Genomic DNA, 51,713 nt, shown 5'->3' on the forward strand with positions numbered 1-51,713 from the left:
CTGTATGATACTAGAGATTTATTCAATGGTTCAGGTTTTTTTAACAGTTTTTATAAATCAAAGTTTTAAGAAAAAAATCAATGTATTTCTTAATGGAGATGGTGTTACCAAAATGGACCAAAATTTTCTTTGTTAATTTCTAGTAAAGATATCTATTTGTTTTCAACCCATCATGATCGAAAATGGTAGAAGACAGGAAACCTGGAAGACACTGACTCAACCAACTCCAGTCTATCTTCTACAGAGATTAGCGTGCTGATAGAAATTTACTCAACAGGAGAAACATGTCAACAAAGTAAAGTGTATTAAAACAATTGTAAATCTTGTTTATAGGATCTAGAGGGCAGTTACACTTTGGCAGTCATGCTGTTTTTTAAACAAAATAAATATATTATAAAAGCAATGTTTAAATAACATATAGTCAACATTTATCACATATTATCAAAAATGACTACAAATTTCCCATTTGATAAGATGGGATGATTGATTTTGGATTTTGGAATTCATTGACTTGTATCATGCGCAAATATATTCATTTACAAATGACTTTGGTAAACATACCACACAACAGTAAACTGCTATAAAATATTGTATACATGAAGTCAATGTCAATACACAAAAAGATGATACACACACTGAAAACATCGAAACAAACAAGAAAAGTTGTATGAATCGACACACAAGAGATAGGAAGTTAAACAAGGTATAATGGACAAATATTTCCTCTACCACATGTGGCACCTACCGTGGTGCCCCTCGCCCTGTTAAATCAAGATTCAAGTAAAATGGTGGGTGACACAGGGACTTAGCACAAATTCCCGAACCATGATCCATAAACAGGATACATGTAGTACATATACAGTACCTGGAACAGTTGGTCGGAAACTCGTGCCAACTCCCTGTGCTAGGTGATGGTGATTTATTCCCACCCCAGAATGTGTAAATGTTTTTCGTATACGGCCACTTTCAAGTGTCCAAAGAGATCAGTGATGTGTTTATGTCAGTTTCTTTCAGGTTTGACTAGTGTAACCATTTCAACTGGACACGCAAAATTGTTCATCTGGCAAAATACAAAGTACATGTCATAAAAATCTTTTGATCTTCAATTCTTGATTTTTGGAATGGAAAATATTAACATAACTCATTATCTCATTCACTTAAGTAGATAAAATGGATTATCATTTCTTTTTTCTCACATTGTAGAAAAAAACACATGCTATACAATTAAAGACTATCATCAGCAATTAACATCAGACAACTAAATTATCTAAATATAAAAATTATAAAAATATGTACAGTGTTGATATTTTTTTCTTTAACAAATTTTTACATGCCACAATTTGATTATGCCTACAATTACACAAATACATTCTGGCTTTACATTGACAAACTATTTTTTTCACAAAATAAATGCAATTATTTAGAACAATCCTAGATTAATGAATCAAGGATAATACTTCATTCATCAAAAACAGACAAGCCATACAAAATACTCAAAATTAATCTGAAAAATAATTAAGTAAATTATCATTACAATGATTTTGCTGATAAGCACAGATATACATTTTTTGTCTCTGTTGAAAAAATGTCCTTGATGTAAATCTGTAATTCTTATTTTGATTAAATTCACATTGTTTTTACACTGAAACATTCAAAGTACTTTTCGTGACAAAATTCCATACCTTTTCTTTTAGACAAGTACAGATCTGTATAAAGCACTAATAAATTAAACATGTACATTAAAACATAAAGTATAAACTGAACTTCAACAATCATCAAATAATCCAAAATGGTGGATTTGTGAAGTTACAAGCAGTTAGATATGACTTTGCACAAAAGCTAAATACAAGAACAAAATATTGACAACCACACATCATTGACGCCCAGCATCAGTTGTGTAAATAATTCAAGTACCACCAATAGGAAAACTTTGACTCCAGATAAAATTATTTCCAAAAGCACCACGATAAATGTAATAACAATGAGTAGTAATAAATTGACTTGCTGACAATATAAAGCAGTAGTATCTCCCACACACACAATTTTATCAGGCCAACCTGATATTGGCTACATCATGGCTGAATTCATGAAAAATATTGGAATCACTGGGTATTTCATTACTTTGGATCAGATATATACATTTTAATCTTAAACAAAGCATAGAATATAAGCTTGCAACTATGATATCTACATGTAAACAATAAAATTGATTACAAGGCCTTTTTCACATATTGAGCCTTTACAACACTAAGTATAGATACATGTAGGTTATGACCAGACATGTTAATGCTGCAGAATGGCCACATTGAAGCAGTCCTCTTGTATTTAGACTATGAAGCTAAAGATGAAATACAGTAAAACCCTGCTAACTTGAACTGCTAGGGACCATGTTAATAGATCGAGGAATACGAGGTATTCAAGTTATCGGAGGTTAGTCCGATACCATTATAGGTACGGTACTAATTGTATGTATGTTACATTACACTCAATGAATGACTACTCGGTAATGTCACCGATAGTTGTGATTTATCATGGTTTTTTAATTACTGTAGTAAAAAAGGGAAAATATAAAGATTTGACTACATTTGATTATTTAAACAAATATTTAACCTGAATGATTCAGTCATCCAGTTCCAAGAAAACAATTTGCTCAAAATATTGCAAAAGCTTACTAGAACATGGTTGATCTGAACTGACGGAATCACAAAAAAAATAAGTGCAAATGTTTTCCGATATTAAAAATTAAGTGACCACTGTTGCGCATAATCCTCTATTACCTTCCCTTAATATCGACATTCCGTAATTTTGTTTTTACACAAAAATAAAAGGTTCTGATTGTACAGCAAATTCATACAAACTTAAAAGAAATTTATCCATAAAATCATAATTAGAATGAAAAGATGGTAGTGAATGTGTGTACTGGTAATCAAGCCACTATGTGTAACACAGGTAAAAATTGACGGGTGACCACCTGTTTGACGAGGTAGGATTTATGCAGACAAATATTAGTTTGTGGAATATGGGGTATCCAACGTTAATGTAAAAATATACAAGGACATTGTTGGGACCAAGCAAACAGTTAGACGATTATGGGGTATTTGAGTAATGCAAGTTTGAGTAAGTGGGGTTTTACTGTATATTTAAAGCAGTTACTTATATAATTTCATGATATAACAAAATAACACCCAACAATATACCCTCACTGTTTAAATCTGTTGGAATTACTCCATTATAATTATACCATTGCACATTTAACATTCCAATTAATGATGATATTCAAGGTTTATCTTCTGAACTGAAATATTCTAATGTTTCAGGTTTGTTTTCTGAACTCAAATATTCTTAGGCTTGAAATTTAATCTTCAATTTAGAAAAGTTTGATTTGTTTCTGTCATATATTAACTTGAATATTGCAGTTAGAAAAAGAAAATGTTCTATTTAATGACATTTCTGTGAATATCATATAAACAGTATACTGTATATACGCTAACTAACATTTGGTTTTTTACTGTAGTTAAAATGGTATAAATTTCTTAGTCAACATAACAAGAGAAAAGTTATAAAATTACGATATTTTACTCAGGGAAATTTTATGATTTAAACTACCTTCATTGAACTGTAAAGGAAATAAAATACATTATATTTATGAATTTTTGTCTTTCTAGTTACACAAACAATTATTAGAACTAAATATATCACAGCAATTTGCTTGTAAATCTAAACTTAGTTGTCACGTCAGCTGACCAAGTGCCCTGTATGAACATCCATGGTTCGGATTTCAGATTTAGGATCGGGTGACCTTGAACTCCAAGAAGTTGTATCACAAAGGTCAATTTGAGGACAGTGTTCTGCATCAATAGAGCAAGTGGATTGTATTGACCAGAATTCCTCTGTTAAATTGTCAATCCAAGATTCCAAAGCGGTTCCTGTCTTTTTACTATTAGATATAGCTTCATTTAAAAACAAGTTGGATGCGTTAATTTTCAGGACATTCCTGAATTCTGAGAAGTCCTTTGATGCGTAAAATTCCTTTGGCCCACCATGAGATAATTCTGCTTCCACTGGATTAATAGGTTGGCCATTCAACATTGTGAGAGGAATAACAAGAAATTTTGTTTCTGCGAGAATGGTCCAGTGGTGCATCAGTTTCACAGTCCACACCCCAGGTCGCAGAGGGACTGATAATTGTGGTTTGTGATTACCTACATATTCAACACTTGATTTTGGTACAGTCACTTCGTAAGATGCTGCTACGATGTTGGCGGGATCGATCCATGCTATGGAGACTGTGACTTCTTTACCTTGACCCCAAACATGTCGCAAGGCAAGGTCACTGTAAGGCCCTAAAAGCTGGGCATAATTTCTAAATATCAATTCTTTCAAGTCAAACTCAGTTCCAACCTGTGAAAATCAAGCATATTTATATAATCAATATATGTTTCAGTTTCTGAATGATTTCAAAATAAATGGAACTACGTTTCTGCACTTGCACACCGATGTTAGGTCACTCTTGGTGGGACAGTTTTAAGCACTATTTCTCCTGTGATAAGCACCAGGGGTTGGCTTTGTGAAGGACAATGTAATAAAATTTGATAACATTTTTTCCTATAAAGCAATATAAATGGATGGGCTTATTACCAGATAACTCTGAGCAGGAAACTTTCCTTAATTTGCTATGTTAGAAAACAAGAATGAAAGTGAGCTATGAAAACAAACAAAGTCAAACTCAAAATCATGAAATCAATGAATCAATCTTTCACGTGCAGTATACACAATCATAACAATGATATGACCTCATCAAACGTCCTTCATTTATACTTACCTCAAGACTTATAAGTCTTCCGATTGCTCCTACTGGTTTTATCACAGAGTAACTTTTCACCCATTGCACATGTGTCTCCATGGTTACAATATTTTTGGTGTTTTCATCCAAAGCCTCGTAGAGAGTAAGAACTCCACTGAAATGGTCACGGATATACAGAAGATGCACCTCCAGCAGTTTTTGTGGACGAATACGACATTGAGCTTGAAGTTCAAGGTCACTAGCTGCTCGTCGGAGAAAGGACATGTAGAAAGAATGGTGTTCATCTTTCTTTTTTGTATTTACATCTAAGTGGTGGTACTCATTTTGCCAGTAATGGTCACTCATTTCTGTAACAGACAAGTACCAACTCAGCAATCAAGAAATATAAATACCAAAACTTCTCATCAATTAACGATGGTATATCACCAACAAATAAAGCATGCTGAATTAGAAATAAAAATAGCCTGTATATTTTTATACATTGTATAAACCAAGAGTTACATGCTTAACACTATAATCGCCCTCCAAGAGTTACATACTTTACACTATTATCACCCTCCAAGAGTTACATACTTAACACTATTATCGCCCTCCAAGAGTTACATACTTAACACTATTATCAATTTATCGCCCTCCAAGAGTTAAATACTTTACACTATTATCGCCCTCCAAGAGTTAAATACTTTACACTATTATCGCCCTCAAAGAGTTACATACTTAACACTATCGCCCTCCAAGAGTTACATACTTTACATTATTATCAATTTATCCCCCTCCAAGAGTTAAATACTTTACACTATTATCACCCTCCAAGAGTTAAATACTTTACACTATTATCGCCCTCAAAGAGTTACATACTTAACACTATTATCGCCCTCCAAGAGTTACATACTTTACATTATTATCAATTTATCCCCCTCCAAGAGTTAAATACTTTACACTATTATCACCCTCCAAGAGTTAAATACTTTACACTATTATCGCCCTCCAAGAGTTACATACTTTACATTATTATTGCCCTCCAAGAGTTAAATACTTAACACTATTATCACCCTCCAAGAGTTACATACTTACATGTAACACTATTATCGCCCTCCAAGAGTTACATACTTTACACTATTATCACCCTCCAAGAGCTACATACTTTACACTATTATCACCCTCCAAGAGTTACATACTTTACACTATTATCACCCTCCAAGAGTTAAATACTTTACACTATTATCACCCTCCAAGAGTTACATACTTTGCACTATTATCAATTTATCGCCCTCCAAGAGTTAAATACTTTACACTATTATCACCCTCCAAGAGTTACATACTTTACACTATTATCGCCCTCCAAGAGTTACATACATCTACTTTACACTATTATCGCCCTCCAAGAGTTACATACTTTACACTATTATCACCCTCCAAGAGTTACATACTTTACACTATTATCACCCTCCAAGAGTTACATACTTTACACTATTATCGCCCTCCAAGAGTTACATACATCTACTTTACACTATTATCACCCTCCAAGAGTTACATACTTTACATTATTATCGCCCTCCAAGAGCTACATACATCTACTTTAAATTATTATCACCCTCCAAGAGTTACATACTTTACATTATTATCGCCCTCCAAGAGTTACATACTTAACACTATTATCACCCTCCAAGAGTTACATACTTAACACTATTATCACCCTCCAAGAGTTACATACTTTACACTATTATCACCCTCCAAGAGTTAAATACTTTACACTATTATCACCCTCCAAGAGTTACATACTTTGCACTATTATCAATTTATCGCCCTCCAAGAGTTAAATACTTTACACTATTATCACCCTCCAAGAGTTACATACTTTACACTATTATCGCCCTCCAAGAGTTACATACATCTACTTTACACTATTATCGCCCTCCAAGAGTTACATACTTTACACTATTATCACCCTCCAAGAGTTACATACTTTACACTATTATCGCCCTCCAAGAGTTACATACTTTACACTATTATCGCCCTCCAAGAGTTACATACTTAACACTATTATCACCCTCCAAGAGTTACATACTTTACACTATTATCACCCTCCAAGAGTTACATACTTTACACTATTATCGCCCTCCAAGAGTTACATACATCTACTTTACACTATTATCACCCTCCAAGAGTTACATACTTTACATTATTATCGCCCTCCAAGAGCTACATACATCTACTTTAAATTATTATCGCCCTCCAAGAGTTACATACTTTATATTATCGCCCTCCAAGAGTTACATACTTTACAATATTATCGCCCTCCAAGAGTTACATACTTTACACTATTATCGCCCTCCAAGAGTTACATATTTTACATTATTATCGCCCTCCAAGAGTTACATACTTTACATTATTATCGCCCTCCAAGAGCTACATACTTTACATTATTATCGCCCTCCAAGAGTTACATACTTTACATTATTATCGCCCTCCAAGAGTTACATACTTTACATTATTATCGCCCTCCAAGAGTTACATACTTTACATTATTATCGCCCTCCAAGAGTTACATACTTTACATTATTATCGCCCTCCAAGAGCTACATACTTTATATTATTATTGCCCTCCAAGAGTTACATACTTTACACAATTATCACCCTCCAAGAGTTACATACATCTACTTTACACTATTATCACCCTCCAAGAGTTACATACTTTGCACAATTATCACCCTCCAAGAGTTACATACATCTACTTTACATTATTATCGCCCTCCAAGAGTTACATACTTTATATTATTATCGCCCTCCAAGAGTTACATACATCTACTTTACACTATTATCGCCCTCCAAGAGTTACATACTTTACATTATTATCACCCTCCAAGAGTTACATACTTTACACTATTATCGCCCTCCAAGAGTTACATACTTTACACTATTATCGCCCTCCAAGAGTTACATACTTTACACTATTATCACCCTGCAAGAGCTACATACTTTACACTATTATCGCCCTCCAAGAGTTACATACTTTACACTATTATCACCCTCCAAGAGCTACATACTTTACACTATTATCGCCCTCCAAGAGCTACATACTTTACACTATTATCGCCCTCCAAGAGTTACATACTTTACACTATTATCGCCCTCCAAGAGTTTATGTTTATGTTTTTTATCTTTTAAATCTAAATTGGATAAATTCAAGCATTGATTTCATTTTTTTTTAGTTTAATCGGCGTATGAAACAAATTTTGTTTGCAAACTGTATGAATCCGCGTAGCGATTTCTTACAGAAGTTTGCAAACAAAATTTGTTTCATACTCTGATGAAACTAAAAAATAAAATTGACATCAACGCTTATAATTAATTTTTGAAAATGATTTTCTAATTTAAAACATGTTTTATGTACAATTTTACTGGTTTTAAATGGAATTCTTTTTCTCAAATCAATACGCAACGTCAATTGTTGTATTGTGACGTCACATTTTTCGCGCCATTCTCGGAATTTCTTTCATAGAAGAATTAAAAGAATTTTTCGACCAATCACATTTGAGTATTTACCATGAAAACAAAGAAAAATTAATTATAACTAATTGAATCCTGAAGAAATTCTATCATGCTCCACCTATATATTTGTTTGTCTGTCTTGAAAGTGATCATTATTAGGATCCTGTTATTTGTCGTTTTCATCAGCTAATTTGATATTATTTCTGTACTGCGGCCATCATTTAATGGCTATTTGAGAGAAGCAGTGTATACACTAATAGCAATGTAGCATCTTTAATTGTTAATTTATTGTACAGTTAAGTAAAATAAGTACTACATTCATCAAGACACAATTAGTTTGTATTGGTCCTGAAGTTTATTTTATACCTTCGTTTGTCTTTCCAAAAAGGTAGATGTCCAAACTGTTGATGATATCTTGGTTGACAATGGCTTCAAACTTTCTTGAAAAGAATATAGGCCTATGCTCATAGGCCTTAAATCAAATAAAAAATTAGTGAGAATTGTCCAGTCAAACACACTTATCTGACAAATAGCAAAGTCATAAAGACTGTCATCCATGGGATTACAAAGATGATAGAAATGTTTTCATCTGCACCGAATTGTCTTTGAAAATCAAACTCCAAACTATTTTGGTAGTTTAACTATCTATCAATGAATATTAAAAGTTAAAAGAGACAGTTATATGATAATATGAAATATCTGTAACACAAGTATTTTGGTAGTTTAACTATCTATCAATGAATATTAAAAGTTAAAAGAGACAGTTATATGATAATATGAAATATCTGTAACACAAGTACTTAGTTTAATTTCATTCCTTTTAAAAATTCAACCCCACACAAAACAACATACCAGGAGTCTGTCAAAGTCACTGGACTTGAGATCATTGGGAGAGCAGCCACACCAGTCGACAATGTGTTTATACTGACACTTACAGCCCTTGTCGTCTACGCCAGTTGGTCATGTGTAAGTTATTGTCAACACACTTGTCACAGAATGGGCTGTTGTGGATCAGCGTGTGAAAGAAAGACTGCAAACACACAACACATTAATCTACATTTAATAAAGATTTGATGGTTTTGTTTGGTATGAATATTCCAAATGCTATCTTCCTTGATATTTTCACCATGCTTGGTTAGCATCTTGACATCCATACTCATATAACGCTGTCTGTTTTAAAATCCCATAAAATCAAAACAAACAAGCACTCAGATATTCTCTGTGTTATAACCTTTAACATTGTACAAAAATGATCAAAGAGGACAAATCATTGACTGATATTTCCCACATACTTCACAGGTTTATCCCGTGGTTGCTAGGGAAAAGATAAATTGATCTTACACAGGGGAGTAAAGACAGGCGGCATGTGCTATATGACGCTGCTCACAATAACGTAACGTCATCATTTTACGTTGAGTAACCATGAGCATTGCAGATGGCGCGATGAAAAACTGTCATAAAAGCTTACATTAGCTTGCAAGTATGTGAGAAAAATAATCAAACATGGGTCTGTTCCCGCGAACAAGGATATCACAATCCTCGTGTAAGAGTTTGGCAGGCAAGCACTCGGCAAGCCTCGTGCTGACTGGCCAAACTCTTACACTCAAACTCTTACACTCGGGTTGAGATATCCCTGTCCACGGAACAGACCCTGTGATAGATTCTATTAGTCTCCTATATCAACATAATATAAACATCTACCCTCTATCCTGAGTCTTAATGTGTGATCACAATTCCTCAAGACCTATTGATTAGATGGTAGTGCTTCCTTTCTTGTTCTTATTGGTCAATACAATACACAGTAAACAAAAAACATAAAGAGATGATTTTAATCAGATTGCTAGAAGTATTGAAATATAACTAACCTCTACTGGTGGTATTGTATTGTAACAAACATCTACTAGTAATATTGTAACGTAACAAACCTCTACTGGTAGTATTGTAATGTAACAAACCTCTACTGGTGGTATTGTATTGAAACAAACCTCTTCTGGTAGTATTGTAATATAACAAACTCTACTGGTGGTATTGTAATATAACAAACCTCTACTGGTAGTATTGTAATATAACTAACCTCTACTGGTGGTATTGTAATATAACAAACCTCTACTGGTAGTATTGTAATATAACAAACCTCTACTGGTGGTATTGTACATGTAATGTAACAAACCTCTACTGGTGGTATTGTAATATAACTAACCTCTACTGGTGGTATTGTAACGTAACAAACCTCTACTGGTAGTATTGTAATGTTACTAACCTCTACTGGTAGTATTGTAATATAACAAACCTCTACTGGCGGTATTGTATTGTAACATACCTCTACTGGTGGTATTGTAATATAACAAACCTCTACTGGTGGTATTGTAATGTAACATACCTCTACTGGTGGTATTGTAATATAACAAACTCTACTGGTGGTATTGTAATATAACAAACTCTACTGGTGGTATTGTAATATAACAAACCTCTACTGGTGGTATTGTAATATAACTAACCTCAACTGGTGGTATTGTAATATAACAAACTCTACTGGTAGTATTGTAATATAACAAACCTCTACTGGTGGTATTGTAATGTAACAAACCTCTACTGGTGGTATTGTAATATAACATACCTCTACTGGTGGTATTGTATTGTAACAAACCTGTACTGGTGGTATTGTAATGTAACATACCTCTACTGGTGGTATTGTAATATAACAAACCTCTACTGGTGGTATTGTAATATAACAAACCTCTACTGGTGGTATTGTAATATAACATGTAACAAACATCTACTGGTGGTATTGTAATATAACAAACCTCTACTGGTGGTATTGTAATATAACATGTAACAAACCTCTACTGGTGGTATTGTAATATAACAAACCTCTACTGGTGTTATTGTATTGTAACAAACCTCTACTGGTGGTATTGTAATATAACATGTAACAAACATCTACTGGTGGTATTGTAATATAACAAACCTCTACTGGTGTTATTGTATTGTAACAAACCTCTACTGGTGGTATTGTAATATAACATGTAACAAACATCTACTGGTGGTATTGTAATATAACATGTAACAAACATCTACTGGTGGTATTGTAATATAACAAACCTCTACTGGTGGTATTGTAATATAACATGTAACAAACATCTACTGGTGGTATTGTAATATAACAAACCTCTACTGGTGGTATTGTAATATAACATGTAACAAACCTCTACTGGTGGTATTGTAATATAACAAACCTCTACTGGTAGTATTGTAATATAACAAACCTCTACTGGTAGTATTGTAATATAACTAACCCCTACTGGTGTTATTGTAATATAACATGTAACAAACCTCTACTGGTGGTATTATAATATAACAAACCTCTACTGGTGGTATTGTAATGTTACTAACCTCTACTGGTGGTATTGTAATGTAACAAACCTCTACTGGTGGTATTGTAATATAACAAACTTTATTGGTGGTATTGTAATATAACAAACCTCTACTGATGGTATTGTAATATAACAAACCTCTACTGGTGTTATTGTATTGTAACAAACCTCTACTGGTGGTATTGTATTGAAACAAACCTCTTCTGGTAGTATTGTAATATAACAAACTCTACTGGTGGTATTGTAATATAACAAACCTCTACTGGTAGTATTGTAATATAACTAACCTCTACTGGTGGTATTGTAATATAACAAACCTCTACTGGTAGTATTGTAATATAACAAACCTCTACTGGTAGTATTGTAATATAACAAACCTCTACTGGTGGTATTGTAATGTAACAAACCTCTACTGGTGGTATTGTAATGTAACAAACCTCTACTGGTGGTATTGTAATATAACAAACCTCTACTGGTGTTATTGTATTGTAACAAACCTCTACTGGTGGTATTGTATTGAAACAAACCTCTTCTGGTAGTATTGTAATATAACAAACTCTACTGGTGGTATTGTAATATAACAAACCTCTACTGGTAGTATTGTAATATAACTAACCTCTACTGGTGGTATTGTAATATAACAAACCTCTACTGGTAGTATTGTAATATAACAAACCTCTACTGGTGGTATTGTAATATAACAAACCTCTACTGGTGGTATTGTAATGTAACAAACCTCTTCTGGTGGTATTGTAATATAACTAACCTCTACTGGTGGTATTGTAACGTAACAAACCTCTACTGGTAGTATTGTAATGTTACTAACCTCTACTGGTAGTATTGTAATATAACAAACCTCTACTGGCGGTATTGTATTGTAACATACCTCAACTGGTGGTATTGTAATATAACAAACCTCTACTGGTGGTATTGTAATGTAACATACCTCTACTGGTGGTATTGTAATATAACAAACTCTACTGGTGGTATTGTAATATAACTAACCTCTACTGGTGTTATTGTAATATAACATGTAACAAACCTCTACTGGTGGTATTGTAATATAACAAACCTCTACTGGTAGTATTGTAATATAACAAACCTCTACTGGTGGTATTGTAATATAACTAACCTCTACTGGTGGTATTGTAATGTAACAAACCTCTACTGGTGGTATTGTAATATAACAAACTCTACTGGTGGTATTGTAATATAACTAACCTCTACTGGTGTTATTGTAATATAACATGTAACAAACCTCTACTGGTGGTATTGTAATATAACAAACCTCTACTGGTAGTATTGTAATATAACAAACCTCTACTGATGGTATTGTAATATAACTAACCTCTACTGGTGGTATTGTAATGTAACAAACCTCTACTGGTGGTATTGTAATATAACAAACCTCTACTGGTAGTATTGTAATATAACAAACCTCTACTGGCGGTATTGTATTGTAACATACCTCTACTGGTGGTATTGTAATATAACAAACCTCTACTGGTGGTATTGTAATGTAACAAACCTCTACTGGTGGTATTGTAATATAACTAACCTCTACTGGTGGTATTGTAACGTAACAAACCTCTACTGGTAGTATTGTAATGTTACTAACCTCTACTGGTGGTATTGTAATGTAACAAACCTCTACTGGTGGTATTGTATTGTAACAAACCTCTACTGGTGGTATTGTATTGAAACAAACCTCTTCTGGTAGTATTGTAATATAACAAACTCTACTGGTGGTATTGTAATATAACAAACCTCTACTGGTAGTATTGTAATATAACTAACCTCTACTGGTGGTATTGTAATATAACAAACCTCTACTGGTGGTATTGTAATGTTACTAACCTCTACTGGTGGTATTGTAATGTAACAAACCTCTACTGGTAGTATTGTAATGTTACTAACCTCTACTGGTAGTATTGTAATGTTACTAACCTCTACTGGTGGTATTGTAATGTAACAAACCTCTACTGGTGGTATTGTAATATAACAAACCTCTACTGATGGTATTGTAACGTAACAAACCTCTACTGGTGGTATTGTAATATAACATACCTCTACTGGTGGTATTGTAATATAACAAACCTCTACTGGTGGTATTGTAATGTTACTAACCTCTACTGGTGGTATTGTAATGTAACAAACCTCTACTGGTGGTATTGTAATATAACAAACCTCTACTGGTAATATTGTAATATAACATGTAACAAACCTCTACTGGTAGTATTGTAATGTAACAAACCTCTACTGGTGGTATTGTAATGTAACATACTTCTACTGGTAGTATTGTAATATAATTAACCTCTACTGGTGGTATTGTAATATAACATGTAACAAACCTCTACTGATGGTATTGTAATGTAACAAACCTCTACTGGTGGTATTGTAATATAACAAACCTCTACTGGTAATATTGTAATATAACAAACCTCTACTGGTAATATTGTTATATAACAAACCTCTACTGGTGGTATTGTAATGTAACAAACCTCTACTGGTGGTATTGTAATGTAACATACCTCTACTGGTGGTATTGTAATGTAACATACCTCTACTTGTAGTATTATATTGTAACAAACTTCTACCATTAGTATTGTAATATAACAAACCTCTACTGGAAGTAGTGTGTATTTGAACACCTGCTTTAGACCAGATACCAGCTTAGACTTTGATTGTGAGGCATAGACACTGAATTCCCGATGGAGAGCGACCCAGTCACTACCTCCATCCAGACGAAAACCAGCGGGAAATGTTCGGCGTGCTACCCTCCACAAGTGGTTGTCACACTCCAAAAAGGTGTTCTCCAATCCCTGTTTCTGTATAAACCTGCAATGTATTTGTTTAAGTAATTTATGTAGAATTACACCAACTGAAAATATATACATGTAGTATAAAGTATGCATTTATATTCATAAAATTGGTAAAAATCAGGACTTTGCATTAGAATATAAAAACACAAATCCTTACTGCATTGTTTCCCTTACCAAACATTCACAGGACCCAGACTCTTACTGCAATGTTTCCCTGACCAAACATTTACCCGACCAAGGCCGAGGATCTTAAAGCATTATTTCCCTGACCAAACATTCACCCGACCAAGGCCGAGATCTTAATGCATTGTTTCCCTGACCAAACAGTCACATGGCCAAGGCCGAGGATATTAAAGCAATGTTACCCTGATCAAACATTCACAGGACGGCTGAGGATCTTACCGCATTGTTTCCCTGCCATGAGATTTCAGGAATGTATAACCTTTGTGTTTGGTTAAGAATAGCTCCAATGCTTTCAACCGCCTGAAATTGATTTCGAAAACACGTTTTAAGGCTATCACTTGGCCATGGGAAATTAAAAAAAAAATTAAAGTTAATAAAATATAGAAAAAGTGTGTTGATCATAATAATTTCATGAGCGATATTTAGATATATTCATTTAATATTGAATTTGGAACAGTATCATCACTGTAATGAAATATTTATTTCACTCTTACTTTATGACATTTTCTTGTTTGACTCTGACAGGACTTCTATAACAAATGCTATTAAAAGAACTCACTTCAATGGATAGTCACTCTCACTCAGATTGAGGTAATAGTCCCACTTCCAATCCTTCATGGCTAGCAGTTCCTGTAGAAAATGGAGGTGGGCCTGAAGAAGACTTGCCCCTCCCCAAATTGTTGCAAACCGTGTACGTGCCAGGTGGATGTTTGAAAACTGTTTTTCAAGGGGAAGTAACTCTCGGAATAGGTACTCTTGCCTCTGGAATAAAATAACAAAAATACAGAATTCCTTCATTGTCAATGATTATACTGAGATTGTAAGGAACATATTTTTACATCAATTGGCATTACTTTGAAATGCAAAAAAAAAAAGAAAAAAAAAAAGAGAGAAAGACTATAAGATTAGCGTTCACATAGGGTCAGTCGGTTACTAGAAACGCATCAAGTATATTGTTATATGCCTTATCATATTTGTTTTATTGTACAACAAAGACAACTTAAGAGATCTATGACATCTTATTTTCATGCTTTATCCTTCCCTTTCCTTTTCATTTCTTGTGTAAGGTAAAAATGTGAAGAAATAAAGTTGTTAGAAAATAAATATTTTAAAAAAGTTTCAATACCTTATCAACATGTATGTAGTAGTAATGATCACGATGATATACAGCCTTAATCAGTCTACGGATCTGTCGAACAGCTCGTCCATTCACGGTGAAAACAAACACAATTTTCACCATCTCATCTTGCATCTCTAATTGTGCCTCTTCTGATACTAAGGATGCTTCGGAAAGTATTTTAGCTAAAAGAGTGAGGAAAAGTTTATAAGATTTTCTTCTTTATGAATTAAACTATACTTTTGTATACTTTTCTTTTTCTGAATTTTTTACTGTTATGATCTATACTCAGCACTGTATAACTGTTGCTACCGGAAGTTGTACTGCACATTTCTCAAAGGAGCCTGAATTGCAATCACTTTGTACAAAAGACATAATTGAGTACAAACCCACTGAAGTCGTTGAGAATGACATGATCCTTTAACCTTGACCAATTATTGGCAATGACCATTAAAATCGATCAGGCACGATACACTGCTGCATGAAACTTTGAGTTAAAATATATCAGGAAGACTAGAGTCGTGAAAATTGAGACTAAATCTGGTGGAGGACTTTGAAATATCATGTACACTGTAGTATACAATGCAAGCTTTTCAGTTCGAAAGCAGTCATCTCTTGACCCACTGACCTTGACCAGCGAGTCAAAATGTAATGGACTGCAGAACCTGTTGTTTTATACACCACTGTTTGGATACTATAACATGGTGTAAATATACACTAAATCTATGGAGATGTTTGTTCAGATATCTAGTTCATATCTTTTACTCCTTTATCACTGTTAAACTGGCGTCATCCTGAACTACATAGGTATACATACTGCTTTTAAACATAATTAAAACACCTTTGAGATTTCAATTGAGCTGGCATATGTAAAAAAATTTTAAGTCTCATCAAATGTTGTGAATCTCCTTCCAAAAGAGAGAGTTCCAAAGTAATGATGTGATAATTGATCTTTGCATTCTTAGAGCATTTCATAAGGTACTTAATACATATAACAACTATCTGGGGAATGGGAAATGTTTAATAACTTTGATCATTTTTCTGTACGAATTGGAATCATTATCCCTAGCCATCACTCACTACTAAGACCAGTGCTGTAGACACTGTTGGCCAGGTATCCACCACATTTTTGTTCTGGGTTGCCTGGACAATGACTACTACACTTTCCTCCCTCATCCTTTTGGTGTGTTCCATAATGATTCCCACACCAACACTCTTTACTGTACTGTAAACCAGCATAAACATACCCTGAAACAGCAAACCAAACACATGTATCATATATACCTGTGTAGTTGGTATTTAGCCTCTGTTAGATATAATGCTCGTCCATATCTATTAAACGTCAGTAGGAATGATAAGAAAATGCTATTTCATCACCCTGAATGAGCCCAGTCCCTAGTAGGTATCAAATTTGATGTGCAAAAGATATAAAAAAATATTGTGCGGAAAGCTATCAGCCAATCAGATCACAGCAGCCTCATTAAATATGCTTGAAATATGCCGATAATTAAACTTGAGCGAGATATTTAGGTAATAAGTCTACCATGCAAGTTTCATCAAAATCCAGTAATTCCTCCAAAAGTTATCTGGTGGAAAGCAATCAGCCAATCAGATCACAGCAGTCTCCTTTAATATGCATGGAATATGCGGGTAATTGAACTTGAGCGAGGGGTTTAGGTAATAAGTCTACCAATCAAGTTTCATCAAAACCCATTCATTCCTTTAAAAAGATATTGTGCGGAAAGCAATCAGCTAATCAGATCACAGCAGCCTCATCAAAAATGCGCAGAATTTGCCGTTAATCGAACTTGAGCGAGGAGTTTAGGTAATAAAAGTAGCAAGCAAGTTTCATCAAAATCCAATTATTTCTTCAAAAGATATTGTGCGGAAAGCGAATCCGGATGGATGGACTGCATCCATTTGTATATCCCCCACAAACTTTGTTGGGCAGGGGATAATAATAGTGTATTTGATCTAATAAGCTCACTCATTTATCTATAGTTCCCAGTCATTATATAAAGACAGTCCTATATCTCTAGTAACAATACTAGGTACTGAAACATGACTTACCTAAAAGTAAACAAAAGTTTGTGCATTTGGTCGGTGAATTGTCCTCTGGAAATTCTTTGATAAACCTTAAGTCACGTGCATGCATACTGTCACTGTAACAACCTAGGTACTGGCCTTTACTGTTTGTGCCTGAATGTTGGTAAGGAAATAATTTAACATAATTTAAAAACAAATGAAAAATGATACTTGACCTGAATAATCACAATATACACAAAATTCATAAGTGATCAACAATAAAAGTAAATGGAATCAATGTTTAATTTCTCTAAGTGGCAATTGCAAGATGTAACAAAAGAATTTGACTTAAATTGCTAAATCACCAAGAACGATTCAAAGAGTCAAGAACACATTTCTAAGTAGCCCTTCAACAAAACAACTTATAGAACTGGGTACCCAGACTAACTTTACAGACTATTTTACCAGATTTCAGATTTTACCTTTAAATGGACAATTGTTTGGAAGACTGCTTGGGTAAAGTTTGCCTTCCTCGGCTAGGCAGTAGACATCTGCAATCTCTTGCTTACATCCCGGTGTTTTTGAGCGGTTGATGGCTGACATAGCTTCCTTGCCAGAAATGACACACTTTGGGGAATAAGCTAGTGGTATGTCGATGGTGTTATTATTGTCTTTAAAATGATTATCTAATGTCTGTGTAAATGTCCGCTGAACTTTTACAGGGTCAGGTGGGTCTTTTCCATTCTATAACAAAACAACAGATATTAATAAACATAAATTGATGAAAAAGTAAAGCTTTGTGAAACATTTAGCTACAAAGTTGGGGTCATAATTTGCTTCAGATCATGCTATTAAATATATAAGATGATTTGAAATCATACAACATTGTTTTGATAGATATTTTTGCAAAATATTGAGCCAAGTTGTCATACATAAATATATAAACCGTAACACATGTACAGGCTCCCCGAGACCTTTTGAATTTCCAACATAAGGAATATTTTATGAACATGAGGTTTTCTCTTAGGTTGCTACAAATAGATTCTAATTTAACGTCTTGTTCCTGTAATGGGTCCTGTACATTAAACTTTGTTGTTTGTGTGATTTTCTTATAACATTCTACAAATATTGATCTCCAATGGTGAACCTTATCTAAAACTCAAAAATATACAAACAAAGTAATAGTTATTTTCATTATATGATAATTATTATTTTTCTTTTTTTTAAAAAACCCAACAAATTATGGAAAATATTTCACAACTATAGCAGCATTTATTACAATGCTATAAAGTCAATAAAAGGACCTGCAGCCTAATAGTAATACAAATGTATGTAAAATGTTCTATATACAACAGAATACAACTACGGTATATACAACAGAACCTGGTACATTGTTATTGGAGAAATGTAATTTTCAATGTTTAAACATCGGCAGCTAATTATTATCAGTACAATAATGATGAGCTGGCCGAAAACAATCAATATCTCCTTTATTACGATTATGAAAGTGAACACAAACAAATGTAAGGTATTTTTTAAATTCATTTATTAAAGAGAATTGTTTCCCTGAAAACTGGATTTACAGATTTTTCACATAAGTATTGTAGATCTAAGGACTTTAAACATTGTAAAATTCCTGATGTCATTAGTATACATATGTATGTAGGCATGTATATAACAGGACAAAACAACAGTTTCATTATCAAGATATTTCACAATATTTGCTTTTAAAGGCTTTGTTGTGTTTGTATACGTATCTGCCATTTAAAAAGTTTTATCAGTTGATCAGCTTTCAACATCAAAAGACTGATAGTTATACTGTAACATTATGATGTTCTCATAAAATGCACTAATGTACTGACTTGAAAATCAAATGGATAATCCCATCAAAGACTTGAGGATTCTGGGCAAAACTGATCCTACCTTTTAAAGAGCTGAAGGCAAAACATGTTTTTTCAGAGAGACTTAATTGTAAAACGTTTTGGTTGTTTTAGACTTACCTTAAACATCCTACCAGCTTAAGGCAACTAGCTATACCTCAGACAAAAGTGAGGCCAACAAAACAAGGAAAATGCTTACAGAATTGAGAAATAAAACATTATAAACCCTTTGAATTCCATAACCTGTTTTCTTAATTCTACATCATGGAACAACCATATACCAGTGTGTTTACAGTGTCTTAGATTATGATACAAGCTCAAAAAAGTATTCAGTATAGCAAGTTTCTGGCATTCTAAATGAAAAGAAAAAAACAATTAAGATCATTCGTTTGGATGTTCTGTAAGTAGTAATGTGTACGCTCCTGTCTTCATACACAATGACCTGACACACTACCTAGTACCTGTATATTTTATTGAATATCAAAATGAAAAGTTATATGTTAATTATTATTTGTGTGCAATCAGTATCCCTAAGGGCAATAGGTAATAGTCAAGTTGTATTATTATCAAATGGAAAACAAATTATTTTAAATACCTGGTACATGTACCCCATTAAAATCACAAATTATTGACAGAAATTTGCATATATGCCTTTGGCTCAAACCTTGTTGGCAATTGATTTTTTATACCACGAAAATTTGTTTATAGCTGTTTGTGATCTTTTGAAGTTTGTTCAGGTCTGACTGAAAGTCCCATATATGATGGTTAAAGTTTTTTAAGTATATAATGGAATTCATAAACCAAAATTATTTCCCTTAAAGATCAAATTCCGCATGTTTTCACTCAATTGCTCCCTACAAGAATATTTGATATTTTCTTTTTTTCCTAGATTACTGAATATACTGCAAGAATAAGTAATAAAATGAAATGACTTTTACTCAGATTTAAATTATACCTGTGATAAATCCTCAGTGAATCAGGTCAGGAAAAAAGACTATATTTGGAAGTAATCAGACTCTGAATAATGCATTTTGCCACCCAACCAATTTCACGAATTAAGTCCAGACACTACATATTAACTATACACCAACACATGCTTTTTGCAATTTGGCACCATTCACCATGATTAAGCATTTCCTTTCCTATTGAGACTTTCTAAGAAAGTGTCTGAAACTGTCCAGCAATCCCAACGAACATTGCATTTTCTTTTATACATGTTGGGTTGTAATATTGTGCATGTGTAAGACATGCATGGTTTCACAAACTCTAAATTTTCACCTTTTGTATTATAACAGGAAAGAGATTAGTGTGCCTGCACCGGGGATCGAACCAGCCACCCTCGGCTTACTGGTCTGCTCTACCGACTGAGCTAAAGGGAAATTTCCACTAAGCGAGAAGCTTAGAAGGCGGCCATACCACTATGTACACTATTTACAAATAAAACCTGCCGCATGTATATGTATAACTACATAGCCATATAATGTTACTAAAGTAAACATCTAGAGTAAGAACATGTGACATACCAACTTACATCTATGTAGGTCATTCAATCTAAAATGACACTTTGTTAATTATAGTTACATATTTTTAACTTACAACTTATCAAGATTGCTTAAATGTGTACAACTATGAAAAAAAACTGTCATAGTGAAAAAGAAAGCGATGTACATGTTTCTATATTTATTAAGAGATGTCAACTTGATTTCTGACCTCTCAATTCAAAACACATTCTGCCAGGGATTTTACTTCCAATTACACAAAGCATGTGTTTGTATATTGTAAATGTACACGTATACATTTAGTTTACATAGTAAAATGGTGCACTCCTTTTTGCTTCATTCATTCGATTGGTTGCATTTGAAAAACAAATTTTGTCCTGTGATTATCTGCTTACTTCAATACATAGTGATTTAATCCACGACCTGTCTGTTGAAAGCTTACTTAGTAAGCGAATATAGCACTAATTGAATTATGATTAACCCTGAAATGATTGATGACTATATTCAACTTCTTGCAATCAAAAGAAAAAAATGTGAAGATACATGGGAAGCTATGTTTAAACACTGTTGATATTTTTCATTTCTTTTTGCAAGTCTACTATAGTTTAAAAGTGTTTGCTCTTCAATGGATCTACCATCGTCAAATAACAGAGTACAAACTAAATTGGGATCTACTGATTGTTGTTGCAAAATGTCATGGTGGGTTAAACCTATTATCCGGATATCTGTTTATAACCGACAGATTCTTTGCTCTAAAACTAGACAAAGCAGGCCTGATTGTATCACAAAAGGAATTAGTGATCTTCACTGTTTTTGCAATTGGAATCATTGAAAACAGATTTCAGTCTTGAGAGACTACTTCACTCAGTCACCACTATTAACTTTATAAGAGGCCAATGGGCCAAACCGTCACCCGAGTTCTGAAATGCGTACTGATAGTTGATGTTTTTTGTTATTAGATTATGAATTTAAGATATTTGACCAGTGTGACCTTGATAAAAGGTCAGTACATGTACATTCAATTGAATTAAACTGTCTCAATATCATGACCAGTGTGACCTTGAAGGTAGGTCAAGGACATTCAATTGAATTAAACTGTCTCAATATCATGACTAAGGGCCTCTTGTTTATTGAAAAGTAATTTACAAGTTTTAACACGTTTACCCCTGTGACCCTGAACGTAGGTCAAAGTCATTCATTTGAACAAACTTGCCAGCCCTTCATCCAAGTATGCTACTGGCCTCATATCAGGACCCTAGGCCTCTTAGTTACTTAGAAGAAGTTGTTAAAAATTGTAACATATTTGACCCTGTGACCTTGAAAGTAGGTCAAGATCATTGATTTGAAAACAGTTGGAGTCCTGCATCCCACCATCCTACTGGCCGAAATCATGACCTTTGACCTCTTGGTTATTAGAAGTTGAAAATGTAACATGACGCACAATGGACGCTGGCCAACAAAAGAATATCACAATACTGAATAGTCACCTGTGAGCTAAAAACCTAAGTGTACTTATTCATGTAGATATAGTATATGATGACAACTTGACAAGAGATATAAGAGGGATCATGGCAATCACCTTGAATGATCTTAATTGTTCTATGCAAGACTGATCTTTTCTCTACTTTTCCCTTCTTTTTGCTTTTCCTCTTAATCAAGGAAATCCTATACATGCATTATGAAATCTAAGAATAATAATAAAAAAAAAATTAATAAAAATGAGGCACTATGATGACACGGAAAAAAGGAAAACCATCAGCAAATATGGAAAAATGCGACATGGGATATTTATGACATTTGGAGAGAAAAAAAAGAATGAGCTCTTACAAGAAAGATATATTTGTGACACATTCCCTACTATAGCCCCCTCTTTCTGACTCTCTCTCTCTCTCTATTGCTCGCTCTCTCTCTCTCTGTACAAGTTGACACCCCCACTTTTCATCTCCATCCCTCAATCTCAATCTGTCTAGTTTTTTTTTCTCAACTTCGCTTTCTTTTTCCTAATCTCTCCCTTCCTCTGTCTTGCCACACCTACTTTTTATCTCCCTCTCTCAATCTGAATTTATCTAGTTTCTTTCTTCACTTCTCTCTCTTTCCCTACAATGTACCTCTGTCCTGTCATCCCCATGGTTATAGAGGAATAACGATTTAGCCAGTATTTAAAAATTCTTTGAAATGAATTCTTTGTTATCAGAATTAACAACCTAATTGATTCTGATTTCCTAACAAGCAAAGTCAGTATTCCAGAAGAATGTATGTAGACTTCATACAGTGTTTGATTTACAAGAATGTATTTATTGTAATGTGTAATTTGTAATAAGCATTTGATACCATTTGGCATGACGGCCTATTAGTTAAATTATATGACATTGGCCTAATGGTTAAGTATGAAATATTATGAGGTATATGTATATAAATATAGAAAGTTCTGTAATGTTTAATGCGTAAAGTCCATCAGTCAAAATGGAGAGAGGTATTTCACAATGTTCTTGTTCTTGTCTTTTTTTAATGAATTGTCGAGTGTCGGTGTTCTATACGAATGTGTCTAAACAGACTGCTTTTGTGTCTGAAGATTTTGGTACAGTGTTGGCATTGTATGTTCACCATGTTGGTCTTCATTGTTATGCATGGCAACATGTAGAATTGTGACGTCATAAGGAGACATTGTTGGTAACATAAGTGGGGTGGTATGGTGACGTCATAATGGGTATTTTATATTGGTTTGTATTGTGGCCCAGTCTTTTGCTGGAGTTGGTGTGAACCAGTGATATTACTGATAAGTTGTTGCAGCTTTAGCTGATAATCTAAGATGCCTGGAGATTGAAGTTAAGATTATTGTGGGTATTTTTATACTGATATTGTAGACCATGCAATTTGAAACTGTTTATTAAAAGATTCTTCGATTATCTAGTATTTGTGACAAATTGTGGTGTGCAATTGTATCTATTTCAGGTATTGAATTTATTTCATATTTGCATTCATTGCCAGAATATATCTTAGTTCACATTTGACTGGGAGGTCCTATGGCTCATCATTTGGAAACACATATACTAATAGTTTAAGCTGATTACAATATATCACGTAAAATTTATGCTTGACATTTATGTTTACCAAGTGTACATATATATATTCTATGTTCACTGATCTTTATCTCGTGCTTTTTCTTAAACATTTATGTGATTTGAATATTGTTATGCCATGCTCTTCATTTTGGAAGAAATGAAAGAAAAACATTCACAAAAAGTTATACCACAATTAGTGACATCCCAAGTTTCCTCTGACCCCGCCAACACCAGATGTTTTCACAAAAGTCCAGTGTCTCACTGGTGTCAGCTCTAGGGCATGAGGAAAATCTTAGAAATGCTGACAGAATGCTGGCTACAGTATAGTTGTTAAAAAAATCCCTCAATATCAATGTAGGTGGACTGGTAAACAATTAGCAAACTAATTAAATGAGAATCTAAAAAGGATACAGTAATGATTGCTAAATTTAGAGAGTAAGCTTGAAGCCTTGCAGTAATGAATATCATAAAAAAATCTAATACCTCTACCTAAGCTATAATTATCAATCTTGCATGCTCTTTTTTTTTATTGTAGAAACATCTATAAATGTCATCTGCATACAGTTCAGTCTAAATAGATAGTTTTGCTATTCTCCAAAATGTACATTATTTTATTTTTAAACTTAACAGTGTGCGTCTATGGTATATATATTTGCAACATGTTCGTATAGTCATTGACGGAGCATTTATTTCAAATGTATAAAACCGATTATTATCCCGATACAGTACCCAAATATCCTAGAATCAGCGATTCAGCATCATCAACCACTTGCATCATCAGCATTGATATAATGATCATAATCTCTCTTACCTTGTTTCCAATTTTGCCATCACGGAAGTCCTTATCAAAGCTGAACATATAAAACATTGTAAACTGCAAAAACAATATTGTTATGGCACAAATTGATAATTTTTTGTATTTAAAGCATCGCCGGCAGATGTAACGTCCCATCTTATCCAGTTCGTAATGTCGAGTATGGTGTCAGGAAGGAAATAGCCGAGGGTATCCGATAAACACCACGAGTGCATTCGATTACAATAACTCTCCTTGTTCTGATAATCAGTTATCTCCCTTACACCACACGTGGCACCCTCAGCTGAGTCATCAAAAACAGTTGAGGACCATCATTCTAAAAAAAAAAAGAATGGAAAAAATCTACATGTAGATGTTTTGTCCTTCATTGATAAATCTCCCTCCATATAAGTCTATGATAATATATTTAGACTGGGAACCTCTGGCTGAAAGAAGGACAAAAAGTCAGACTAATAACAATGTATAAGATCATGAATAATAAGGTTGCCATCACTCCAAATGTATAGAACGCCCAATTCACATAAATTGATTGAACCTATCTTCAAATAATTGATGAGAGGTTCAATTCAATTAAAGATAGGTTTAATTCAATTAGATATAGGTTCAATTCAATTAGAGATAGGTACATTTCAATTAAAGATAGGTTCAATTCAATTGAAGATAGGTACAATTCTATTAAAGATAGGTTTAAATAAGACTAATTGAACCTATCTTCAATTGATTTGAACCTATCTCTAATTGTATTCTACCTATCTCTATTTTATTGAACCTATCTCTAATTAAATTGAACCTATCTTCAATTACGAACAAATAGGGAAAAGGGACCACTCCCCTTGTTGGCGCCAATGAATTAAAGATATGTTCAACTGAATTAAAGATAGGTCCAATTGAACTGAAGATAGGTTTAATTTAATTAAGCCAAAAGGATATGTTGTATTTGAAGATAGGTTTAATTAAATTAGAAATAGGTTCAACTAAATTAGAGATAGGTTCAATTCAATTAGAGATAGGTTCAATTCAATTGAAGATAGGTTCAATTTAATTAAAGATATGTTCAATTCAATTGTACCCATCTTTAAATAATTAAAGAAAGGTACAAATAATTGGACCGTTCTCTAATTGAATTGAACATATCTTCAATTGAATTGAACCTATCTTCAATTGAATTGAACCTATCTTCAAATAATTGAAGATACAAATTGTAGGTTCAATTAATTGAATATTATATGTTAATTTGGCGTTCCATACAATTGAGCACATACAATTTTTGGACCGAAGAACAAGAGGATCGCACAAACTACAAGAGATATCCAGTAGTCTCGACCAACACAACTATATATTTTTTCAACAGAACAATAAGAGCATGGTATTTACTGTCTGAGAGGATAGCTTAGTCATCCATCCCAAACTCGTTGAGATCCTCTGCTGGAATCTTTCCCAATCATATAATTTTATTGAAATCCTTTTCCCATATATGTATGTACATGTATATGAAACTGATGAGTCGGAAGACTCAAAGTCAATAAAGAACTTGAACTTGAACTTGAACTTTTCCCATATACTAGTACTGGTAGATGACTGTGTATGTATTGTAGGTAGGGGACTCCCAATCACTTGGTACACATATCATCTGCCGGTAGTACACATTATCAATTACTCAATAATAGTGCCGGCATGCTCTCTAATTTTCAATATTGACTTTATCTTATTTTTAACATCATCTGTATTGTTAATTAAATCAGTCTAAACGCATAACCACTAAAAACACACACAAAAACTGCGACAAAGAAGAAGACTGAAGATCTAAAATTTTGTAAACGAACCCTGGGTCTTGGAAAACGAACATCAATCTAAGAGTTTAATTGGGACAATTCACCATAAATACCAACAGATGCAACGCAGTTTGTTGTTATTTTAATAGACAACTTCACAATTCGGAATTCTGAAATGAAAAAAACATGGTTTGTAGTTTCCGTGTTTCGTTATGTCGGTACATGACATTTTTCATGACAATTGCTACCATAATACTTTATAGAATAGCAATATATCTCTTAAAGTAAACACCAAACAAAAAGAAATGCGGAGTTGTTGAAAATGAAGCGACGCTTTTTCTCTGTGACCTCCGTATAAACTCCACCCAGGCACGACTATTTTTCTAAACTCTTGCTGAGTAATCACACAGCAATTTTAATTAATTTCTCGCCATCAATTATACGTGTACTTTCTTATTCGTTAAACAGTCTCTGGAACCGAAGAGGATGGGCTTTTCAAAGAATACTGCAGACTTCTAGTTCAACAGCCGTTTTATTTATACGAATCATGCATGCACGTATTTTCATGTGTTGTTTATTATATGCTACTTATTTATAGATAATATTAGATATATGCAAAATTCAAAAACAAGGAATGCAACACCTCCTGTGCATGGATCTCTGGTTTTATTGGGTTTTTTTTTTTTTTACCGAAATACGTTATATTTTACTTGAACATTTATTAATCCTATCTTTTATTATAAAATATGGAATGAAATAAGTTAGTCGGTTAAATCAGGGACATATATATATTATTATACGTCCCTGGTTAAATTCCAAAGGTGAAACCGAAATGTACATCGACACTGCTTTCTCCCACATACACCTTTTTTTTCTAAAATGATAATGATGCAATATACATGTATATGTATGATAGCTTTGAGAGCATGATCTTATTTAAAGAAAAAGCCATTCATTGGGATGAAATAATTTGATATCCTATTATCAAACTGATCCAATTATAATATGATAAATAATATTTTTGCATACCATATTTCAACCATGGCATATCATGTATTTTATTTATCAGTATTGTTTTCTATTATCTCAGTGCGGAACAGCTGTATGGTGAGGTATAATTCATTTTGTACCGAAAGGCGCTATATCAGAGACATATAAGTCCTTGTTAAATGACACCGCTTACTAAATCCCCCATTACAAAAAGTAAGGGTAAGCAGCTATAGCTCACGACCTGGAAATTAATCTAGAAATATATGTAAGAATATATTAAGAATTAACTATAAGCAGAGACGTATATACTGATATACAAGTCCCTGCTATAAGTTCTGCAAGGCAAGCAACAAAACTTCCGGTTGTGTCCCTTTACGGAAGTTTTCATTCTTTTGGCGGCAAGTTAAAGGAAGACATCGAGAATCAAGATGTAAACAAACATTGACAGCCCAAGAACTGAACCTAACCATGTCGCAGCCTTTTTCATCAATGTTTTCGCGGAGATATTCGTGAGTGTGTTGAATGTATTTACTGACTACGCAACGAGGCAACTGTAAATAATTATAAAAAAAAACATGAATTCCAACCCAGATCTGAGATCATCATCAAGAGAGGGAATTTAGGCACCAGCTGTTCAGTATGGCATTCGCTTCAAATACATACACAAGTGCTGTCTCTTAGCGTCCCTAGTTTAATATCAGTTTAAAATTTATCATCAATAAAAGTTTTTAGATATTTTTGTCCACAGAAATTATATTTTTTTTCTGACCAATAAACATAATGTTATGTGCTATTTATAGATATATTTATTTTGAAATGTTTATGTATAATTTCCAAAATATCAAGTCTTAAATACTTAAATTTACTGTCTGATTGGTCACTTATCTCAAAATATAAATAGCCTGAGGTAAAATTAAAAAAAATTCAAGCTGCATCTGAAATGGATTGTAGAACATTCTTGGATATATTTCCAGAGACATATGTGTCTCTGATATTTCATTCAGAAAAGATAAAAAAAAAAATGTTTTCATTTCAAAGATTTGTTTCAACAAGGTTTTTTGCTTGATTAGCTATATATATATATACTAATACTGTACTCGATCATGATGGCTCCATGTATCTGGAGTGCCCACCAAAATCTTCACTAATATATATATGAGAATGATAGCTATAGATTTTCATATGTTTCAGAAAGCGACAGGTAACAAACCGTGATTTCAATTTTATGCAAGATTTGAATACAGGCACATCAGATACCAGAAATCCAGACAATCAGGATTCACATATCACCAAGGTAAGAACCTCCTATAGCATCTACATTTGTTGGTTCTACTTGCTGTACATGTTTGTCAACTACTTACTGAATACCTGCAGGCTAGCCACCTGACACTGGAACACATAATAAAGTATGTCATTCAAGGGCTTGTTTTTCCGATGATAGGACCGTCCTAGGTTGAAATTATTACATACTTTGTATTTAAAGTCAATTACCATGATTTGTATGGTTTACCCCTGAACATTTTCTTCCCAAATTCACAAATTTCCTTCCAAAATGAGGCAATGCCCAGTAGGAAATGAGTTTATGTTTAAAAAAAACCCACTGGTTATAGTTAAATTGCTTTGATAATCAGTGTGTATCACAAGGGAATCTAATTAAGGTCTTGGAGTAAATATTACATATATTGAAATAAGCTAAAAAACATTCCATTTACAGACCCTGCAGGCTGTTATAGGACGTTAAACAAAATAAACGTAACCAAACCATTTACTGAAGTGAAAAGAAAGAAATTGCAAATACAGTTGTAGATCAATTTTGATATTTTATTTATTAATATAGGTGACTCCACGAGCACGGTACATAATTTCTGAATCCAAACCCAGTCCAGTTCATGGAGGTCATCACATATCAGAACTGTCTGATCTCATCAGCAGTAGCCCAGTACCAGTTGTTTTCCAGTCCCCTCCTGCAAGGGGTAGGTAACTCTTTGCCATAACTAATTAATGATTATCTGTCATCATGGGTGGGAAAATCTGCTATGCTACAGCCCTAGCCATTCTCTAGTCATTAGGGGGAGGTACCTCATCTGTTACAACCCATTCACTGGTCAGTAGGGGAATTAACTCATATGTTACAACCCATTCACTGATTATTAGGGGGAGGTAACTCATCTGTTACAACCCATTCACTGGTCAGTAGGGAAATTAACTCCTATGTTACAACTCATTCACTGATTATTAGGGGGAGGTAACTCATCTGTTACAACCCATTTACTGGTCAGTAGGGGAATTAACTCATATGTTCAAACCCATTCACTGGTCATTAGGGGAAGGTTACTCATCTGTTACAACCCATTCACCGATTATTAGGGGGAGGTAACTCATCTGTTACAACCAATTCACTGATTATTAGGGGGAGGTAACTCATCTGTTACAACCCATTCATCGATTATTAGGGGGAGGTAACTCATCTGTTACAACCCGTTCACCGATTATTAGGGGGAGGTAACTCATCTGTTACAACCCATTTATCGATTATTAGGGGGAGGTAACTCATCTGTTACAACCCGTTCACCGATTATTAGGGGGAGGTAACTCATCTGTTACAACCCATTCACCGATTATTAGGGGGAGGTAACTCATCTGTTACAACCAATTCACTGGTCATTAGGGGAAGGTTACTCATCTGTTACAACCCATTCACCGATTATTAGGGGGAGGTAACTCATCTGTTACAACTAATTCACTGGTCATTAGGGGAAGGTTACTCATCTGTTACAACCCATTCACTGGTCAGTAGCTAGGGGAATTAACTCATATGTTACAACCCATTCACCGGACATTGGGTGAGGTAAGTCATCTGTTACAACCCTTTCACCTGTCATTAGGGGAGGTAATTCATCTGTTACGACCCATTCACCTGTCGTGGTGGGAGGTAACTCGACATCTGCAACAACCCATTCATCTGTCATTAGGGGAAGGTAACTCATCTGTAACAACCTAATCACCATTTATGAGGGGGGGGGGGGGGGGGGGGGGGGGGGGGGGGGGTGTAACTCATGTAACAACCCATTCAACGATCTTAAAGGGGGTGGGGGTTAACTCACCTGTTACAACTTATTTACTAGTCATTTAGGGAAAGTAACTCTATTGTAAACTTCAAATCATCAGGGGTAAGTAAATAAGTAAATTAAGTACAGTAACTCTCGTTTTCAACACACAATCATCATTCATCTGGTGTAGGTAGTTTTAATATGTGCCCACTAAGTTATTAGTTATAAGCATTGGTTGGTTGGTTTCATCAGTCATCACCTGGTCAGTAGTCATCAGGGGTAGGTAACTCAGATGTTACTACATGGTCACCAGAGGTACATAAGGTCTCACAAATCAGAGTAAAATACTTTACCTTAACACAGGTATCACAAATCAGAGTAAAATACTTAACCTTAACACAGGTATATCTTACACAATGGGTAAGTAGGTATTCCTTAGTTGTTGTAATATTTTTTTGTTTCTAATAGGTTGACAAAAACGTTACTTGTAGTTTCGAAAAAAAAAAATTAATTTTAAACAAGATAACAGGTTCAGTATTCGAATTCACTGTGATCTGATTGAAATATATGCAGCACACTTCTAACAGGTTTGTTTTCAAAATCTAGAATGTCTAAATATTTAAATTTGGCTATGGACTAAATGATTAAAATGAATGTGTAGATAAAATGTGCAACATAGAAACTAATGTAAATACAAAATCATGTGAAAAGTCTGTTTTTAATGTCTTTCAGCCGTTCCTATTGAACAACGATCATTTGAGAATGAAGAAGGAGAGGGAGAAAATGAAGAGGATGAGTTAGGTAGAGATGGGGACGCTAGTATGGCCGACAGTACAATGGCCGTGAAGGATGACAGAGAGTCGGAAACTGATAGTTTTGTGATTGAAGCTTCAGTAGAACATGTTCAATTGGAGGACATGGATGATGCTTCACAGCTGTTTAGGAAAGAAACAGGACACAAGACAAGATTCAGCACATCTGACCGCAGAGTATCTGGAGCAGGGCGCGCTGATCACAGTGAGCCCAACGATAGAAGGATAGAGGACATGTCTGATGGACAGGATGAAGGAGAGGAGATGGAGGAAGGTATGGAAGGGGAGGAACAAGTTGCTGAGTATAAGAAATCAAACTTAAGCCCAAATTTTGAAAAAGAAGGCAAGAAATATGATTTGTCTAGGAGGCAAAGAAGATCTAGAGCTAAAGATGATGATTATGAGCATGATAGGGAGGAAGAGAAAAGAAAGAAAGGCAAGATCAGGTGCTAGTTTAAGTTACTTGCACAAGAAAAGCCCTTATAAGGAAAAGATTAGTAACAATGACTCCTCCTATAGACAGAGGTTAAGATCTAGTGGAAGTAATTCTGGTGAGAGTCTGGAGGTGCAAGCAACAACAAGTGAGAGTGTGCTAGATGACGCAGAAGACCTGCCACAGGACTCAAGTCAAAGTAGCAAGGACCTAAAAGCTTACAGACACTTGTCTCCTTACAGGAAAAGTGTAGGTAATCAAAGACACGACTCCCCGAACAAGAGAAGTATGGATAATCAAAGGCACCTGTACCTGTCTTCGAACAGGAGAAGTATCAATAGTCAAATGCTGTCTTCCCCAAACAAGAGAGGATCAGGTAATCAAACGCTGCCATCCCCAAACAAGAAAAGTATGGATAAGCAAAGACAAATGTCCCCAAACAGGAGAAGTAGGGATAAAAAAACAATGTCCTCACCAAAAAAGAAAAATATGGATAAGCAAAGGCACTTGTCACCAAACAGAAGTACTGGTAAACAAATGCTGGCATCCCCAAACAGGGGTAGTATGGAACAGAGAAGGGGAAGTTATGAGAGTGATAGAAATTATGAACTTGATCTTAACAACAGGGAGAGTCTGAATAATACAGAGAACGCAAGGAGATCTGTATCAAGATCTAGTGACAAAGCACTACAGGATCAGAATGAAAAGAAAGCACATTCAGAAAGAGAGAAACAATTAACAAGGAAATCCTCTATAGAGCAAAATGTCTTGGATAAAGATGTATCTGAAGGACAGACTTCTGAATCTGAAGAGGAAGAATCTACAGGTGAAAGAAAGGAGTCTCTTTCTGAGAGCAGGCCTAGGGCTGATGTTCCACCAGGAGGCACTAGTGATGAGGAGGAAGCCATGGAGGAGGCCGCTGATGGTGATGTGGAACAGGATGTCACAATGAATGATATGTTACAGGACAATATCTCTCATGACAAGAGCATAGCCTCAGTGAGTAATTTTATCATGCATGTTAGCCACAGATATGTAGCTCTATAGATGCAGGGAGTTTTGGGGTAGATAATCTCTTTCAAGACAGTAACACCTGAAAATTTCTTTCCCAATTCTACCAATTCTGAGCTTTCCAGAAACAAATAGGCCTGATCCCGAAACAAATGGAAAAAAGGCCCTGGGATCTGATATTCTCTTTCACCTACTGCCATATTTTGCATTCCATTACCTCTTTAAATGATTTACGTACTAGTGTTAGATATTGAGGATATATAATCTGTCATAAGTTATAATCCATTGTTTAAGTTATAGCAAATTTTGTAGGGATCTAATTATTTTGATTACAGTGTGCTATAAGCCACCATATTCAGGGTTATTAGCGCTGGGTATTTTTGAATGGGGATTCTTCTCATATTAAGTGGTGTCCCTCTTTTAACTTAGTTTTTAAAATTTTCTATGCTTCAAAAGCTGTTTTAAGGCTGCCAGTATTGGCTGTTATAGGAACAGCTTCAACATCAAATGTTGTTCTCTATGTATTTTTGGTAGTAACAGATATGAATGTTCATTCTCAGGTAATGATCAGGTCATCCATACAGGATACACCAGTAACTAATTGGTCTCCCAAAAACCTTAATAAAAGACGTCTTATTAACAAAATCAATGATGACAAAGGGAAGGATGATGATGATGATGATGATAATGCCAGGGAGAAGAATGATGATGAGAAGGAGGATGAAGACGATGCCAGTGTTCAGGCTACTTCATCAGAACCATCACTACCAAAACAGAAAAAAATCTCCTTTTCTTCTGAAACTAAAAATCCAGAAAAAGAAAAAAGAGCTCGATATGGTAAGATATTTAACTGTGATATTTGATAGAGTACATGAATGGTATTAAATATCATACTTGTTGCATTATATATATGTATAAACTTATATTTTGAGAATGTTACTGATAAACATTCATCTGTCAAAATGAACAAAGCTGTTATATATCTCAATAATAATTCAAAGAACCTGCCAGAGAGTAAAAATTCTTTGTGAAGTATACTCTTGGACCTCAAATACTCAAGGTATCCCAAAGATTTTACATGACCCGCTGACTTTGAAATGATGAGGTCCAAATGTGTACTGATATTTTGAAAACAATACAAATGAAATTTGAACGAATTAGGTGAAGTTATCAAACACAGATATACTGAGTATCTTTATCTTTGTAGTACACAAGGTTGAACTATGGCAAGGTGAGATGGAAAAGCGTCCCAAGAGATCTGCCCTGGATCTTGACATTGTCTTCAACCACCTAGATAAAGAAATGCAACAGCATGTTTCAAGGTATACATATTTATCAGGATCTACCCGGTAATTAACATTAACATTATGTAAACACACCATATTGTTATAGTGATTATGTTTATGAATTGTGAGTCAACAGTAACAAGTTCTGATTGTAACTATAAAGTAAATTGATATATCATTGAAAACTAGGGATAGATGAATCTTCTTGACTTCATTGATATAAAAGTAAACCAGTTATCTATGCTGGTATGATGTGGTATAAATAGAGGCTGTAGCTGTCAGGGTGGAAGGGCTGGTTTCGAGTAGGAGAAATAGATTCCATGACAAAAAAACCCAAAGATGTAATTCTACAGAGATGAAAATGTTCAGCCGATTGGCTGATTTCAGCCTTTTTGAGAATATCAGTGTAATGTAAACTTGTAATTTTTCCCATTGAAAAGATTGAGTAATCTAATTTTCAGGCTTTTTGCCCTTAGTCCATTTTCATATCTCCCTTAGTCCATTTTCATATCTGTTCTATCACTATGGAATATAATAACCTGGAGTCCAAGCCTAATTTTAGTCGACCATGTCTCACAACATGGCCAAATATTAGTGTATAGACTTGCTGGACATGAATAGATTTCAGAATAGAGCAATGTGGTCAGTTTGTTCCAGGGACTCACAGAGATCATAAACAAGTTTGTTTTTAAATGAATAATTAAAGATAAAAGCCTCCTTTTGGAGGGGAAAAGCTGAAAATGGATTATTTATGTTAATCTTCAAAAGCCCCTTAAACTTTCATGGGACCAGGAAAACAAATAACATTAAGAAAGTGTGTTATTACCCTTGATACTGGAAGGCAGGACCTAAAATGATATACAATTGTACATTGGATATATAATGGATAAATGAAAATATTTTGCCATGATTTCATTTTACTTTCTTGTCCAGAGGTAAAGATAACCTAAACACGATTCAGAGAAAGGAATGCCACCTGCTGAGTCGTGTTCGCAAATCAATCATCAATACTGTAAGTATATGTGCTGTGTTAATTGTTTCGATAAAGTCAATACAGGGGGGGGTGGAGACACAACGTCCCAGAAGGTAGAGAGTTGTAACAATCCAGACAAATCTGCCGTGGATACATATGTACACGCAAGGTCTCACCAAAAATACAGGTAATATGTGCATAAAAACGACGTGCGTGAGCTAATGCGTCGGCGTCCCATCCAACTTTAAAGTTTTTCGAAAGCTTGTAAGTCCAAAAGTATATACCTTACAATCTTCTTATTTGGTTTATACATTCATTAGACGTCTAGGAGTGATGTTAAAAGATTTTGGGGTAAGTTTTTGGAAAGCTTGTAAGTCCACACCCTTCTAATTTGGTTTATACAACCATTAGAGGTCTAGGAATGATATTATGCGACGTACAATTTCAAAATGACATGCTTATACATACATGTACATAAAAAATGAGTGCATAGTGTGATTGCCGCTGCGGGTGAGCTTCGTAATCATTGATTGCACTTTTTCCTTATTAGGTAATGATACTTATCTAGTAGGTACATGGAATGAAATCGGACAAAAATCTGGGTCAGATTTGTTAAAACACTCAAATAAATTTTCTCGGATGAAGCTTGACAAAGTTAGTTTTATGAAATGTGTTCCAAATCCATTGATTTTGATTCAATACACTGTATTCAAAATTGTTATTTGGAACTTTCTGGGAAAAATACCTACCGTTGTACCTGTGGTATGTTCAAATTTTGAATTAAAAACTTAGTTCTTAGTTGGATCTATCAGCTTTAGAAGAATATATTATATACTGTAGTCTTGAGTGCTGATATGCAAAGGATAAAAGTTAATTTGAAGGTTAGTGTCACTGCACATGTATTATGAAACATGTTTGCAAGATACATTAACGAATTAGTAATGCAGGACTGTTGAACATCTGGTTGATTTGTGTTTTATTTTCATTATAGATAGAGGCTGTTGAAGATGTAAGACAAAAAAGATCAGATATTTTACGGGTAGGTTAAATTTGATTTTAATTATCAAAATACACCAAACAATTATCAAAATTATTTTCATGGTCATCGCCACTTTAGTAATGGTTTAATGAACTGCTTGAAGTCAGTACAAAAAAAATAGAATAAATTCTACCGTGGATATTTGACCACACCAGATCGAAAACCAAGTCATTATAAAATAAGATTAAGAAATCTGTAAGTCTTTCTTTTTTCACAATATTTTATATAATAATGTATATTCATGAGTAATGATCATAAGATATGTATGAGAGTCTCGTAGATGTCAGAAGATATTTTGGCCTCGCAACAAACATTGCATGAATTTACTAACTTTGAAGTACATGTATATGCAAACAGTGTTAACAAAAATTCAAGTTAGCCTTTCAGTTGTCCTAAACAAGATGATAACATGATAGACACTACTAGACATCTCATTACAGAGCAAGCAAGTTACAGAAGCATTTAACCAGTATAATCTATGTAAAGTAGAAATAATAAAGAGCAAGTTCCGGTACGATTACCACCGTAAATCGATGATTTCACCCAAATTTGACATCATTATTGCTATAGACTCATCCTCAATCCTCGCCCTCCAGCACTCGTCTTTCACCTACATATGTAGGAAGCTGGGGTTTCTTTCCCTATTAGACTTGTGAAGCCAGAATTGTGAACAAAAAATATTATGTGATTCTTTTCACTGTACCACTCAACCACTCATGTATATCAGAAAAGGTGTGCAGTTGCATTGCTAGGCTAATCAGATAGGTGCATTTGAAATGAGAGCTATGATTGGCCGATGTGTGTTCAGGAGTGCATTGACACAGATGTGTGGTCACAGGCACATGTCAATGAAGTTGCAAGCACTTTTGATAGCTGGAGGTCGCTAGCCTAACGTCTTTATTACGATATATAAAATCAAGAAATAAATTGAACTAGAATCATTAACATGAGAGTGTGAACAAATTTAATGTACGGGTGCATGACGTATTTGTAAAGAAATTGTGACAGCGTGGTACAATATATTTCAATAAAACAAATTTGTATAAATTTCACTTCCACAATGTTTAAAAAACTGAGGTAAGTAGTTAACATGTTTCATAGCATGAAAAATGCACTCAGCCACATTGTACTGAGGGGAATATGGCAGTTGGAAAACAAGTGTACAGCCATGTTGTTCAAGCAGGTTTTTCAGATGTTTACACTCGACTAATCAAAGCATTCGTTTCAAACGATCACAGCTCTCGTATCAAACGCACCTTCTCTGATTTGTCTAGCAAGATCACTGTATACCTTTTCTGATACACATGAACGGTTGAGCAGTACAGTAATAGGGATAACATAATATTTTTTGTTCACACTTCTGGTTTCAAGAGTCTAAGGTAAGGTGTAACTGCCTGACCATGTGGGTGGGGTTTCTCCTTGTACTCCAGTATCCTCCAACTCTAAAACCTCATTTCCGAAAGGAAGCCATCTTGGATTTTGAAAGCAAGAAGTACTTTAAATAGGATTTTTCACAATCTTGACTTCTCCTTGGTCCCTTGTTGTGTCCATTTGATTTTGAGACTGATTAGAGAAATAAAATTGCCGACAGGAGTTTATTGATGTTAGTTATCATTTCTCAGCAAGTCCTTGATAATTTTTTCTGAGATTATATATGTAGTTTCCACATTCTTTTAAATAATTATGGGAAAAGAATAAAGATGAAAAAAGTGGAGAAAAGATCAGTCTTACATAGAGATAAGATAGTCAACTATTATACTTGTGTTATTGAAAAATTTTCCATTTCAGACAAAAAGAAATATTAAGGATTACAGGACTGAGCTGACGGAGCTGCAACAGAGAAATATCAGGTTGGTTGGTTTTGAGCTATGTGTATTCAAACATACTATCCATGTTATATTGTACTTTTCTTCTATGTACAATTCCTCAGCTCATCCTACATTTTCAGTATCTTATTTATCCTGAAATAAGCCCAGAGAACTACATCTTCGCTAGCTAAGCTTCTGATTACGTTTCACTCTATGTGGAGTGGAACGTAATCAGAAGCCTTGGCTAGCGAAGATGAGAGAACTAATGCATAAACTTTGATTCAAATTAGGGGCGGTCTTATTTCCAGACAATGAAATATCTTTTAAAGCATTTTACAACACTGCATTGAATAGACATGGTTGGGTTTATCACCAAAAAATGTATCCAAAATGGCGCCGTCAAGTTGACGTGGAGTAACGTCACAAAGGGATGACGTCATTACTGATTCACACACTTTTTGACACTATTAATTTTTCGATGTTTTTAATTTTGTTTTTAAGTTTATGAAATGCAATAAAAAGAAAATTGAATGGTTTCCCGTTAAATGTAACATATATTTCACTCGTATGACAGAATATTTCGATATTTTTCACTCGTGCTTTGCTCTATATATTCCTTTAGCATTATTTGATTATTTTAAAAACTGTGAATACAAAAATTTGGCCATAAATCTTTAACAAGAGCCTATGTTGTTACAGACTTTCTGAGAAGCTCGAAAACAAGGAGAATGAAAAGAAATATCGAAAGAAATTACTGAGTGACTGGATCTCAGACTTTGAAAATTTGATGCTAGCATCTCGTAAGATCAAATCTAAAACAACAACAAAGGTAAGCTCTGCAAATATTCAAAGAGATTTTTACAGAATTTGTTCCCTGTCAAACTCCAAACATACTCCTTAATGGTATCAAATATTCAAAACAAATTATTTGTCTTTAACATTTCAAACAGGCCTTCTTGTAGAATTCTAAAAACTGGATAAGCAAATTACAATTTGTTTGAAATATCTGACTTTCCAAACAAAAAAATGGTTCAGTTTCACGAAAAGTCATTACTTAGATTTAATTTCTTTGTTACATATACTACTCCCGTCAATGCTAACAGTTCAACACGGCGAGAAACTTTTGACGGGGGCTGGGTTACAGATAGCACAAAATGTCAGATAAAATAGCATAAAAAGTACCATTTGTGAAGTTGAGACTGACTTTTGTTTTGAACATACAAAACAACTGTTTATCTCATGTTTCTCCCTTTTCAAACAAATTTATTGTTTGACATTTCGAATAGTTTTCTAACATTGCACCCAAATTGCTATTCTCTTTTATATTCCAACAATTTATAATATGCTTGCTATATATGATCTACAAATTTCTTCTTTGTTTCTTGTACTGTTTCAGTCATAGATTCTTTCTGAAACCAAAATGATCGAATAAAACATCTGAAAAAATGGTCAAATACTTAGTAACACATTGAATATTCCCGATAACACAATGTCTTTAAATAAAATTTCTTGACTCTTGAAAAAACTTCTCCTTTACAGGATATGGTTGTATTTGGCTACCAACCCAACATTAAGTAAGGAGGATTCAACATTTAAATCAAGAAAAGTGATGTACACACTGTTGTTTTTTTTTTTTTTTTTTTTTTTACTGTAAGCGGATAAAAAAAAAGTTTTTACACAGAAGTGGTTATACTTATACTGACTCTTCTTGATCGAAAATACCATAGTTTTCTTATTTTATATATCAATGTCTTTGGTGCTGATAAAATATGTGATTGTTCAAACCTGACACAGATGGTTAATTTTGGGTAGCATGAAAAAGTGCCATAGTTTTATTGGTTTTAACAAATCCTTTATAGCTATGTATTATAAGCTCACCTGCCCGAAGGATGAAGAGTTACTAAGTTTGTTGATGAATGACCTTGACCTACTTTCAAGGCCACAGTGGTAAAATCTTTAAAGGACTTGTTCTCAATAACCAAGAGGCCCAGGGACTTGACATTGGGCCTGTAGCATACACCGGTGAAGGGCTACCAAGTTGTTCAGATGAATGGCCCTGACATACATTCACGGTCACCAGGGTCAAATAGGCTAAAATCTTTAAACAACTTCTTTTAGATAACCAAGAGGCCCAGGGAGTTAATATTTGGCCTTTAGCCTGCTTGGGTAAACGGCTACCTACCTAGATTGTTCAAATGAATGAACATAACCTGCTTTCAAGGTCACAAACATCAAATAGGCTTAAATCTTTAAACAGCTTCTTCTTAATGCCAAAGAGACCCAGTGAGTTTGGTTGTAGCATGTTTGGGTGAATGGCTACAAAATTTGTTCAAATGAATGACCTTGACCTACAGGTCACAGGGGTCAAATATATTAAAATATTTAAGAAGTTATTTCTAGATAGCCAAGAGACTCTCCAGACCTCATATTGGGCCAATGGTATGCTGGAATGAAGGCTTTCAAACTTACATGAATAAATCTAGCTAGCCTTCTCTGATAATCTAATAAAGTGGTAAACTGCATTAGTTAGAATCTGCATATAAATGACCTAGATCAACTGTGCTCTTAAAGCAGTGATTCAGGCCCATTTGGCCTCTTGTGGGGTTAATAGACCCCTGTCCTCCTGTGCATTCCCTTGTCCTTCCCTACCCTGAAATATTTTAACATTTGTGTTGACAAGGTTTGATTTTCCTAACTTCACTCTAGATTTCCACACTATTGGCACCTAGCATCACTGATAAGTCTTTTTCAGGATGTACTGTATTTATTACTAGATTCATGTTAATTTGATACCGATAGAATAAAAAAGAGGCATTAAAGAAATTAAGACAAATGGCATAATTTAAAGAACAAATACGCTTTATTTATGTGAATAATTTGATATGTCAAATGGGATTTTGGGGGTTTGGTTTTAGCAAACATGATAATATTTTAGGTCTTAGATATCATCAAGAGAGATGTGCATGTGGTTTTATAAAAGGAAATATATATCTGGCCCCGCTTTCACGAAACTTCTCAATTCTCAATTCTTAATTCTCAATTCTCAAGCTAAGTACGTACTTAGCTGAGAAGTTCTTAAAAATGGCTTTCACAAACACGTTCTTAAATATTTGAGAACGTTCTCAGCTAAGAACGTATTATTTGGTCCGTAAGCGGCCTCGCAGGGAACTCTTTTGTGAAAGAAGACGCGATTGTTAAAAAACTACGGGAGCAATGGTATAACGATTCGGAGGTAAGTGTCTTAATATTTAGGCCTACACATGCATTACATACACGCAATTGTATTTTGTCTACTTGGTACATATCAAATAATAGAGCTATGGCGTACAGGAATCGCTTCCAGTGCGTATAGCGCGGAACGGGGTGGGCATGTAGGGGTAAACTGGACGGAATGCAGAAATACCACTCGATCTCGTGGAAGACGTTTTGATGAGTGAGGATGTACTGTACTGTACAGTGGACACCTGTACATGTATATGATACACATGTACTGTACTGTACAGTGGACACCTGTATATGATACATGTTACAGGTGTGGGTATATATAATCCAATGCCACTTTGTTGTTCATGGTAGTTTTATTATCCATTAATAAAACCCTACAATTACAAGAAATACTAATCATACACACATACATACTAAACTACAGACATGACAATCAAGGGACATAACTCTTACATGTAACATATTTGAACCGATAACAAAGAGATGGCACAATTTCTGTTATAAATACGTTAACAGAACCAAATACTAATACATTTATGTTTTTAGAATACACATATCGATAACTAGAATATATCAAACTAGTTATTCACTATTTAGACACAATAGATATACAAATATCAAATTAGGAAATTATCCCTACCTTTATCACTTACATTACTATTAATATATATAAAACATTGGTAATTTTCCTACAGACAAAATCACCATGTACATAATGTACTATACAATTAAAACAACCAGAACTACAACTCACCCCACATATCATGCGGAGGTTTCCGGAACATTATTCACTACCACCAACCAGATTCACAAGTAATCACCAGCTGTAATCAATGAATAATCTGGTCTAATATATATACAAATAAAAAGGTCATATACAAAATATATTGTATTATGATATCTATCAATTCCAATTAAACATACATGAAGCACATAACTTCTGACAAAGTACCAGATATGCTTTCTACACAGATCTTTTCAAAATACTTATTAAAACACAATATTACATGTTGTTTTATAATACAACATTAATATATACTTAGTTACAAAATAGTATCAAATGAAAGTAAAAACTCACCAGATCTTCAATATAATTTAGGCTCTGACTTCTACAGATTGTTTTCAGCTAGAGCGCCAGAAGAGAAGTGATTTGAAATACTAAGAGGATTAAAAACATGCAATACAGGTAAAAACTGTCCAATGAAATTGTCCATGTCAGGTCACATGTCATACATACTCACATTCCTTTCATTCCTATTAAGGTTTCTCACACCAAACAAATACCAACAGTACATTAAAGATGCACACTCCATGAAATATAACATACCATGATTTTACATAAAATATAACCCTGTGACATACACATGTACTTTACTGTACGGTGGGCACCGGTATTTGTATAGAGAAGCTCCTCTTACATGATAAACAGGTACAGTGAACCTGTTATATAACTACTGTAGTTGGTTAATAGGACATGGCATTAACTTAAAACTTTTCCTTTTATCTTTTTCAGGTGTACAGCCTTCATGCATCTGCAGTGGATTATTTCATTGTGGCAGATCCCAGGCCACCTTGCTACATAGCTGGTTATATGAAAATTGGCATCACATGTTGTCTGAATAAAGAATTGCATGACAGTGGATATCTGTTAATTTCTTTTATAAAAAAAAGTTGATAAACACAAATAAAGATACACTCTAGTTACTGTATATTTATAACATAACAAATTCAAAAGTATCAATAGAAATTTAAATTTTTACTATGATCCATAAGTTATAGGCCAGTATATGTAATGTTAATTTGGTTTGTTTTTGGCCAATTTTCAATTTTAAAAAGATAAGAAAACTCTAATTTCTTGCATTTTAGGGCATAATACCCATTTTTTGTGACAAAGACTTTTTTTGGTCATGTATTCTGATAAATGTTCCATTCATGCATGCAACTATATGCAAAGCCATTTGTGTTTTCACTTATTTAATTCCTGTAGGCCTACATGTATTTAAATACATATCTGTACTCTTAAATATTGATATTTATTTCAATACAGATTTCTGTATTTTGTCAACAAATAGAGATATCTGAAATAAATGGGTAAAAACTAAAATGACTTTATGGCAATTAAGCCATGTGGGTTTTACCTAGTTTAATTTGGGTATATATTTCAATTGAGATAGATCCATTCAAATACATATATTTTTCATAATTAGAGACTTCTGTATTAAAGTACAGATACATGATGTATCTTTATATAATTTATTAAAATACAGCTTTAACACAAAATAGAGATATCTTTAATATTTAAAATTCAGAATTATGTAGATGCATTTAGAAATGGAGATTATAACCTGTTTTAAATACAGTGTACAGTTATTTTTAGTTTAATTAGATACACCTTTAATTTTAACTACATAGATATATAGTTCAGATAAGGATATCTGAACTAAATGGGTAAAAGATATCAAATGGGTAAATAATGTAGCAATGAAATATGAAACAAAAAAATTAAGGTTTGCACTCAAATTTGCAATCTGATTAAAATCAGCTGTTACCTGGCTACGTTTACTATGCACTACGCCTGATCCGTAAACGTAGCCATGTAACAGCTGATTTTAATCAGATTGTCAAATTTGAAATATGGAATATATTTGGAAATAGCATTTAAAATTTTATCACTCGTACCAGAGACCTATATACTATATATAGTATATAGGTCTCTGCTCGTACATAAGGCTTACAATACACTGAAGATATATATATATATTTTTTGAAATATTTAGGCATATAATGTAATAAATGTATACAGTAATTCAATTGAAAAATATACAATTTAATAAATACAAGTTTAATTTAGCCATATAGATGGAAAGTAACTCTTACGAAACCTGACATTCTTTCCTTCTTTGAAGTGAATTTATGTGAATATCTCCGTACCTATATTGTCTTGAAATGTTTTATTTTAGTTACGAAACATATTTTATTGACAGTACGTGTTGATGTAGTAACAACTAACTGTGGTGTTTGATGTCGTAGTCGCGCTAGCCTACTTTACGATTGTGAAGGTGGATGTTGGAGCTGTGTTGTCCACTACCGCATTTATTACTACAGCGATATGTAGGTCGCCGGTAGACGGCTCTTGCAGTTTGAAAGTTTGTTAGTAAGTATTTGTGTTGACGGGAAGATGATGGAAAGTCTGAAATGTGGCAAGGATAAATTAAAATACAACCTCAATGATGCACCTTGACACGGTCGACTACGACACCCAAAGATTATCGGCCAATGCAAGTAAAGAAAGCTTGTTGCGAAGGGACGGCATTGCTCACTCCAGCATTTGTCGAATGAGTAACAAAATACATGTTTTTTACAGGCTGAAATCGATTCCTGTCGTACATTGTATATATATATATATGCCCTAGTATGGCAATGTTTTCAATGTATATGCAGACAACGGAATATATCTATGCACGACGATGGGTCAGTCGCCGCCGCAGACGACGAGGAAGTTTACGTACGTTCGCCATATTTAAGAACGAGATCACAGACTTAAGCATGCTTAGGACCGTTCTCAAATATCGGCCCGTTCTCAACTTAAAATCTGAGAATTGAGAATTAAGAAGTTTTGTGAAAGCCGAATTTTGAGCATATGCTTTAAGTTAAGCATGTACTCAGAGTTAAGCATTGAGGACGGACTTAAGAAGTTTCGTGAAAGCGGGGCCTGTTGAGGCTTAATACCTAAATGGAGGTTTTAGTAGGTTTCATGTCTGTTTCTTGTTGTTTTAATCTTTCAAATAATGAACTTCTGTAGTTATAGATACAAAAATGATATATGAAAAGCCTTCAAAACTCAATAAATGGGCATATACTGTAAAAATAGTTATGTTCTTTGTTAATTATGTAAAAAAAATGTGTTGATTGTATTTTTGAAATATATCTAACTGAAATAAACATTTATATGTTTTCAACTGTTGAGAGTTGTTACTATTTGACACATATATGACATAATATATGATTTAGATATCAGAAAATCACACTTTTTAGCTTCCCTTGTACATAACACCACTACAACTATTACTCTGGTTTATACTCGGCATATTAGGTATAAGTGTTTGTTGGCTTGGTTTATCGCCCCAGGGACAACCAGGGTCATATTGAGGCAGGACCTCCTTGTAGAGATGGTGCCTTGCCCAAAGACACAACCACAACAGCACAGACCGGCCTGTCTCTCAGCCCCCAAGAAACACAATCAATCAAATCAATCGATCATAGTTTATTAAAGTGTCACATGTCAATACAATCATAATAAAACAGCATTTGAGACTTAGCATAAAATTGATATCGACATCCAGCCAATTTTGGCTTATGAGACACTATTAGAACATTATCTATATACACTATTAAATAAATATATAATATCATACAATATATCAATACGAATCAGAAATCATAATAGACAAACTAAAAGTACAAAGATCTAGTTCTTAAAAGAGTCATTATCGGTTTTAAAATATAACTGCATACGCACATATATGGACGGAATGTATAAATGTATAAATATATTATGACTAGTACTTGTTTGAAAATACACTTGTACCAAAGCCAGTGATGGGAGAAGCACGAGAGTGGTTGAGCCTATCCCTACCGACAAGTCGCACAAATCCCATCACTGAATACTCTTTCAGAGTGACAGGTTAGATATGGTATAAATATCAACATCTCTATCATTTATGTACATGCTAATACTATCATCATAAAATTTATACATAAGATATATGTGGATATCATTATGACTAAAAAAACATACACAACATAAAATAATTATAAAATGTGTCTTAACTATATCAATTTTATGAATTAAAAGGCTATTAACAGACACGGAAAATAAGAAACAGATATTAAATAAATTGCATAAGCGTTCTTCTTTTACGTAACATTAAAAATACAGTTTTGGCAAGTAAAAATTGGACATCTGAATTTGTCATTAATAAATTAAACTTTCCAATATGATCACAATTTTTAAAATTTACATCACTATGTTCCATTTGATTAAAAAGATTAACTCTTAAGTCACTATATGTATTACAGACACACAAAAAATGCATTTCGTTTTCGACTACATCCTCACAGAACAGACAATATCTCGTTTAATGGAGTAGGAGGTCTATTGTAGCGACCAGTCTCTACCATTAATGGTGCACTACCACATCTCACCTTGGTTAGCGCGCTTCGGTAAGCTCTAGGCATGTTAATGTTCACATATTGCTCGGTTATTCGGTCTTTCTTATAAATCCTGTAAGTCCGTAATTTATTTCCATTAGGGTTGCCACGGTCATTCCACATCTGGCCAAACCACTCACTTTCGTCTTTATGTCTAATTTTAGATTTGATCATGTTCATGATTTGTTTCGTGGGTTTGGCTCCAGATCCTACGATGTCTTGGGAATCATATTTGCGGCTGAGCCGAAGTGCCCGCGAATCCCAGGAAGTTCCTCTCCGCTTGGACCACAAATGAATTTTATTGAGTAAACGATCACTATTAACAGAGTTAACTCGACAGAATAGACGAAATACTTCGATGTGTTGCTTACTTTGCGTAGATAACCATCCCATGTCTCCAATCATGCCGACGTTAGAGGTGTTCTTGGATGCACCCATAAAAACTCTCATAGCGCGATTTTGGACATTGTTTATCTCTTTTCTTTGGGGCTGTCCCCAAATACCGGAACAGTAAAGAAGGACAGGCTCAACAAGACTCTCATATAACTTTGTGAATACTGAATAAGTCATTCCACCGGCACTATAAAACTTAGAGATGAGGAGACCGAGGGCTCGGCTTGCGGATTTAGACAGTTCTTTCACCGCGATGTTCATATCGGCGTAATCGTCGAACCAGAGTCCTAAGTATTTATAACGGTCTTTACGTTCAAGAGAGTGTCCATGTCAGTAACACAAACTGACACAGGTAGGGAACGTCAAACCACACACTTCGGATCTTCATCTGAGGTTAGATGGTCGGTGCTCTAACCAGCTGAGCTGTCGCTAAAAGTTATGGTTTGTTTTAAAAACAATCACTGGGGGTGTCTGTCGCTAAAAGTTATGGTTTGTTTTAAAAGCTATCACTGGGGTCTTTTCACACCACTAGAAAGTCTGGACTTCATTTCTGGGTTATATCTTTGAAGCAGCTTAGATCCCCACCCTATAACCATTTATAGCATTGTCCTACATCAACAAATAGAATTATTAACTAAGTGAAAATGAACATTATTTTGACTTTTGGTCAAATCTAACCAGGTGCGCGATACAGGTCCGCTGGGCCTCTTGTTTAAAACAACAAATACCGCACAGTGGGTAGAGTGTTCCCCCACGACAAAAGATTTATTTCATTATGTTATTCATCCCTTTACAAAACCGTCCGATCAATTAGTACAGGCGAGTGTAAATACATGATGTTACAAAAGGCAAAAGGTTAAACGACCGCTTGTACAATTGTTGTACTAGGCTTATCATATAATACGATCTGATAGAAATTATACACAGTGAGATAAGTTCACACCGGTATAAGGTGATAATGTATACCCTACAGGCCATGTATAATACGCCGAAGACAGGGGAGGTAATCCACGTGACCAGTGTCGTGTATAAAGATAATACCGCTAGACCTTGTCGGTACATCATGTCCAATTTTACAAAGACCACAATAAATAATGTGTCTGCAACGTGCCTGTTATAACTGGTATTAATAATTATATACATCAAAAGAAACTCTTTTTGTGTTGTAATGAATTGGATTTATTCTGTTTTCCACGTATAGCAATCTTTTTTTATTACTCTTTATCTTCCTGTTTTTTCGGAAATGCATTCATTGTAAGGGACCAATTCACTTTGATAGCGATCTACAAAATAAGTTGTGCCATCACATGGATATAATTGTATGCTTTGTGGTATAAATGGAACTTACCTTTTAGTATCATCGACATTCGTAAACACTCCATTCTCGTTCCTACAACAATTACGTAATTATTTCTAACAATTGATAAAGAAAAGTTTATATTGATATTCGATGACGTCTGGTGCTGAATTGATATGATTTAGTGTCTTGTACTACCGGCTACTCTCGCCACTTCTTTGTCGAACAGAAAGGGCTGTCAACATGTTAAGTTACTGACGTTGACGTGGAAAGATATTAAAAAATTAACAAACAATACAAAAAGTTTATATTAATAGTAGTTGTGGTTTGAGCCTCATTTTATTTCAAATGATACACATTCAGGAATAAATTTTGTTGTACTTGCAGTGAACAAGATATCATTTTTTCTTCTTTTTCACATCTTTTATTTTCAACTGGTTATTTTTACTGAGATCTATGTGGAAATATAACTATTTAGATATAGAGACTGTTAAGGAAATCAAAATATCAGGTTCACACATACCAATCAGTGAAATAGACAGTCTATAATCCTCTCTCAAGGCCAATGTTTAAAGTCGTATAGAAAGGATTAATTTCTAATGTTGAAGTAATAAAATAGTAAATATCGGGTATATGATCAAACACAATGACACGAGACGGTTTTAAGATGTCAAATTTCCGTGACATTTATATAAGTGTGTGTCCATATAGGCAACACAATGCATAGTTTGCTTGAGAAATCCTTTCCTATTCAAATAAACTTACAATATAAAATGTTTTATTTTCATTTTTGGGGTTTCAGTTATCAGCGACCCAACAACGCAGGCAGTTTAAGAACCGTTAAATCGCGACACAAGGTGGGATTATTACGGACAGGTAAATACGTGGTATATTAATATTGAATGTTTGCCAAGTCCATGCGAGAAAAGCTTCATTCAAATCTGACAAGTGTACAAACGAGCCAGAACTTTTAGCGTCGTCAAATTTCACTGTGCCATTTAAATGCATTTCACATTCATGGATTTCCATGTTCTTATCGCCGAAACCGTAAATATATCTTGGTGAAATCAAATCGTCGACTTCAAAGTACGGTCAATGGTTTTAGGCATCTTTGAATAGTTTTTGGACATCGGTATTACAGAGGTATGGAGTGTATGGAGAACAGAGTTATCCGGGACTTTAATGCAAGAAGACGTCGTACTAAAAATTGATATGTGTTGATCAACTTTCGGTTCAGCCCTTCCGGCTCAATATGAAGGAAGAAAAGAGGTGAGTTTCTAAGCTGTGTTTTCCGTATATGTGTTCTTGTAAGTGATAAGTCAAAATAAAGACGAGTACAAAACTGTACTAACAGTATTATCGGGAGCTCGTGCAGTTCCCTGCTTACTGTAGATGTATATATATATCACTAGGTAATTCGAAATATTTTGTACATAGATGTCAAATTCTGATAACTAATATTAACACTGAAGTTCGAGTTAATGTTCAATAGTATTCTGTCTCAATAACTCCTAATTTGGATATTAGATCAAACATGTTTAATACGATACAATGTGCTTTAAATGTTCGTTTAACCGAACTCGGCTATACATAGTGAAATATACGTGTATTTTATTACTATTTTCTATGGAACGAATTGGAAACAGGTTTTACGAAGTTAAGTATACTCAGAAAACGTTCATATTCACAAATTGTCTCCAGTGTCTGTCTACATCATTGGGGCTTATTCATGATTTGTATTAGTCATAAGTAAATAAGTAAGAGAAATAAATTTTGAACTGCAGTGTATGTATATAATAGATACTAGTTCTGTAAACAATCACCACTCTTTACACAGCCACTGGCCTTGCTGTAGTAAGAAAACACTTGTTAGTTCGAACTCTTTGTTTTCCCGTCGTAATCCGATATTGGCAGGTATACATTGTACATTCACCTTGTCAAGTGGTAATTGCGCTAAACTTTGTATTTTAAAGTTACGAGAGCTTTTCGTGAAAGTTCCAAAGTGTCGGGTGCTTCCTGCTTTTAATTAGAATAGGAATACACACCAAAAGTGCGTGGTTAGATTAAGCTAAAATTGGGTAAAACCCGAATTCTAAACGCGATCAACTTTCCAGATGGGTTTAAGCTATATATGGTCTATCATTCAGAAAGAACATGAGCTGGAAATTTTAACATGAAAACCAAACAAAAGCATGCTTTTCTTTTGCCCCGCTATCCCAACCAAAACTTATCATTTAACTTAATACTTGTCTGCATACAAAATTAGAATTGCTGACAAAACAAATTTTGCTTACTTGATAACCAAGGTTATCCTATCTACACATTGACGTTTTTCGAAAGAATGACTTGCTTCGTTTGAATTGGGTTATTCGAAAAATGCCTTATTACGTTTCATCATCGGCTCTGAACAGTTCTTCAACCAAGCCACTATTCAAACATCTTTCTATCATCGTATCTTCAAGCAGGTTACACCCTTGAAATGGTATGTGTTGAAGAACCCAAAGATCTTAAATATGTACGCTGCTGTGCCTTATATAGCAAGACCCTCAATACTTCTCTTGAATTTTATCAATAAAGTGCGACGAAGAATATAAATTCTCGTCTTCAAGTTGAACAATAAACACCATTCAAATGAACTGATCGTTCTTTACATCTCGGTATCAATATTACATTGTAAAACCTGTATAAAACGAACATCTGTAGAAACCGAACCACGAAAACCGGTCTATACTGAACACGTTCGTGAAGGGTACATCAATTTTTGTATTGTTCAGAAAAAACACCGTCCTTATTTAACACGATCGCAAAGTGTACCTATTATCGTCAATAATTTCTACCTTGATTATCCATAGAATTTCATTTAAATAACGTGTCACTTAAAGTATTCTTTATTAATTATCTATTAACTTGTGTAATGTTATAGACTTACATAGGAATTACATACAACTCGACAGTTATGATTTGGAACCCAGAAAAAAAAAACCCAAAAAGACTAACAAACAAACGGGAAAAAAAGGAAAATTGGTGACTTGTTGAGAAGGAAGTATGCTACAGATTACTGACCTGACGACGTCAGAGGTCACATGACCAAATCTGGCTCGAGTAGGTGTTAATCAGCGTTAAATATAATATTTACATTTACATGGAATTTTCCCTTATATAATCTACCATATTATACATGTATGTCATTGCTCGCTTGACTGTTGACGTCGTGATTATAAACACGTGTGCGGCGATAATACACCGTCTATATGACTGTTTTTATCTAATGGATCACGCAATCAGTTCTAGGTAACTTATTCTATGTTAATTAAGGCTTGGACTAGATAACACATGAATTA

At 34.2% G+C, this 51,713-nt stretch overlaps 3 protein-coding genes across 3 annotated transcripts in view; 2 read left to right on the forward strand and 1 right to left on the reverse strand.

Moving 5' to 3' along the window:
- Positions 1–287: 287 nt before the first annotated feature.
- Positions 288–25,219, reverse strand: LOC117330041 (xylosyltransferase 1-like). Its single transcript, XM_033888264.1, is given in 13 exon segments — positions 288–4,401; positions 4,823–5,151; positions 8,663–8,768; positions 9,149–9,238; positions 9,240–9,326; positions 14,292–14,508; positions 14,895–14,975; positions 15,235–15,437; positions 15,802–15,977; positions 16,873–17,040; positions 17,863–17,991; positions 18,300–18,561; positions 25,070–25,219. Coding segments are annotated over 13 exon segments (2,655 nt in total). The 5' UTR covers positions 25,211–25,219; the 3' UTR covers positions 288–3,735.
- Positions 25,220–31,931: 6,712 nt separating this feature from the next.
- Positions 31,932–43,113, forward strand: LOC117330052 (serine/arginine repetitive matrix protein 5-like). The gene is made up of 9 exons (XM_033888274.1): positions 31,932–33,128; positions 33,701–33,977; positions 34,348–34,462; positions 35,360–35,438; positions 36,391–36,438; positions 38,227–38,288; positions 38,946–39,075; positions 39,786–39,820; positions 42,985–43,113. The coding sequence occupies exons 1-9, from the start codon at positions 32,049–32,051 to the stop codon at positions 43,052–43,054; spliced, it is 1,896 nt and encodes a 631-aa protein (XP_033744165.1). The 5' UTR covers positions 31,932–32,048; the 3' UTR covers positions 43,055–43,113.
- Positions 43,114–49,201: 6,088 nt separating this feature from the next.
- The window catches only part of LOC117330073, a 9,938-nt gene continuing 7,426 nt past the window's right edge, over positions 49,202–51,713 (forward strand). The window contains exon 1 of the mRNA XM_033888295.1: positions 49,202–49,641. Coding sequence (XP_033744186.1) covers positions 49,625–49,641 — 17 coding nt within the window. The 5' untranslated portion in view covers positions 49,202–49,624. The remainder of the gene's footprint in view (positions 49,642–51,713) is intronic.

This window comes from Pecten maximus, chromosome 1, assembly GCF_902652985.1.
Source record: "Pecten maximus chromosome 1, xPecMax1.1, whole genome shotgun sequence".
NCBI classification, from domain to species: domain Eukaryota; kingdom Metazoa; phylum Mollusca; class Bivalvia; order Pectinida; family Pectinidae; genus Pecten; species Pecten maximus.

Bases quoted from the DNA above. Each gene is read 5' to 3' on its own strand.
- LOC117330052 (XM_033888274.1), top strand. From the start codon at position 32,049: ATGATTTGTCTAGGAGGCAAAGAAGATCTAGAGCTAAAGATGATGATT. The intron at 33,129-33,700 runs GTGAGTAATTTT...GTTCATTCTCAG, and splicing joins ATGACAAGAGCATAGCCTCA to GTAATGATCAGGTCATCCAT. The intron at 39,821-42,984 runs GTAAGGAGGATT...TATCTTTTTCAG, and splicing joins GGCTACCAACCCAACATTAA to GTGTACAGCCTTCATGCATC.